The sequence below is a fragment of the Bos mutus genome, chromosome 18 (genome assembly GCF_027580195.1).
Source record: "Bos mutus isolate GX-2022 chromosome 18, NWIPB_WYAK_1.1, whole genome shotgun sequence".
NCBI classification, from domain to species: Eukaryota; Metazoa; Chordata; class Mammalia; order Artiodactyla; family Bovidae; genus Bos; species Bos mutus.
Window position 1 is genome coordinate 5140883 of NC_091634.1, and position 53902 is coordinate 5194784.

At 44.0% G+C, this 53902-nt stretch overlaps 3 protein-coding genes and 1 non-coding gene across 9 annotated transcripts; 1 reads left to right on the forward strand and 3 right to left on the reverse strand.

The window, feature by feature from the left end:
* The first annotated feature begins 4564 nt into the window (after window positions 1-4564).
* LOC102280613 (NACHT, LRR and PYD domains-containing protein 2) lies at window positions 4565-18655 on the forward strand. The gene is made up of 7 exons (XM_005906253.2): window positions 4565-6162; window positions 6614-6784; window positions 10294-10464; window positions 12106-12276; window positions 12943-13113; window positions 16195-16362; window positions 18144-18655. The coding sequence occupies exons 1-7, from the start codon at window positions 4589-4591 to the stop codon at window positions 18445-18447; spliced, it is 2730 nt and encodes a 909-aa protein (XP_005906315.2). The 5' UTR covers window positions 4565-4588; the 3' UTR covers window positions 18448-18655.
* Window positions 12240-30808, reverse strand: LOC102279773 (natural cytotoxicity triggering receptor 1). Of its 5 annotated transcripts, XR_011467597.1 has the most exons (11): window positions 30667-30808; window positions 30549-30584; window positions 30088-30372; window positions 27729-28007; window positions 27407-27460; window positions 26839-26886; window positions 24380-26355; window positions 22889-22945; window positions 22533-22628; window positions 13175-13239; window positions 12240-12316 (listed from the first exon to the last, which is right to left on the reverse strand). XR_011467597.1 is itself a non-coding variant. In XM_070387199.1 (7 exons), exons 1-7 carry the CDS (start codon window positions 30698-30700, stop codon window positions 26219-26221), a joined length of 873 nt encoding a protein of 290 aa, XP_070243300.1. In that variant the 5' UTR covers window positions 30701-30808; the 3' UTR covers window positions 23340-26218. The 5 variants fall into 5 exon arrangements, 2 of the variants coding, with proteins under 2 accessions (XP_070243300.1, XP_070243298.1); XR_011467596.1 differs by having other exon boundaries at window positions 22533-22945; XR_011467595.1 differs by lacking the exons at window positions 12240-12316; window positions 13175-13239 and having other exon boundaries at window positions 19016-22945.
* Window positions 12723-12795, reverse strand: TRNAG-CCC (transfer RNA glycine (anticodon CCC)). Its single transcript has one exon. It is a non-coding gene; the product is annotated as a tRNA-Gly (tRNA).
* Window positions 30809-41570: 10762 nt separating the features above from the next.
* FCAR (Fc alpha receptor) lies at window positions 41571-52315 on the reverse strand. 2 transcript variants are annotated; one of them, XM_005906251.3, is made up of 5 exons: window positions 52151-52315; window positions 51248-51283; window positions 46907-47191; window positions 44802-45089; window positions 41571-42025 (listed from the first exon to the last, which is right to left on the reverse strand). In XM_005906251.3, exons 1-5 carry the CDS (start codon window positions 52182-52184, stop codon window positions 41796-41798), a joined length of 873 nt encoding a protein of 290 aa, XP_005906313.2. In that variant the 5' UTR covers window positions 52185-52315; the 3' UTR covers window positions 41571-41795. The 2 variants fall into 2 exon arrangements, with proteins under 2 accessions (XP_005906313.2, XP_014337109.2); XM_014481623.2 differs by lacking the exon at window positions 51248-51283 and having other exon boundaries at window positions 52151-52308.
* Between the last annotated feature and the right edge of the window lie 1587 nt (window positions 52316-53902).

The window sequence follows — 53902 nt, forward strand, 5'->3', positions numbered from 1 at the left end:
CAGGGATATATATGGGATTGTATTTTTTCCAGCTGTTTTTCTGAATTCTGAAATATGTGTGTGCATGTGTGAGAAACCGGAAAAGACCCTGATGCAGGGAAAGATTGAAGGCGGGAGGAGAAGGGGATGACAAAGGACCAGATGGTTGGATGGCATCACTGACTCAATGGACATGAGTTTGAGCAAGCTCCAGGAGATGGTGAAGGACAGGGAAGCCTGGCGTGCTGCAGCCCATGGGGTTGCAAAGAGTCGGACATGACTGAGCAACTGAACAAAGACAGCAACAAATGTGTGAGTAAACAACTATATACTTGGTGATTTAGTTGGTTAGTTAGCTATTGGCCTTAGCTAATAGTTCAAGGCACTGACTGACAAGCCTTATTGTCTTGATTTGAACCCTGGATCAGCCAATTATAATCCTATAGCTAATTGAGTGTTACTTAAAAAAATGTTTTTTTTTTGGCTGCAATGGTTGGCATGTGGGATCTTTGTTCCCTGACCAGGGATAAAACCAGTGCCCCCTGCATCATTGGAAGTCCAGAGTTTTAACCACTGAACCACCAGGGAATTCCCCTGAACATTACTGTTTAGCATTCAAAAGACGGAAATAATCATAGTAACTACTTCATAAATTTTATGAGATTTAAAGGGTGTAATATGTGCAATGTTGTTACAATGGTTCTAAGCAATAGTTTGTTCCACAATTTTATTGTTATTAACAAAATAATAGTTTTTATTATTAATAAAAATTAATACTATTATTAATTTTCATTTAAAAACCAATCATTGATACTTCCCTTTAATTATACAGGCTGTTAAACCATCCTTTAAAATGCTGAATGGCACTGCAGGCCATGGCTAACATAACCTGTTTTGGTAGCTATTAGTTTTCTCGGGCATTTGTTTAATTTGCACAGCTGTCATCTCTCCTAGGAGTACATGAACATGTCCCCATTCTTTATGAGATAGGCTTCCAATAAACACCATTTTTGGTTTAATTTGTACCCACTGTTTATTGGTGAAGTTAATCGTCAATACATTGACTGGATTTGTATTTCAACATTTCTGAATCATAAGTGTGAGTGTTGAAAAGAGGATGAGAGATGCAACTTTTTACAGAGTGAAAGAGAAATACATTCTCAGCGTTTGTATTGTATGTGTGTGCATAGAAACATCGAATTGCCAGATACTGCTTATAAATAGTAGGTTGATACATGGCAAGATGGGATTTCAATTCCCATTTGCTTAGGCTTATTGATTGATAAGACTAAACAAAATACTATGTAGTTTATTTTGTGGGGAAACAGAAAGAAACGTTGACAACAGTAATCAAGGCTTTTCTCCTATGTTTTGAGTGAAAATATCCAGAAAGTCTTTGGCCAAAGATCTTCCAATTTCAGCAAATCAGGGCAAAATAGAAAATACTTCTTATACACACACACAGTGTGTGTGAAGTGATGGATGTGCTAGCTTGATGGTGGTGATTATTTCACAGTGTAAACATATATCACATAGTACACCTTAAATATATAAAATGTCTATTTGTTAATTATGTTTTCAAAAGCTGGTAAAAAAAACCCAACAAACCTGACTCATGAAAAAAAATCATCAACAACAACAAAAAGACCAGAAAGAAACTTGTGTGCGTGCTCAGTTGCTAAGTCAAGTCTGACTCTCTGCAGGCCCACAGACTGCATCAGGCTCCTCTGTCCATGGGATTTCCCACAAGAATACTGGAGTGGGTTGCCATTTCCTTCTCCAGGGGATCTTTCCGGCCCAGGGATTGAACCTGGGTCTCCTGTGGCTCCTCCTTTGGCAGGGGGATTATTTACCACTGAGCCACCTGTGGAAGCCACAAAGAAACTATATGGGACTAAAAATAACCGTGTACATGTGCAGTTGGGGCAAATTCTGGACAAAAGAAACAAAGAGACCCAAAAGCCCAACTGCCAATTTTGAAGAGCCTGGAGCAAAAGCAGAGTCCTGTGTCATGCCCCCTACACTCAACACTCCTTAGAAGGGGCCAAACCATGCAAGCTGCCCCTCCAGCCCGACCCCTGGACACCCCTACCCTCTCCCCATAAAAGGAACCAGCTCACCCTCCCCTCCTCAGGAATAAGCAAGCTGTCCAGGGAAACTGTTTCTTGTTCTCACTTCCCCCTGCTGCAGCAGGGACCCTGGTTAAGCCATGCCTGAATTACCTGTCTGGCTTCTGATCAGTTTCTGTTAACTGCGGAAGGTCAAGGACTCTGGTGGATGTAAGAATCACCTGAGGAAGCCTCCTGGCTTCCTAAAGCCCCAACCCAGACCAATTCAATTAGGATCACCAAGGGTAGGACCTGGGTGATTGCAATGTGAGTCGCATTTTCAAGATTGAGAACCAGCCACTGTTGGTAGGAGGGCCATTTCACCCTGGGCAGGAAGTCCAGCCCTCACCCTGGGGCCTGTGGGCCAATCCCAGAGCATGGGCTGGCGGGGGGCTTTTCTTATTGGAGATTTCATTTGTGTGAAATACCCACAGGCTGCAACTGAGTCCTAGCTGGAGGGAGGTGAGTACCGACTCTCCAGTCTGTTTCTCTGTCTTGTCTTTTAAGTCAGTGGTGATTATTGGTGGAGTCTGTAGCACTAAACATTGCAAGCTTTAATGGCTGGCATGAGGCTTTTATTATTTTTTGGCCAAGCAGCAGCCTGTGGGATCTTGGAACCCATGACCCCTGTAGTGGAAGCACTGAGTCCTAACCACTGCAGTGCCAGGGAAGTCCCTTAGAAGGATTTTTTGAAGTCCTCAGGCTGAACTCTCTCTTTATTAGGTGGAGAAAAGACTTGGATGACTTAGCTGCCAATGACTTCCTATGGAATTTTCCCCCTTCTGATTGTCTTGCTTTAATTGGCACATTTCAGGTGTAGTGATGTTTTTCGATTATTGTGCTCCTCTGATTTAGCATTTTAGCATGAACATTTTAATTTTTTTTAAGTTTTTTTTTTTGATGTGGGCTATTTTTAAGTCTTTATTGAGTTTGTTACAATATTGCTTCTGCTTCTTTTTTATGTTTTGGTTTTTTTGGCCATGAGGCGTGTGGGATTTTAGCTCTCTGACCAGGGATTGAACCTGCAACCCCTGCATCAGAAGGCAAGGTCCCAGTCACTGGACCACCGGGGAAGTCCCTGCATAAGTGTTTTTATGTTAAATATCTTTTATGCTAAATAATGATCATGAGCCCTTATCATACATTGTGTTTTGAAATATTTTGCATAATAAATCTTCTGATTGGGTGTACCTCCACCCCACCCCACCCCACCAAGTACTTACTAAACTGTGTTTTTCATCTTGTGAATCATCCCTGAGTGTTGCCCATTTAATGCAGGAGGATGTAAGGATTTTTGTTTATTTCCTTCTTGTTTCACTGAGGCTTCCCTGATAGCTCAGTTGGTAAAGAATTCACCTGCAATGCAGGAGACCCTGGTTTGATTCCCGAGTTGGAAAGTTCTGCTGGAGAAGGGAAAGGCTATCCACTCCAGTATCCTTGGGCTTCCCTGGTGGCTCAGCTGGTACAGAATCCTGCAATGTGGGAGACCTGGATTCGATCCTTGAGTTGGGATGATCCCCTGGAGAAGGGAAAGGCTACCCACTCCAGTATTGCGGCCTGGAGAATTCCATGGACTATATAGTGCATGGGGTCGCAAAGAGTCGGACATGACTGAGCGACGTTCACTTCAATGAGGAAATGTCAGTGATTGAGAGCACAGATTTTTGAGTTAAACTCCTGGATATAATCTTGGCTTCAACTCAAGCAACTGGGAGAACCTGGGTCTTTGTTTCCCTATGCCCATGATCCTGTAACTAATATTTATCATAATCACCTGGAAGGTTTGTTAAAAACAGTTTCCTGAGCCCATCTCCAGGGTTACTGATTTTATAGGCCTGGGATAGGGCCTAAGAGGAGAAGGGCATGGCAACCCACTCCAGTGTTCTTGCCTGGAGAATTACATGGACACAGCAGCCTGGTAGGCTATAGTCCATGGGGTCGCAAAGAGTTAGACACGACTGAGCGACTAAAACAACAACCATCATTCTGGGAACAGGGTCTCTATCATCAGAGATGTCTGCAAAGAACATGGGTGGAGGACAGTGGGAGAAACCAGCAGGACTTGGTGCTCAGAGTCTGCCCTGAGTCCCATCGTCTCTGCTGGCCCCCCAAACGATGCTTTACCAAACATTTGCTTTTCCATCTTCACCTGTATTTCCCTCCTCCCCTTTGAGTTCAAAGCTATTACCTTCAGCAGCCTCTTTTTGTTTAAGCTGAAGATAATTTTTAAGTGGAGGGTTTCAGCCATTTTGTTGAGTTAATTCAGTTTTCCTGGGTTCTCGTTCTTGTTATTAAAATGCTTTTTTTATTCTCTTGTTAATTCATCTGACGTCAATTTAATTCTTAGACCAGTCAGAAGAACCCAGGAGAGGGGAAGCCCATTTCTTCCTCCCTAATGCTGGTCCTTTACAGTATGAATGTTCCAGTTGAGTATAATCACTTTCACCTCAATGCTCTCCCCTTGCACACCAGTACAGGCGAAGAGGAGATACACAAACACGATGGAGAAATTCTCCGTCTGGAAGGATATACTGTGGTCAGGAGATGACGGTGGTTTCCACTACAACATTACCCAGAGAAGCCCCAAGCTGATAACATACCTGAACCCGCAGGCACCCACACAGTCCACCCCACTCACGATGGTGCTCTATGGTCCTGCTGGCGTCGGGAAAACCACACGGGCCAAGGAGCTGATGCTGGACTGGATGCAGGATGACCTGGCAGAGACCTCCAACTCTGCCTTCTACCTCAGCTGCAAGGGGCTCAACCACAGGCGGACGTGCACCTTTGCAGAGCTGATATCTGCCAACTGGCCACATGTGCAGGAGGACATACCAGCAATCCTGGCCCAGGCACAGAAAGTCCTGCTCATCCTCGATGGTTTTGATGAGCTGAAGGTCCCCTCGGGGGCGCTCATCCACGACATATGTGGCGACTGGAAGAAGCAGAAGCCGGTGCCCGTCCTCCTGGGGAGTTTACTGAAGAGAAAGATGCTACCCAAGGCCACCTTACTCATCACCACCCGACCGGGAGCCCTGAGGGAGCTGCGGCTCTTAACAGAACAGCCGCTCTTCATAGAGATGGAGGGCTTCTTGGAGGAGGACCGGAAGGCGTATTTCCTGAAACACTTTGAAGAGGAGAGTCAGGCCCTGCGAGCCTTCGACTTGATGAAGAACAACGCGGCTCTGTTCCAGCTGGGCTCGGCGCCCTCCGTGTGCTGGATGGTCTGCACCTGCCTGAGACAGCAGATGGAGAGGGGGGAGGACCCCGCCGCCACCTGCAGGACCACCACGGCCCTGTTCCTGCGCTTCCTCTGCAGCCGCTTCACCCCGCCGCATGGCGGCGGCCCCAGGCGGGGCCTCCAGGCTCCGCTCAAGCCCCTGTGCCTCTTGGCTGCTGAGGGCGTGTGGACGCAGAGCTCTGTGTTCGATGGGGAAGACCTCAGGCGACTTGGCGTGGACCCGTCTGCCCTCTGTCCTTTCCTGGACGGGAATATTCTCCAGAAGAGCGAAGACGGTGAGGCCTGCTACTCTTTCATCCATCTCAGCGTCCAGCAGTTTCTGGCCGCCATGTTCTATGTGTTGGAGCCAGAAGAGCAAGAGGAGGAAGGGCTGGGCGGCCGCCGGTGGCACACTGGGGATGTGGGCAAACTGCTGTCCAAGGAGGAAAGGCTGAAGAACCCCAGCCTGACTCACGTCGGGTACTTCCTGTTTGGCCTCTGCAACGAAAGAAGGGCCATGGAGCTGGAGACGACTTTCGGCTGTCTGGTATCAACGGAGATCAAGCGGGAGCTACTGAAATACACACTGATGCCCCATGGGAAGAAATCCTTCTCGGTGACGGACACGAAGGAGGTTCTGAGCTGTCTGTACGAGTCTCAGGAGGAGCAGCTCGTGAAAGATGCCATGGCCCATGTCAAGGAGATGTCCATTCACTTGATGAATACATCCGAAATGATGCAGTCTTCCTTCTGCCTTAAACATTGTGCCAACTTACAGAAGATCTCACTCCAGGTAGGAAAGAAGATATTCCTGGAGAATGATCCCGCATTGAAATCAGACCCTCAGAATGAAACGTAAGAACTCAGTTGTTGTTGTTGTTTTACTTTCCTAGTTCTCCCATCTTCAGCTTCACACTGTTTTAGGAAGAGGACAGAGTCTCCTATGACTCCTTCTGGGTTAGGGTCTGAGTTCTCACTGAAATTTCTTCCTGCCGTGTCACCATTAAAGCTGAGAAACACGATATTCAGATGAGGAATGGGGGCTTTGGAACCTTACTTTTAGTGTCATTGTTGACATGTGGGCTCGCATGTTCTAGACATCTCATATAATTTCCTCCCCTGCCAGTTCTTTTCAAAAATTTTGTTTTCATATATAGTCACCATGCCATCCATTACATCCCAGGGCTTTGTTATCTTACAACCAGATGTTTGTACCTTTTGAAGAGCTCACCAGTTTTTCCACCACCCCTGCCCTTTTGTTGATGGTTCTCTTTCATAGACTTTCCTGTCTGTGCTTTTCTCCTAGGTCACAGCATGACCATCATTCTCTCCAACTCTGGGCAGATCTCTGCTCTGTGTTCAGTTCAAATGAGAACCTGAACTTTCTGGATGTGAAGGAAAGCTTCCTGAGTCACTCCTCGGTGAGGATTCTTTGCGAGCAGATAACCCATGTCACCTGTCATCTCCAGAAAGTTGTGTAAGTGGCAGCTGATCCTGCAGTTCAGTTCAGTTCAGTCACGTCTGACTCTTTGCAACCCCATGGACTGCAGCACGCCAGGCCTCCCTGTCCATCACCAACTCCCAGAGTTTACTCAAACTCATGTCCATTGAGTCAGTGATGCCATCCAACCATCTCAGCCTCTGTTGTCCCCTTCTCCTGCCTTCAATCTTTCCCAGCACCAGGATCTCTTCCAATGAGTCAGGTCTTTGCATCAGGTGGCCTAAGTATGGGAGTTTCAGCTTCATCATCAGTCCTTCCAATGAATATTCAGGACTGATTTCCTTTAGGATGGATTGCAATGGGCATTTAAAATGTGAAAGCAGTATTGGAATGTCAAATCAGGCTCCATCCAGTCAGGTGGTCAGAATACAAAGAATTGGAATAGTTGCCTTAAAAAAAAAAAGATTTACTTATTTATGGCTATCATGGGTCTTTGTTGCTTCACAGGCTTTCTCTAGTTGTGCAGATCTGGGGCTTCTCATTGCAGTAGCTTCTCTTGTTGCAGAGCATGGGCTCTAGAGTGCAGGCTCAGGAGTTGTGGTGCGTGGGCTTAGTTGTCCCATGGCATGTGGAGTGTTCCTGGACCAGGGACCAAACCTGCGTCCCCTGCACTGGCAGGTGGATTCTTGACCACTGGACCACTGGAGAAGTCCTCCATGCAGCCTTTAATGGTCCATATGTTCAAGGAGTCTGTAACTTATTTGCTGACTTATAGTCCATAACTTACTGTAGCTTGAATGAAAACTGTGTATGGAAATGCAAATGACTACATGGGGATATGGTAGGAAGTGATTTATTTTTTTTCCAGAAAAAGTCAGGCATTGAGGAGGAGGAAAAGCTGTGTGTGGACTTAATGCTGAAAGAAATAAAGGACATAATACTGTCTGAGAGGAAGAAAATTCTCTCTATACTTCTGGCTGGTTGGAAAATGAAATTGATATGAGACAGATTAGGAAAAGAAAATCAAACATTTAATAGCATCTATACATGGGAGAGACCCAGAAAAACTGAGCAACTACCCCAGTGACTGAAATCTTCATGTTAACTACAACCTTCTGTTAAAGAGAATAAAGGATAATAAGGGTTGTGGTTTGGGACTTCAAAGGGGAGGAAGGCAAATCACTTGGAGATGGAAATCAAATGTTTGGTAGACGAAGGATCAGATCTGTATCTCCTGCATTGGCAGGTGGATTCTTTACCACTGAGCCACCAAAGGAAGCTTGGTTACAGGAACAGAACTATCTAAATTCTTCAGGAAGTTAGGGGAAAGATCAAAATGTCTTCCCAAGTGTTTTCAGTTCTTGTTTATTCTCAACTTGAAATAATCTTCACATCAAAGAGACATTTTGGGGTGACAAATTTTGTTCCCCTACAATAAAAAAAAAAGGATAGAGAGAGTTTCTCAGAAGATCAGCATAAGCAAAGAGCATCAAACCCTTTACCATCGAATTCCATCTTCCTTCTCATCATCATATACTGCTTCCCCTAGTGGTCTGTCCTTCTCTTCTTTCCACATATCACTCCATTGACTAATTCTACAAGTAAGTTCAGTTCAGTCACTCAGTCGTGTCTGACTCTCTGTGACCCCATGGACTGCAGCACTCCAGGCTTCCCTGTCCATCACCAACTCCTGGAGCTTGCTCAAACTCATGTCCATTGAGTCAGTGATGCCATCCAACCATCTTATCCTCTGCCATCCCCTTCTCTTTCTGCCTTCAATCTTTCCCAGCATCAGGGTCTTTTCCAAGGAGTCAGTGCCTCACATCAGGTGGCCAAAGTACAGGAGTTTCAGCTTTAACATCAGCCCTTCCAATAAATATTCAGGGTTGATTTCCTTTAGGATTGACTGGTTTGATCTCCTTGCAGTCCAAGGGACTCAAGAGTTGTCTCCAGCACCACAGTTCAAAAGTATCAGTTCTTCAACATTCAGCTTTCTTTATAGTCCAACTCTCACATCCATACCTGACTACTGGAAAAAATCATAACTTTGACTAGATGGACCTTTGTTGGCAAAGTAATGTCTCTGCTTTTTAATATGCTGTCTAGGTTGGTCATAGGTTTTCTTCCAAGAAGCAAGCGTCTTTTAACTTCATGGCTGCCATCACCATCTGCAGTGATTTTGGAGCCCAAGAAAATAAAGTCTGTCACTGTTTCCATTGTTTCCCCATCTATTTGCCATGAAGTGATGGGACCAGATGCCATGATTTTCATTTTCTGAATGTTGAGTTTTAAGCCAACTTTTTCACTCTCCTCTTTCACTTTCATCAAGAGGCTCTTTAGTTCTTCTTTGCTTTCTGCCATAAGGGTGGTGTCATCTGCATATCTGAGGTTATTGATATTTCTACCGGCAATCTTGATTGCAGCTTGTTCTTCATCCAGCCTGGCATTTTGTGTGATGTACTCTGCATATAAGTTAAATAAGCAGGGTGACAATATACAGCCTTGATGTACTCCTTTCCCAATTTGGAACCAGTTTGTTGTTTTATGTCCAGTTTTAACTGTTGCTTCTTGACCTGTATACAGATTTCTCAGGAGACAGGTCAGGTGGTCTGGTATTCCCATCTCTTTCAGAATTTTCCACAGTTTGTTGTGATCTACACAGTCAAAGTCTTTGGCTTAATCAGTAAGGCAGAAGTAGATGTTTTTTTCTGGTATTCTCTTTGCTTTTTTGATGATCCAATGGATGTTGGTAATTTGATCTCTGATTCCTCTGCCTTTTCTAAATCCAGCTTGAACATCTGGAAGTTCATGGTTCACGTACTGTTGAAGCCTGGCTTGGAGAATTTTGAGCATTATTTTGCTAGCATGTGAGATGAGTGTAATTGTGCAGTAGTTTGAGCATTCTTTGGCATTGCCTTTCGTTGGGTTTGGAATGAAAACTGACCTTTTCCAGTCCTGTGGCCACTGCTGAGTTTTCCAGATTTGCTGGCATATTGAGTGCAGCACTTTCACAGCATCATCTTTTAGGATTTGAAATAGCTCAACTGGAATTCCATCACCTCCACTAGCTTTGTTCATAGTGATGCTCCCTAAGGCCTACTTGACTTCTCATTCTAGGATGTCTGGCTCTAGGTGAATGATCACATCATCATGGTTATCTGGGTCATAAAGATCTTTTTTTGTATAGTTCTTCTGTGTATTCTTGCCACCTCTTCTTAATATCTTCTGCTTCTGTTAGGTCCATACCATTTCTATCCTTTATTGACCCCATCTTTGCATGAAATGTCTCCCTATCCCAATCTTGACTTGTGACTTATCCTTGTACTTTGTGTTCCCAGCACCATCCATCTACAACACACAAAACAGAACCCCTTCTTTTTATATTCCCTATCCCCAGGTCAGGAAGATTCCCTTAGAGAAGGGAATGGCTACCTACTCCAGTATTCTTGCCTGTAGAACCCCATAGACAAAGGAGTCTGGCAAGGTAGAGTCCATGGGATTGCAGGAGTCGGACACAACTGAGTGACTAACACTTTCACTTTCAGGATTAAAAATGTCTCTCCTGCCAGTGCTTACCGGGACTTCTGTCTGGCTTTCATTGGTAAGAAGACTCTGACACACCTGGTTCTGGAAGGCAGTGTCCGTGGTGATAAGATCCTGCTGCTGCTGTTGTGTGAGATCCTGAAACATCCTAGATGCAATCTTCAGTATCTGAGGTAGATCTCATGTCATTGCTGTCCTCAGCATAAGGATGCTGTGAGTTCTGAACAAAACAGCAGATTGCTATGCTGATCGGGCACCATGCTAAACAGGGGAGCATATTCCCAGATATTAATAGAATATTGATGGTATGTCAGCCAATAATCTTCCCCCAGCCAGCTAGTCTTCTGGACTGACTAGTAAGCCCTGAATGCAAAGAAACACTCAGAATTTCATTAAATTAGAAAAAAAATCTATTACTCTGTTCAGTTCAGTTGCTCAGTTGTGTCCAGCTCTTTGTGACTCCATGGACTGCAGCATGCCAGGCTTCCCTGTCCATCACCAACTCCAGGAGCTTATTCAAACTCATGTCCATTGAGTTGGTGATACCATCCAACCATCTAATCCTCTGTTGTCCCCTTCTCCTCCTGCCCTCAATAAATGATGTTTCTAAGTGGATTACCAAATCTTCAAAATGACAAATGGCTGGTACACAGTCTCCTAGTTTTGCTCATTGACTTGAGACACTTTACATTTTGCCTTGTATTCAAATTATTTAAGTTAACTTACAGTGTCCTTTTTATAGGTTAAACTTTGAGGGAGGAAAGGCACTGGTTTTTAAGAGCTCCAGGTTTACTTATGACATATATTCTAGTAGGCAGAGTATGGATTGATTATATTCTTTATTTGATTGACCTAAAAGGTATCCTCTCTCCCCAAAGTACAGATGAAAGAAAAAAAGAATATTAAAAAGTTCAACTAACTTGTGAACTTGAGCAAACTCTGGGAGATAGTGAAGGACAGGGAAACCTGGTGTGCTGCAGTTCCTGAAGTCTGAAAGAGTCAGGCATGACTTACCGACTGAGCAATAACAACAAAAACTTGTAAATATTGCGAATGTAGTAAGGGGCAGAGCCATGATTCAAACAAGCTTGTCCTAAAGTCCTGTATTCTGATCTGTATCTACAAGAGCAGCTGAGCTTCAGACCCCATGTGATGGATTAATGGATTGCCCCGATGTTCTCTAAAATAGCTGTATCATATTCATTTTGATCCACAGAAGTTTCCAATTATTCTGGCAACACAAACTTCAAACTTTGGACCCAGCTGCCTAAGTATTCAATTGTTCCTCCTTGTTTTAGTTAGCATATTCCCTAATAACTTCTGAAGTTGAAGTTTGAGTATCAGGCATCAACTTTTTTCTATTAGAATCATGTTTAAATTTAAGTGGAAGGTGAGAATATATGGATATGTGTCATTGATTCATTTTGTCATACAATAGACTAATATAACATCATAGAGGCCACTATATTCTAATAAAGATTGATTAAAAAATATTAAGTGGAATTAGGACAGACTTAGTTCAAGAAAAATGATGATGTAAAAGGTGGGGTTTGAGAAAATAGCAGACCACGTTGGCAAAACTTCACACAGAATTGTATCATGGAGTTTCTCTCTTCTTAGCGATGAGGCTGTGTGCTGACCCAATGGGCATGGAGATACTTGAGGAAATAAAGGAGCTCTGTTTCAGGCCAGGGTTTGACACGTGTTGGAGTAGAATGAGATGAGAGTCAGAGGTAGAGTCTTCAGGGAAGGATAATAAGCTGACAGGGTCTCTGCCCTCCCAGAAGAATGACTTGCCCCCATTTATCCCACAGGTTGGGGTCTTGTTCTGACACCACTCAGCAGTGGGCTGACTTCTCCTCGGCGCTCAAAGTCAACCAGTCCCTGAAATGCCTGGATCTCACGGCCAGTGAGTTCCTGGATGAGGGTGTCAAATTGCTGTGTTTGACTCTGAGACACCCGAAGTGCGTCCTGCAGAAATTGTCGTAAGTCCCTCTTTTCCCAGGGAGCATCTTCATCTTAGGTCTGGAGTCACATAGAGAAGAGCAGTGGTAAGACCAGACTTACAGGGCAAATCTTATGGGACTTCTTACTGGGGGAGAGCCCTGATTCCCTTTTTTGGTCCCAGGTGGGTGATGCATGCTTAAAAAAAGTGTGTGTGTGTGTGTGCACACAGTTATGTCTGATTCTTTGCAACCAATGGACTATAGCCGACCAGACTCCTCTGTCCATGGGTGTTTCCTGGCAAAAATACTGGGGTGGGTTGCCATGCCCTCCTCCAGGGCATCTTCCAAGGGATAAAATCCACATCTCCTGCATTGGCAAGTGGATTCTTTACCACTGAGCCACCAGGGAAGCCCACATTTAAAAAATATTATTAATTAACTAGGCTGTGCTAGGTCTTAGTTGCTTACAGCGTGTGGAATCTTAGTTTCCTGACCAGGGATCGAACCCGGGCCCCTAGCATTGGGAGTGCAGAGTCTTAACCACTGGACCACCAGGGAAGTTTGCCTGCCTTTCTCTCATTCCTGGTCCTTCGGGCTTTGATCACTAGCATAGGATAGAGCAGGTGGGGACTCTCAAGAAGGGCTGTCAGCTGAGAAGTTTGAACTTTGGAAATGTCTTACCACGTATGTGGTGCTTTTTCACAGGTTGGAGAACTGTCAGCTTACACAAGCCTGTTGTAAGGAGCTGTCTTCTGCTTTGATTGTCAACCAGAGGTTGACCCACCTGTGCTTGGCCAAGAATGACCTTGGGGATGGCGGGGTGAAGATTCTGTGCGAGGGCTTGCGTTACCCTGAATGTCAGCTGCAGACTTTGGTGTAAGTCCCTGCTGGCTTCTGTGTGTGTGTGTGTCTGTGTGTTGTATGTATACATACACACCTGGATTCACGTAGGACAGACCCTGGAGCACTTGATAATTCCTCTTGAATGAAAGCAGCAAGATCCTGGTGGAAATTAGGAAAAGAACAGGTAGAAACAGATGCTAATGCCTGCATGTTTTTAAAGAGTAAGGTTGACCTGCCAGCCTCTTTCTCCTGAGAATTCAACATAAGCAGTTAATTCTCAGGCCTGATGTTCTGTGTATATTCTGAAAATTCGCATGAAATCTGCCAGTAATTAGGAGTGGATTGAGTTACACAGTAGGGTTTAAGACTGGAAAGCAGAATCAGAAATTCAGTTTATAGTGACAGAGAGAGAAAAGGAAAATGTCATTTCTCCCTCAATAGTGTTCATTAGAAGAATATAAAACTTCCTGTATGATGTCACACAGATTGCTGTTTTTTTTTAATTTTTAAGACTTCATCATTTTCATTTTTAAAAATGTATTATCATTTTCATTGTGATTACTAATTTTATTGTAAGACTGCTTAACATGACATCTAGCCTCCTAGATTTTTACTTTTAAACTTTATTCTATATTGGAATATAGCCAACTAACAATGTTGTGATAGTTTTTTTCAAAACTTTTTATTTCATATTGGGGGTTATAGCCAATTAACAATGCTGTGATAGTTTCAGGTGAACAGTGAAGGGACTCAGCCATACATACACATGTATCCATTCTCCCAAACTGCTCTCCCATCTAGGCTGCTGCACGACACTGAGCAGAGTTCCCTGTGCTGTACAGTAGGTCCTTGCTGGTTGTCTGTCTTAAATATTGCAGCACTTACATTAGACTTTCCTGTTCTAAAGGCAGAGTTGATTTAGGTGTCTAATCAACAAAAAATGTCTGATACTTAGTACTTACTGTGCATCAGGTATTCTACTAAATTTTACAAGAATTAAAAAAAATCCTTACAAGCACATGCCATCAGTTCAGTTCAGTTCAGTCGCTCAGTCGTGTCCGACTCTTTGCGACCCCATGAATCGCAGCACGCCAGGCCTCCCTGTCCATCACCAACTCCCGGAGTTCACCCAGACTCACATCCATCGAGTCAGTGATGCCATCCAGCCATCTCATCCTCTGTCGTCCCCTTCTCCTCCTGCCCCCAATCCGTCCCAGCATCAGAGTCTTTTCCAATGAGTCAACTCTTCGCATGAGGTTGCCAAAGTACTGGAGTTTCAGCTTTAGCATCATTCCTTCCAAAGAAATCCCAGGGCTGATCTCCTTCAGAATTGACTGGTTGGATCTCCTTGTAGTCCAGGGGACTCTCAAGAGTCTTTTCCAACACCACAGTTCAAAAGCATCAGTTCTTCGGCGCTCAGCCTTCTTCACAGTCCAACTTTCACATCCATACGTGACCACAGGAAAAACCATAGCCTTGACTAGATGAACCTTTGTTGGCAAACTAATGTCTCTGCTTTTGAATATGCTATCTAGGTTGGTTATAACTTTGCTTCCAAGGAGTAAGCGTCTTTTAATTTCATGGCTGCAGTCACCATCTGCAGTGATTTTGGAGCCCCCCAAAATTAAGTCTGACACTGTTTCCACTGTTTCCCCATCTATTTCCCATGAAGTGATGGGACCGGATGCCATGATCTTCGTTTTCTGAATGTTCAGCTTTAAGCCAACTTTTTCACTCTCCACTTTCACTTTGCTCAAGAGGCTTTTTAGTTCCTCTTCACTTTCTGCCATAAGGGTGGTGTCATCTGCGTATCTGAGGTTATTGATATTTCTCCCGGCAATCTTGATTCCAGCTTGTGTTTCTTCCAGTCCAGCGTTTCTCATGATGTACTCTGCATATAAGTTAAATAAGCAGGGTGACAATATACAGCCTTGATGTACTCCTTTTCCTATTTGGAACCATTCTGTTGTTCCATGTCCAGTTCTAACTGTTGCTTCCTGACCTGCATATAGATATAGTTACCTTTATTTCAGTTGTGCTAATATTAGCTAATTAGAAAACCAAAGTTTAGTCACTGAGTTTGCCCATGGTCACATCTTTGTACATCGAGTTGTCAACGATCATTATCTTAAAAACATAAAGGCATTGTTTGACCAAACCTTCATTTTGTAGGCTGTCAAAACTTGGAATTTTAGATTTTGCTTTGGCTCCTCTCCCCAAGCTCCCCAGGTTCAAGTATGAGTTTTTTAGGGTCTCACACAGTACAGAGCATGGCATCTTTTGGTCCAGTTACCATCCACCTGCTCATTGTCTTGTCACTTCAGACTCTGTTGCTATTATGCCATGCTTGGGGCACAAGGTATTCAGGGGAGATCTGTCTAGTTGTATCATGGGAACACCTTTCTCTGTGGTCAGGAGGATTTGTAGGCATCTAAGCTTCTTGGTGAGTCTACAATGTTTTAATGAGAAACACAGCCTCTCAAAGTCAGGAATGTGAAGATTTTGGTGTACCGAGTTATGCTGGGACAAATACAGGGCTTGAAATAAAACACGAGACAAGGAGCATGGAATCCCAAAGACCTGATTGTGCAGGAAAGAAAGGAGGCTTCACATTCTGTCTCAGATCTTCTGAACCCAGATCCCTTCACCTGCATGACATGCTGTCATGGAAGGAAAACCTGTATCTCGGGTGTGTGTCTTTTTCTCCAAAATGAAAGGGGGCAGATGAAGGCCAGCTGAACGCTCTACCACCTAGGCAGGGTGGAAACACTCATCATTCCATGCGTGTTTTTTTTTTTAATGCATTAATTTGGCTGCATCATGGAGCGCAGGCTCCGTAGTTGCAGTGTGGGGTGGGAGGGCTAGTTGCTCCACAGCATGTGGAATCTTAGTTCCCCCGACCAGGGATCGAGCCTGTGTCCCCTGCATTGCAAGACAGATTCTTCTTGGGCCATCAGGGAAGTCCTTCCATTTGCATGTCTTTACGTACAAGCTTACCCGAGAGCATGTGACTAGACATAGAAAATAAGTATTAATAGCTGGACGTAACTGCCACATCACAGGGTGTATGTCACAGAGGGATAATCGAATTTCTTCATACAACTGTCTTGGCAGACTGCGTCATTGCAACATAAACAGACATGGCTGCAAGTACATCTCAAAGCTTCTCCAGGGAGACTCCAGCCTCACCAGCCTGGACCTGGGTTTCAACCCCATAGCCACCGGACTGTGTTTTCTCTATGAAGCTTTGAAGAAACCAAATTGTAACCTGAAATGTCTAGGGTAAGTTGTTTTCTTCATTTTAAAGATGTTTGAAAATATTTTTGGTTTTTCTTTTTTGCCAGCAGTGAACAACTGAAATTTTGTCTTTTCATGGCATTATGGCTCGTTTTCTTTCTTTTTTTAAATTATTGGAGTATAGTTGATTTACAATGTTGTGCTAATGTCTACTCTACAGCAAAGTGAATCAGTTACACATATATCCCCTCTTTTTTAGTTATCTTTTCCCATATAGGTTATTACAGAGTATTGAGTAGAGTTCCCTGTGCTATATCCAGTAGGCCCTTATTATCTATTTTATATATAGTAGTGTGTCTGTATCAATACCAAGCTCCCAATTTAAACCCCTGCAGCCTTCTTCCCCTCTGGTAACCATAATTTATTTTCAATATCTGTGGCTCAACTTCTGTTTTGCATAGGCCCTTTGGTATTATTTCTTTGGATTCCACATATAAGCATTATCATATGATATGTCTTTCTCTGACTTGCCTCAGTCAGTGTGTCATAGAGATTATGCCATTGTCTCTGAACTAGTCTGCGGGTTTTGATTCTTGATTTCCTGATGTTGGGTCTCAACCCATCACCCTGAGATGTCTTTTAGCTTGTAAGCCAGGCCACAGCACGTGTGTTTCAAGACACAAAATTTCCTTGGGTCACTGTGGATAAAAATCTGAAGGTTTTTTTGTGTTGGCTTTTTTTCACTTGGGTTTTTTCATAATAGCTTTCAGAAAAACCCAAATAAACTCTTTTGGCCTACCCAACATAATAGCCTACAAAAGTCTATGTGCTCAGTTCCTAAGTTGTGTCTGAATCTTAGTGACCCCATGGACTGTAGCCCACCAGGCTCAGACTCTGTCCATGGGACTTCCTAGTCAAGAATGCTGGAGTGGGTTGCCATTGCCTTCTCCAACAAGAGTCTATGGGATCCTATAATTAGTTATGAGCCACTCTTTCTTTTTTTAAATTGTTTATTGAATACTTTAAAACTTTTATTTTTAATTTGAGGATAATTGCTTTACAATATCATGTTTGTTTCTGCTATATATGAACATGAATTGGCCATAGGTATATGTATGTTGCCTCTCTCTTGAACCTCCCTCCCACCTGCTAGCCCATCCCACCCCTCTAGGTTATCACAGGGCACTGGATTTGAGCTCCCTGTGTCATATTGTATATTCTCACCGGCTGTGTAATTTTACATACTGTAATATACGTTTCAATGCTGCTACTCTCCATTCGTCCCATTCTCTCCTTCCTCCACTGTGTCCACAAGTCTGTTCTTTGTCTGCATCTCCATTGCTGCCCTGCAAACAGGTTCATGAGTACCACATTTCCAGATTCCGTATATATCGATGTGTTAATATACGATATTTGTCTTTCTCTTTCTGACTTACTTCACTCTGTGTAATAGTGGGCCATTCTTTCTGCTGCCCTGTGAACTTGGCATCTCAGCTATCCTGACTTCCACCTGCTCAGTTATCATCATGGTTCACTCTGTATTCTACTTCTTTTTTCTCATATCGTCTTTCCAATGTGGAATTCATGGACTACCACCAATCTACCTAACCCTCCTCTGTTTTAATAATCCTATTTATTTTATTCTAATACCGTTATCCCGTCTTCAAGACAACATGACCTGATGTGGCTAAAATAAGCTCCACGAAGAGAATAACGTTCATGTCTTCCCTACTAGGTCCCCAGGGAGTAAGGGTGTGCCTGGCCACCCAGTAGGTTCTCCATTAAGAACACACTTACATGAGTGGCTTTCTCTACTTCCTCTACAGGCTCTGGGGCTGCTCCATCACCCCTTTCAGTTGTCAGCATCTCGCCTCCGCTCTAGTCAGCAGCCAGAGCCTGGAAACACTGGACTTGGGCCAGAACGCCTGGGGACAGAGTGGCATCGTGGTGCTTCTTAAGGCTTTAAAACAGAACCATGGCTCCTTAAAGACGCTTAGGTTGAAGATGGACAAATCTACCGTGGAAATCCAGAGGCTGTTGAAGGATGTGAAGGAGAAAAATCCCAGACTGACCATCGAATGCAATGATGCCAGAACAACCAGATCCTCATGTTGTGACTTCTTTTCCTGAACACGCTGAGATATTTCTCTTACGTGTCCCCAAAGGGGGTGACCCGATATCTCTAAGACATCTTGTTCATGAAGGCCAGAATGCCACATGTCAATCACTGGATCAGAATGTAGAACTAAACACTGGGTTTTCACTCTCTGGTTTCTGGGAATATCCACACAAGTCACATACCCACTTGATGTTAAAATGTTCTCTCTCACAAGGATAATAAAAGGCAAAGCACTTTGTTTGATGCTGTATTTATTCACACACCCAACAGCTTATTTAGAGTAAACTTCATTTCTGGCATACTTAGTCTAGGAAAAAATATTACAAAGTTCAGAGATGATTATGTGCGTTCCTTCTGTTTTTCTTCCCTATGCATGTGTGCTCAGTCGTGTCTGCTCTTTATGACCCCATGGACCTTAGCCCACCAGGCTCCTTTGTCCATGGGATATCCCAGGCAAGAATTCTGGAGTGGGTTGCCATTTCCTCCTCCAGGAAATCTTCCCCACCCAGGGATCAAACCTGCATCTCCTGCATTGGCAGGTGGATTCTTTACCACTGAGCCACCAGGGAAGCCCCCATAGTAACTTTAAGACTTTTGGATACCAGTATTTAGTGGGACATGTCTAGGTAAGGATTTCAAGGGAATAGATGATGGAAGAATTGAGTATGGATAGGAGTGCTCAGGTTATTTGAGGCAAGGCTGATTGAGTCCAAATTCAGCTGCCTTCTTGAGTACAAAGCTCACAGGTAGGATTTACATTTTTATTTTTTAATTATTTTTTATTTATTTTAATTGGAGTAAGCCAGAAAGAAAAACACCAATACAGTATACTAACGCATATATGTGGAATTTAGAAGGATTTACATTAAAAAAAATATATACAAACATAATCAAGGGAAGTTGTGTTGGACACTGTCTGGGTCACACCCTCTGCTGGGTATTTTAAATACATTATGATGGACACTTTGTGGCACTTCATCCCCCTCCCAGCTATCTTGTCATTTTTATCTATTTATAAATAAGGAAACAGTAAGAGGACTCGATGACCCTATATGGCATGGCCTCTGAGAAGCAGGCTGAGTTTTGAAAACAAAGTTCTTACAAATTGGAAAGCCTGTGGCTTGTCTTATAGCTCACTTTGTGCAGAAAATTTTAAAAAGTCTTATGGAGTTTAGGACATTGAAGATTAGTGGTTCTCACTAGGGGACCCAGGGATACTGGGCAATGTTTGTAGGTATTTTTTGTTGTTGTTACAACGAGGGGGCGCTCCTGACATTTAGTGGGTAGATATCTCACCATGCACGGAACAGCCCCACCACAACAAAAAACTACCCTCTCCCCCGAGAATTTCAATAGTGCTGAGGTTGAGAGAGCCTACAGTCTAGCCATTCATTGCTATAGAATAAGACAGTGGTCCTCAACTAAGCCTGATTTTGCCATGCCCCCACCCCAATCCGGCAAGGTCTGGAGACTTAAAACATTGTGGGGCAATGCACATCACATCAACATTACCATTTTCATCATCTTAAAGTACACAGTTGAGTGGCATTCTGCCGGGGTCCAGCCCCGGCTGATCCAGGGTATTCGAAGGAGAGATGGCATAGGCGACCTATATATTTAAATATTTATCAAAGATATAAAGATTAATAGGATGAGGATAGCTCAGTAGGAAAATTCAGTGAAGAAAAGAGGCTGAAATAAGGATAGCTCAGTGAGGAAATTCAGTGGAGAAAAGAGGCTGAATAATTCAGCCAGAAGGTGAGAGAAAGAACGACATGGGGAGACCAAGTTTCAGTGAACAAGGCCCGCACTTTATTTTCCAAAGTAGTTTTTATACCTTAAGTTATGCATAGAGGATAATGGGGGAAGGGGTAGAGTCATGCAGTAAGCCAGGCTTTCTTCCTGCAAACTTATCATATGCAAAAGCTTAGGTGATTTGCATCATCTTCTGGCCTGGAGGCCTGTTAACATTTTAAGACCCTTTCTTCAGAAAACTTATTTTTCTCTAAAGGTGACTGGTCAGGAGCCACCCTCCAAAAGCATTAGATAAAGTTGCATTTCTACAGAGCAAAGGTGTGGTGGGCTATAACAAGAAAAAGAATTAACTCAAGGGTCCCAGGTTACAAACATTAAAGCTACTACTTACACCAATTATATTAATCAATACACTGCCAGGGACACAGCAGGTAAGGGATATGGAAACTTAGCAGCAAACATTGGCCCAACAAGTGAAAATCCCTTCACCAATACAATTTCTATTCAATCTTTTAACTGCTCAAAGGAATCTGTATTTAGACAGTTTAGAACATCTCATGCCTCTCACAGTTGGGAGGCTCTGAGCAATCACATGTGGCCGGAAAAACCTATTCAGGCAGGCTAGAGGACTTCCAAAGGAGTTTGTAGGTTGAAACACTGTCACACCCAGGAATTTTTAACTGGAGCTGTAAGCTAACCCTTTTTTCAGAGAGAGGTAGTGGGGGACAGCCCCCCGTTAAGTCAGAGGTGTAGGTGAAAGCACAAAGTAGAAAGTAGGCAGACTCTGGTTTTGGGGGTAGATGCTCGAGAATTTCCAGGGAGACTCCTGAGGCTTGATCCTGCCTTTGCATATGCCAAGCCTCCTTCCTCAAGACCTTTGCCAGGGGCGGAGCTCGCTCCCCGCAGCATTCAGGGTGTTCACACCATTGTGACCATCACCACCATCTAGTTCCAGAATGTCTCAGTTCAGTTCAGTTGCTCAGTTGTGTCTGACTCTTTGCAAACCCATGGACTGCAGCACACCAGGCCTTCCTGTCCATCACCAACTCCCGGAGTTTACTCAAATTCATGTCCGTTGAGTTGGTGATGCCTTCCAACCATCTCATCCTCTGTCATCTCCTTCTCCTTCTGCCTTCAATCTTTCCCAACCTCAGGGTCTTTTCAAATGAGTCAGTTCTTTGCATCAGGTGGCTAAAGGATTGGAGTTTCAGCTTCAGCATCAGTCCTTCCAATGAACACTCAGGAATGATTTCCTTTAGAATGGACTGGTTGGATCTCCTTGCTGTCCAAGGGACTCTCAAGAGACTTCAACACCACAGTTCAAAAGCATCAATTTTTTGGCGCTCAGCTTTCTTTATAGTCCAACTCTCACATCCATACATGACTACTGGAAAAACCATAGCCTTGACGTCTACATCTCCCCAAAAGGAAACCCTATACTGATTCATCTACTTTGTCTCTACGAATTTGACTACTCTGGATTTTGGTGGGAGGTCACAACTGGCTCTGCTTTGAGCTTCTCTTGGGCACAGACCAAGGGTGCTGTGAAACCTTCTACAGCACACACCACAGCCCCACAGCAGTCATCACCCAGAGGTTGAAAACCCCACAGCAGATGGAGAGCGAGCGTTGTCTTCAGGATGTCGCACCTCCCACGGGTCCCCGGTTGGGTAGAGATCTAGGTGGGGGCGTGACTCTTCCTTTCACAGGCGTTAAAAACCTCAGCCTCATGGTATTACATGGGCTTCCCCCTCTCCATCTGGTTCCTCTCCTGGACCCCTCCCCCTCAGCCTCAGTCCCATTGTAGCTCAGCTCTGCTGGGGCCAGAGGACCGGGATGGTTCCAGAATCATGTCTCCTCCTCTCACCCTCCTGCTGAGCCTTAGTGAGTCCCAGAGAGAAGGTGGGGGCCCCTTGATGCCTCGAAGTGGAGGCAAATTCTTGACTTTGGGGTTCACCTCACCAGGGCTCTCTTCCAGGGCTCTGTGTATGAGCCAGGAGATCCAGGTTTGGGAAGGCGAGTCCCTCCTCTGAAGTTATAATTATTTAACTCTCGTTTTGCACAAGGTGATGACAAACGGCAAATCTGGGGTTCAAAAGTCGCTTCTGGGTCCTTCTCTGGTGGTGTTAAGCATGTTAAGAAACTGCCCTCCAATGCAGGGGATGTGGGTTTGACCCTTGGTTGGGGGACTGAGATCCCCATGCCACAGGGCAACTAAGCCTGCACACCCTAGAGCCCGTGCTCCACACCTGGAGATGCCTGCGAGCCATAACAAAGAGCCCCTGTGCCACAGTGAAGACCCAGTGCAACCAGAATGAAAAATAAAGACCCCTGGGCTCACCTTTCAGTCGGGTTTCCCCTGGCTCGCTCTGTCCCAGTCATGCAGGGTGTCCTGTCACTCCTCTGCCTTGAGCCCTGCACCTCTGGTGGTTTCTGCCTGGGGGGTGAGGGTCCGGGAGGCGCTTCAGTATTTCACGTGGCCATCCTTCTCAGCACAGTCAACACATTCTCACCTAGCTGACCACCGGATCTCATGGAGGTCCCTCCCCCATCACAGCCACGTTCTTCCATCACCCCTATTTATATCCTTCCAAGCCAGGGGTTCTTAACCGGGTAGTTCCTCAGTTTGTCCTCAGGGGGACATTTGGCAATGTTCATGGAGACTTCTCCCATGTGGCATGGTGATAAAGAACCTACCTGCCAATGCAGGAGATGCAGGAGATACAGGTTCGATCCCTGGGTTAAGAAGATCCCCTGGGGAGAAGGAAATGGCAACTAACTCCAGTATTTTTGCCAGAAAATCCCATGGAAGGAGGAGCCTGGTGTGCTCCAGTCGATGGGGTCACAAAGAGTTGGCCACGACTGAGCACACATGCACACTCGACTCAGCTCATGGAGGTTTTCTGGTTGTAATAGGTTAGGTGGGTGGTGGTCTGGGTAGATAGTGGATAGAGGCCAGGGGTGCTGCTCAACACCAAGCTCAGGACAGTCCCTGCTATGGGCTAAATTATGTCCCCCTCGAATATACATATTGAGGCCCTAACTCCCCCCCCCACTTCCCCATCCCCACCCCTACCCACACCAATGTGACTGTAATCAGAAGAGAAACAGATTTTGGCATCTGATTGTAGAGAAATCAAAACCGTGGTGTTAAATGAAGTCAACCCAGACTTGTGTCCAGAGAAACACTAAGTCCGCCATAGAACCTCAAAACTCTGGCCATGGAGAGCCCCCCAAACCCAGTGGTGTAGGGAGAGTCCGAGTGAGTAGGAGGAGGGGTCAGAGAAAGCCAGTGAGGTGATTTTTTCAAGGAGGAAGTGGTCATATATAATTAACAGAAGAGCAAAGATAAGGGCTGAGAGGTGTCCACTGAGAGTTCCAGGAAATTTATTAGGTTACAAAAACAGCTTCAGAGGAAGTGAGGGGTGAGAACCAGTTTCTAGTGGTTGAGGACTGAGCCTGAAGGGGTAGAGTATAGCCTTGCCCAGGTGGGTGATGTGTCAGGGCGATCAGTCACCCCATCTACAGACCAGGAAGAGTGGAAGGGGGTGGACCTTCTCCGAAAGATCATATCCATGCTCTGAAGATTTTGTTCCTGTTCCTGACTCAGGGTGAGAGAACTCTGGTACTGATGGTGATGTAATACTGTGGAGCGCTGATAAATTCCTAGAATGAGGACTTCCCTGGTTAAGGCATCACCTTCTAAAGCTGGGGGTGTAGGTTCGGTCCCGGGTCAGGGAGCTAACATCCCACATGCCTTGAGGCCAAAAAATAAAAAACATAAGACAGAAGCAATATGGTAACAAATTCAATAAAGACTTAAAAGTGGTCCACATTAAAATTAAAAAAAAAAATCTGTAGAATGATATCATGAGCTTATGCATTACTGAGAAGGAGTTATCAACCCCTCCTTTTGGCCAATGGAAGGTGAAAACAGAAAGGACATAGTTTGCCTCAGGAACACAGATGTTCATGGAGCTCAAATTCCGTCCTTTCTCCCTGCTTCCTGATTCTGCAGTGCACCTGTTGTATGAGATGGGATGAAGAAAGTAGACAGGAAAGGCAGACCGGAGATCCTGTCTTATTGTTGTAATTGGGAAAATGGAAGAAACTGGGGGTAAACAAAGAAGGAAGAGAGGCTGAGCTGAGGGAGGAGAATGAGATGCCCTCTCAGTCTTCAAAGCTCACCTTTCCTGATCTCCATGAGACCAGCATCAACCGGCAGAAACGGATCTCCAAGCACATGGGCGCCTTGAGAAGTGAAGATGGGTTACACTGGTCCTGGGCTGGAGTGATGAATGTGCCCCCTTAAAAATATAGATTTTGTTGGGATTGTTCAGTCACTACGTCGTCTGTAAATCTGTGGCCCCATGGACTGTAGCATGCCAGGCTACTCTGTCCTCCACTATCTCCTGGAGTTTGCTCAAATTCATGTCCACTGAGTCAGTGATGCCATCCAACCATCTCATTCTCTGCTTATCCTTTTGCCTTCAATCTTTCCCAGCATCAGGGTCTTTTGCAATGAGTCGGCTTTTGCATCAGGTTGCCAAAGTATTGGAGCTTCAGCTTCAGCCTTAGTCCTTCCAATGAATATTTGGGATTGATTTCCTTTAGGATTGATTGGTTTGATCCTAAAGTCCTTGCTGTCCAAGGGATTCTCAAGCATCTTCTCCAAAACCACAATTAGAAAGCATCAGTTCTTCAGTGCTCAGCCTTCTTTATGGTCCAACATAAAGATATATTTAGTAAAAATGAGAAAGAAAGGAATCTTCCCATTTTTTTTATAATAAGGATGGACCTTGACAGCATTATGCTAAGTGAAATAGATCAGAGAAAGACAAATACTGTGTGATATCACTTAAAGTTGGAATCTAAAAACAAAGCCAAGCTTGTAGAAACAGAGAGCAGAATGGTGGTTACTAAAGACTGGTGGGTGGAGGAAATGGAGAGATGACATTTAAGGGAACAAACTAGTAGACAAGTAAGTTCTGGAGCCCTAATGATCAGTATGGTAATGATACACCACAGTGTCACATGATAATCATAAAACTTGCTAACAGACCAGATCTTAATTATTCCAAGCACAAAAAAGAAATGTTGATAATGTGATGTGAGAGAGGTGTTGGCTAACACTATAATGGCAATTGTTTCACAATAGATTAATGTATCAGATCAACAGATTAAATGCCTTAAACCTACAGAGAGTTCTATGTCAAAAATATTTCAATTAAAAATTTAAAAGCACTTTTAGTTTGGGATGACAAAGGTTCTCTGAAGTCTGTGGATGTTGCCCCAAATGTATCCTTTTCATATCACACCTGTCATGGTTCATCTACAATAGCAATGGGTGGGACTTCGCTACTGGGTTGTTACCTCTTTAGCTCTTAATCCTATTGATAAATATGCATTTTCTGTACTGGTGGTTAAATATTTTGAATGTCTCTCATCTGCAGAGACAGCAAAGAATAAAGAGGGATAAATAGCCAGGATGTGGAAGCAACCTAGATGTCTGTCGACAGATGAATGGATAAAGAAGTTTTGGTACATATATACAAAGGAATACTACTCAGCCATAAAAAGGAATGAATTTGAGTCAGTTCTAATGAGATGGATGAACCTAGAGCCTGTTATACAGAGAAATAAGTCAGAAAAAGACAAATTTCATATAGTAAAGCATATATATGGAATCTAGAAAAAATGGTACTGGTGAGCCTATTTGCAGGGCAGGAATAGAGATGCAGACACAATGGACATGTGAACACAGCAGGGGAAGGAGAGGGTGGGACGAACTGAGAGAGCAGCACCGAAATGTGACTACCATGTGTATAAGAGATCCCCAGTCGTAATTTGCTGTATGATGCAAGGAGCTCAATATGGTGCTCTGTGACTACCTAGAGGAGTGGGAGGTGGGAGGGAGGTTCAAAAAGGAGGGGACTTATGTATACCTATGGCTGATTCATGTTGATGTATGGCAGAAACTATCACAACATTGTAAAGCAATTATCTTTCAGTTAAAATTAGATAAATTTATAAAAAGAAGTAAGGATAAAGACAAAAGGAAGAAGGAAATATTCCCGTGGCCGTGATGTTAAAGCTGTTTTCAGGAAAGATGGGGGTGGTTGAAAATTTGGCTTGCAGGAAGGAAGCACAAGAGTCCTTTGAACCTGGAAGAGACAACAGGCTTGGTCTGCAGGAGAAATGTGCCGTCTTCATCTTCCTCCTGTCCAACTGCACGCAGTCCTCCCTTAGTTCTCTGCAGCAACTCCCTTCCTCCATGGGTTCCACACGGAGCTCCCACAGCCCAAGATTGGGGCCACTTTCAGCTCCACCTGCAGCTGCTGGGTCTCTTGATCATGTTTCCAGGGCTCTCTGTGCTCGGAGCCTTCTCCTGCACCCCCGATGTGAAGCCCTATGGGCTCTCTCTTGAGACTTTCTCCTGTGAAGCCAGTCTTCAAGCAGGAACCCCATGAGGGCCACTAGGACCAGGACAGCCAGGCCAAGCCGGATGAGATTCTGGATCATGTGATTCCAGAGGAGATGGTCTGGGTCAGAAGAACAGAGCGATTGCTCATGGGGAGCTACCAAGACCACCTCACCCCATCTCTCTCCCCTTTACTAAGGGCCCACAGCCCCTGCTGCCAGCTTACCTTTCTGCGATTGGGTCCCTGTGGTTAACTCGTAGGAGTCCCAGTAGTCTGCAGAGAGTAAAGAAAGTGAGGAAAAGAGATGGTGTGAGGGACTTCCCTGGTGGTCCAGTGACTAAGATTCCATGCTCCCAGTGCAGGGGGCCTGACTTTGATCCCTGGTAGGGGAACCAGATCCTGTTTGTCCCAACTAAGAGTTCCCTGATGCTTGGAAAGGTTGAGGGCAGAAAGAGAAGGGGACGCCAGAGGATGAGATGGCTGGATGGCTTCACCGACTCCATGGACACAAATCTGAGCAAATCTGGGAGATGGTGAAGGACAGGGAAGCCTGGCGCACTGCAGTCCATGGGGTTGCAGTCAGGTTGGACCTGACTAAGTGACTGAACAGCAACGACTTTGACTATAGGTTACGAGTGCCATCCAAGCAAGGTCTTCGTCTGGTTGGCTGACAGAAATGCAGTTCATGGCTTGCTCTGTGCACTCAAGGGATATTGTGAACGAATGCCAGCTTTTTAGTGTGGTTGGGAGGCTTTGAGTCCTTCCCCTGAGTTTAGAAGTATCTGTTACTCACCAGAAGAGGTGTGCTCAGTGGGTGCGAAGGTGGTGTCCCCGGCATCTCCTGGCACTGGAGACAAGGAGAAGATCAAGGGGTCTGGTCTTCCCACCTATTCCCTCCCCCATCCCCAATCCTCCATCCTCCATCTCTGTGGCAATGGTCCTCATGCTCTCGCTAGCTCCTGGACCTCTGGGAATCGATGTGGATGAGAGCATTGGTGCAAAGCACCTTCTCTGCATCGCCCCACCTGCCTCTCTGCTGCCATCCTCATCGCTGTTTGGTGGTCACTTAGAGATCCAGAAAGGACATGGGGCAAAATTGAGGGGGAGGTCCTCACCTTTGACCAGGAGCTTCACAGGCTTGCTGGGGAAAGACCATGCATGGTTGTTGTAGGAGCCAAAGCATCTGTATGTCCCTCCATGTGCTGGGGTCACAGGGCCCAGGTGGAACTCTGCCCGCAGGTTCCCGTATCTGAGCTGGGGGCGGCTGGATCGTCCCTTCTTGAGCAGGAAGAACGTGCTTGTAGCTGTTGCCAGCTGGCAATGGAAGGTCACATTCTCTCCTGAGGTCACCTCAGACCTGGGTTCGACTGAGAGCGTGGGTGTATCATACAGTCCTGTGAGAGAAGGTGGCAAGTAGGTTAAGAGTATCTTTTTCATTTTTTTTTTGGCCACGTGCCACATGGGATCAGAGTTCTCCCACCAGGGATCGAACCCAAAACCTTTCCACTTGAAGGGTGGAGTCTTCACCAATGGATCACCAGGGAAATCCCAGTACAGAGCATTTGTATCCTGCTTGCTGCATCTCCTAGCGTCCCTCTAGTCCTTAGGGCCAGGATATCACTGCTTGGAATCTTGGTCTCTTCTTCTATTTCCTAGATTTGTCTTGGTCATGGACACACCCTCCCTGAATTCTCCCTTCAAGACTGAGACAGTCCCTCCACCAGCTGCCAAGAGAGTTAAGAGGAATCTCTTTCTGGGAATTTTCCTACATCAATGGTCCTCAGCATTTGGTCCTTGGGACCAGCAATGTCAGCATCTTGGGGAAGCTTGTTAGAAATGCAAATTTCCAGGCTCTATCCCCGAACTATTGCATCAGAAACTTGGGGGAGGGGCAGCCACCTGTGTTTTAAAATCTTTTTGGCGGGACTTCCCTGGTGGTCCAGTGGTTGAGACTCTGCCTTCCAGTGCAGGAGGGTGCAGGTTCTATTCCTGGCGGGGGAGCTAAATCCCACATGCCTCGTGGTGGCCAAAAATCCAAAACATAAATCCCAAAGCAGTATTTTAACACATTCAGAGAAGACTTTAAAAATGGTCCACATTAAAAAAAAATCTTTAAAACCTCATTGCTACTTTTAGTTGTAGTAAAATATACATAAATTTACCACCTTAACTATTTTTAATTGTATAATCCCATGATATTAAGTACATCCACATTGTTGTACAATTGTCATCCCTGTTAATCCCCAGAATGCTTTTCATCTTGCAAAACTGAAACTCTATATGTTAAACATTAACTTTTCATTTCCCCTTTCCCCAGACCCTGGCAACCACCATTCTACTTTATGCCTTTGAATTTGACTATTTTAAGTACCCCATTTAAGTGGAATGTACACTTATTGATCCTTTGATGGTGGGCTTATTTCACTCAATATAACATCCTCAAGTTACCAAGTGTCAGGATTTCCTTCCTTTTTAAGGCTGAATAATGTTCAGTTGTATGAATAGACCACATTTTCTTCATCCATTCATTCACTGGCAGGCAAACTTGTTTCTACCTTTGTCTGTTGTGAATATTGCTTACATGAATGTGGGTTTACTAAAGTCATCTGCGCTTCTGCAAGTCCAGAGGTGACTCTGATATTGACTTAAACTTGAGACCCACATCCCTCAATGGAAGGGAACCACCTGACCCAAGATTACCTGGCCACCTCAATCCTAATTACCTTGCTTTTTCCATACTGCCATTTCACCCTCACATGCTGTGTAGCTGATTTGAATTTCCTGACTTTGACTCATAGTCTGTCTTCTGCTAGAACCCAAGAACCACAAAAGCAAGACTATTTGTCTGGAATCTCCCTAGGAGTGGTTCTCATCCAATCCCTGCCTGATAGGAACACAGAGCTTCTAGCCTCAAGACTACGCTGAAAGGCCAGCCAGGTCCAGAGTTCCACATTTGTTCAGTTGAAGTCTCTGTACTTAAATTTTTTATTTTTTAAAAAATTTTGGCCATACCACATGGCATGCAGGATCTTGGTCCCCTGTCCAGGGATTGAACTCTCATCGCATGCATTGGAAACATGGAATCTTAACCACTGGACTGACCACCAGGGAAGTCCCTGAGGTCTCCCTTGGAGTTGCACTGCTGTTCAACTGCCCTTTCTGTGAGCAGTGAGGGCCTGTGCCCCTCACTTATCACAGGTGCTGTTTTTAAGGACACTCCATGGTGATTCCCTCTGGGCACAAACATCCATCTTAGAGTCTCTTTTCTGAAGAACTAAAGACCAATCTGCTTCTAGGACATAGAGACAATTCTCTAAAGAATCCCATAGGCATTAACCAACCCCCTGCATTGCCCCCGAGACAAACTAATATCTGAGCAAGGCTTGGGAGAGATGGAGGGAGACGAGCAAGTGAGGACTTTCTGGAGGACTCAGGTTGATGAGATGACCTATAGCTGCACCACGGGACAGTTACCTGTTACCACCAGCTCCAGAGGGTCGCTGAGCTCTGACCAGAGCTCCCCACTTCGGTAGGAGCACCTGTATTGCCCTGCGGTGTGAGAGGTCATGGCTGGGATGGGGAACTTCACCCAGTTCATCACTGGGGATGACTTCGGTCTCTTCAAGGCAGAAAGGCCCCCCTCAAAATGCAGTTGGTATTCCATGGCCTCGCCAGCTCCCCGACACCCGATGGTAGCCGATCTTCCCTTTGGGATCATGAAACTCGGTCTGACCCAGATGGCAGGTTTCGAGAGCATCTCTGGAAGGGAATCAGAGGCGGGAGTTCCCAAGAAAGCCCCCTTTCCAGCCTACCATCCACCCAACTGCTGGCCGTGAGCCTTCCTAGCCAGTCAGAGTCCCTGGCCTTTCCTCTAGCTGTTCTCAAGCAGATACAGTGGCTGAACCTAACTTGGGGGCTTTGAAGGAAGGACTTACGCTTCTGGGTGCTGCTCCTCTGGCTCAGACCCAGCCCTGGAAGACAGGAATGATGAGATATTTTGCCCTATCCATGCTAGACCCCTCAATTCCAGCTTTCTTCCACGCGAGAACTCACCAAGGACAAGAAAGACAGCAAGTGTGGAAGGCATCGCTCAGATTCTCCCTGGTAAATGTGGACAGCTGGGTGGAGATGGAGCCCCGAGGGCCAGGGGGATGCTCAGGATGTGGTGAGTGAAGCTCGGGAGCAGTCGCCCAGAGGCTTTCACACCGACTTGTTTACTGATGATTCAAAGGTCTTCCTCTACCTCTGGCCATTGGCAGTAAGGAAAAGACGTAGTTCCCATGATGCATCTGAGTGTATCTGTGGTTTCTAACTAGAGCCTCTGACCATGGTCTGGTTCCTGGCAGAAACTCATTTCTAGGTCAACTGGTAAATTTTGAAATGGGGACTTTATGCCCAGGGAAGGCATAGGGCAGTGTACAGAGCAAAACCCTTAAAGTCATTTAAAAAATATGTGTTTGACTTTGGCTCCTCTGTGTCCAGCATTCATGTGCTGGGATGTTAATTGGTTTCATCAGAGTGATAGAGGGACTTCTCTGGTGGCTCAGTGGTTGGGACATCACATTCTGACGTGCAGGATGTGGATTCCATCCCTGGTCAGGGAGCTATGATTCATGCCACATGCCACATGGTCAAAAAACCAAAATATGGAACAGAAGCAATATTGTAACAAATTAAAAAAAAACTAAAAAAAAAAAAAAGAATAAAATGATAAAACTGTCTTCTTCAGGTTTATTACAATGTTTTAATAAAATACTATTTTTAAGCAAAAAAATATTTTTCACATATTGACATTCCTTTAGCCTTCTATAAAGCAGAATATTAAAATATTAAGTACATTAATATATTTTAAATGCAAAATGTGTCCGTTGTTCTTTTTTTAAGGGTCTAAATAATTTTTAAATAAATAAGTTATTTAATTGAAGTATAGTGAAGGAAATGGCAACCCACTCCAGTATTCTTGCCTGGAGAATCCCAGGGACAGAGGAGTCTAGTGGGCTGCTGTCTATGGGGTCACAGAGTCAGACACGACTGAAGCGACTTAGCAGCAGCAGCATAGTGGATTTGCAATATTCTATTAGTTTCAGGCATATAGCAGTGATTATAGTCCATAATAATTTATTACAAGATAATGACCATAATTCCCTGTGCTATATAGTCTATTCTTTTTTTTTAATATTATTTTCCATTATGGTTTATTACAGGATATTGAATATATTTTCCCTGTACTATACAATAGGACCTTGTTGTTTATCCACCCTATATACAATAGTTTCTAATTTGTATTTGTTTTATTTATTTATTTTTTAAATTTTATTTTATTTTTAAACTTAACAATATTGTATTAGTTTTGTTAAATAAGAAAGATAAACACTGTATGACATCACTTATATGTAGACTAAAAAATAATATAAATGAATGTATAAGCAAAACAGAAGCAGACTCACAGATAATAGAAAATAAACTTGTGGTTTCCAAATGGGAGAGGAAAAGGGGTAGTCACAAATTAGGGATATGGGAGTAAGGGATACAAACTAATTCCTAATTTGTGACTACCCACTTTCCTCTCCCATTTGGAAACCACAAGTTTATTTTCTATTATCTGTGAGTCTGCTTCTGTTTTGCTTATACATTCATTTATATTATTTTTTTAGTCTACATATAAGTGATGTCATACAGTGTTTATCTTTCTCTGTCTGACTGATCTTACAAAGCATAATGCCCTTGAGGTCCATCTATACCGCTGCACAAGGCAGAATTTCATTCCTTTTTATGGCTGAGTAGAGATGTTCAAGCTGGTTTTAGAAAAGGCAGAGGAACCAGAGATCAAATTGCCAACATCCGCTGGATCATCAAAAAAGCAAGAGAGTTCCAGAAAAACATCTATTTCTGCTTTATTGACTATGCCAAAGCCTTTGACTGTGTGGATCACAATAAACTGGGGAAATTCTAAAAGAGATGGAAATACCAGACTACCTGACCTACCTCTTGAGAAACCTATATGCAGGTCAGGAAGCAACAGTTAGAACTGGACATGGAACAACAGACTGGTTCCAAATAGGAAAAGGAGTGCGTCAAGGCTGTATATTGTCACCCTGCTTATTTAACTTATATGCAGAGTACATCATGAGAAATGCTGGGCTGGAAGAAGCACAAGCTGGAATCAAGATTGCTGGGAGAAATATCAATAACCTCAGATATGCAGATGACATTACCCTTATGGCAGAAACTGAAAAGGAACTCAAAAGCCTCTTGATGAAAGAGAAAGAGGAGAGTGAAAAAGTTGTGTTAAAGCTCAACATTCAGAAAACTAAGATCATGGCATCTGGTCCCATCACTTCATGGGAAATAGATGGGGAAACAGTGGAAACAGTGTCAGACTTTATTTTTTTGGGCTCCAAAATCACTGCAGATGGTGACTGCAGCCATGAAATTAAAAGACGCTTACTCCTTGGATGGAAAGTTATGACCAAGCTAGATAGCATATTGAAAAGCAGAGACATTACTATGCCAACAAAGGTCCATCTAGTCAAGGCTATGGTTTTTCCAGTAGTCATGTATGGATGTGAGAGTTGGACTGTGAAGAAAGCTGAGCACTGAAGAATTGATGCTTTTGAACTATGGTGTTGGAGAAGACTCTTGAGAGTCCCTTGTACTGCAAGGAGATCCAACCAGTCCATTCTAAAGGAGATCAGTCCTGGGTGTTCTTTGGAAGGAATGATTGTATAGCTGAAACTCCAGTACTTTGGCCACCTCATGCGAAGAGTTGACTCATTGGAAAAGACTCTGATGCTGGGAGGGATTGGAGGAAGGAAGAGAAAGGGATGACAGAGGATGAGATGGCTGGATGGCATCACTGACTCGATGGACATGAGTTTGAGTGAACTCCGGTAGTTGGTGATGGACAGGGAGGCCTGGCGTGCTGCAATTCATGGGGTTGCAAAGAGTCGGACATGACTGAGCGACTGAACTGAACTGAAGTATTCCATTGTACGTGTATACACCCCATCTTCTTAATCCAATCATCTTTTGATGGGCACTTGGGTTGCTTCTATGTCCTGGTTGTTGTAAGTAGTGTGGCTATGAACATTGGGATGCATGTATCATTTTGTTTCTTTTGCATTTATTTCTGCCCTAATTATTAAGATTTCTTTGCTTCTACTAACCCTGGGGTTCGTTATTTCTTCCTTTTCTAGTTGCTTTAGGTGTAGAGTTTGGTTATTTATATGACTTTTTTCTTGTTTCTTGAGGTAAGCCTGTATTGCTATGAACCTTCCCCTTAGCACTGCTTTTCCAGTGTCCCATAGGTTTTGGGTTGTTGTGTTTTCATTCATTTCTATACATATTTTGATTTCTTCTGTGATTTTTTGGTTACTCAGAAGCGTGTTATATAGCCTCCATATGTTGGAATTTTTAATAGTTTTTTTCCCCTGTAATTGACATCTAATCTTACTGCATTGTGGTCAGAAAAGATGTTTGGAATGATTTCAATTTTTTGAATTTACCAAGATTAGACTTATGGCCCAGGATGTGATCTATCCTGGAGAAGGTTCCATGTGCACTTGAGAAAAAGGTGAAATTCATTGTTTTGGGGTGAAATGCCCTATAGGTATCAGTTAGGTCTAACTGGTCCATTGTATCATTTAAAGTTTGTGTTTCCTTGTTAATTTTCCGTTTAGTTGCTCTATCCATAGGTGTGAGTGAGGTATTAAAGTCTCTCACTGTTATTGTGTTATTGTGAATTTCCCCTTGTGTACTTGTTAGCATTTGCCTTACATATTGTGGTGCTCTTATGTTGGGTGCATATATATTTATAATTGTTATATCTTCTTCTTGGATTGATCCTTGGATCATTATGTAGTGTCCTTCTTTGTCTCTTTTCATGGCCTTTACTTTAAAGTCTATTTTATCTGATATGAGTATTGCTACTCTTGCTTTATTTTGGTCTCCATTTGTGTGAAATATCTTTCTCCAGCCCTTCACATTCAGTCTGTATGTGTCCCTTGGTTTGAGGTTGGTCTCTGTAGACAGCATATATAAGGGTCTTATTTTTGTATCCATTCAGCCAGTCTTTTGTCTTTTGGTTGGGGCATACAACCCATTACATTTAAGGTAATTACTGATAAGTATGATCCCGTTGCCATTTACTTTGTTGTTTTGGGTTCGAATTTATACACCCTTTCTGTGTTTTCTGTCTAGAGAACATCTTTTAGCATTTGTTGACAAGCTGGTTTGGTAGTGCTGAATTCTCTCAGCGTTTGCTTGTCTGTAAAGCTTTTGATTTCTCCATCATATTTTTTTAACCATTTATCATTTATTTATTAGTATTATTATTTTTTACTTCATAATATTGTATTGGTTTTGCCATACATCAACATGAATCCACCATGGGTGTACACGTGTTCCCCATCCTGAACCCCCCTCCCACATCCCTCCCTGTACCATTCCTCTGGGTCATCCCAGTGCACCAGTCCCAAGCATCCTGTATCCTGCATCGAACCTCATATTTGAAAGAGATTCTTGCTGGGTACAGTCGTCTGGGTTGTAGGTTTTTCTCTTTCATCACTTTAAATATGTCCTGCCATTCCCTCTGGCCTGAAGAGTTTCTATTGAAAGATGAGCTGTTATCCTTATGGGAATCCCCTTGTATGTTATTTGTTGTTTTTCCCTTGATGCTTTTAATATTTGTTCTTTGTGTTTGATCTTTGTTAATTTGATTAATATGTGTCTTGAGGTGTTTTGCCTTGGGTTTATCCTGTTTGGGGCTCTCTGGGTTTCTTGGACTTGGGTGACTATTTCCTTCCCCATTTTAAGGAAGTTTTCAACTATTATCTCCTCAAGTATTTTCTCATGGCCTTTCTTTTTGTCTTCTTCTTCTGGGACTCCTATGATTCAAATGTTGTCCCAGAGGTCTCTGAGGTTGTCCTCATTTCTTTTAATTCTTTTTGTTTTTTCCTGTCTGCTTCATTTATTTCTTTTTTAATTTTTTAAAAATTTTATTTTATTTTTAAACTTTACAATATTGTATTAGTTTTGCAAATATTGAAATGAATCCATACAGGTATACCTGTGTTCCCCATCCTGAACCCTCCTCCCTCCTCCCTCCCCATACCCTCCCTCTGGGTCATCCCAGTGCACCAGCCCCAAGCATCCAGTATCGTGTATTGAACCTGGACTGGCGACTCATTTCATACATGATATTATACATGTTTCAATGCCATTCTCCCAAATCTTCCCACCCTCTCCCTCTCCCACAGAGTCCATAAGACTGATTTATACATCAGTGTCTCTTTTGCTGTCTTGTACACAGGGTTATTGTTACCATCTTTCTAAATTCCATATATATGCGTTAGTATACTGTATTGGTGTTTTTCTTTCTGGCTTACTTCACTCTGTATAATAGGCTCCAGTTTCATCCACCTCATTAGAACTGCTTCAAATGTATTCTTTTTAATGGCTGAGTAATACTCCATTGTGTATATGTACCACAGCTTTCTTACCTATTCATCTGCTGATGGACATGTAGGTTGCTTCCATGTCCTGGCTATTATAAACAGTGCTGCGATGAACATTGGGGTACACGTGTCTCTTTCCCTTCTGGTTTCCTCGGTGTGTATGCCCAGCAGTGGGGGAAACAATTCCATTCACGATTGCAATGGAAAGAATAAAATACTTAGGAATATATCTACCTAAAGAAACTAAAGACCTATATATAGAAAACTATAAAACACTGGTGAAAGAAATCAAAGAGGACACTAATAGATGGAGAACTATACCATGTTCATGGATTGGAAGAATCAATATAGTGAAAATGAGTATACTACCCGAAGCAATTTATAGATTCAATGCAATCCCTATCAAGCTACCAACGGTATTCTTCACAGAGCTAGAACAAATAATTTCACAATTTGTATGGAAATACAAAAAACTTCGAATAGCCAAAGCTATCTTAAGAAAGAAGAATGGAACTGGAGGAATCAACCTACCTGACTTCAGGCTCTACTACAAAGCCACAGTCATCAAGACAGTATGGTACTGGCAGAAAGACAGAAATATAGATCAATGGAACAAAATAGAAAGCCCAGAGATAAATCCACACACATATGGACACCTTATCTTTGATAAAGGAGGCAAGAATATACAATGGATTAAAGACAATCTCTTTAACAAGTGGTGTTGGGAAAACTGGTCAACCACTTGTGAAAGAATGAAACTAGAACACTTTTTAACACCATACACAAAAATAAACTCAAAATGGATTAAAGATCTAAACATAAGACCAGAAACTATAAAACTCCTAGAGGAGAACATAGGCAAAACAATCTCCGACATACATCACAGCAGGATCCTCTATGACCCACCTCCTAGAGTATGGGAAATAAAAGCAAAAATAAACAAATGGGACCTAATTAAACTTGAAAGCTTCTGCACAACAAAGGAAACTATTAGCAAGGTGAAAAGGCAGCCTTCAGAATGGGAGAAAATAATATCAAATGAAGCAACTGACAAACAACTAATCTAAAAAATATACAAGCAACTCCTACAGCTCAACTCCAGAAAAATAAATGACCCAATCAAAAAATGGGCCAAAGAACTAAATAGACATTTCTCCAAAGAAGACATACAGATGGCTAACAAACACATGAAAAGATGCTCAACATCACTCATTATCAGAGAAATGCAAATCAAAACCTCTATGAGGTACCATTTCATGCCAGTCAGAATGGCTGCGATCCAAAAGTCTACAAGCAATAAATGCTGGAGAGGGAGCATTGCCCCAGGGAGAAAAGGGAACCCTCTTACACTGTTGGTGGGAATGCAAACTAGTACAGCCACTATGAGATGTCTATGGGTTTGGTGTGACTTTGGGCAGCCTGTATATTGAAGCTCAGGGCTATGTTTCTGCATTAGTGGAGAATTTGCATGATATGTCTTGCTCTGGAACTTGTTGGCTCTTGTTGGTGCTTGGTTTCAGTAGGTATGGAGGCTTTTGGATGAGTTCTTATCAATTAATGTTCCATGGAGTCAGGAGTTCTCTGGTGTTCTCAGGCTTTGGACTTAAGCCTCCTGCTTCTGGTTTTCAGTCTTATTCTTACAGTAGCCTCAAGACTTCTTCATCCATACAGCACTGATGATAAAACATCTAGGTTAATGGTGAAAAGATTCTCCACAGTTAGGGACACCCAGAGAGGCTCATAGAGTTACATGGAGAAGAGAAGAGGGAGTAGGGAGATAGAGGTGACCAGGAGGAGAAGAGGGGGAATCAAAAACGTGGGAGAACAATCTAGCCAGTAATCAATTCCCTATGTGCTCTCCACAGTCTGGAACCCTCAGAGAGGTTCATGGAGTTACATAGAGAGGAAAAGACGGAGGAAGGAGATAGAGGTGACCAGGAGGAGAAAAGGGGGAATCAAAAGGAGAGAGAGAGAGATCTAGCCAGTAATCAGTTCCCTAAGTGTTCTCCACAGCCTGGAACACACAAAGAGATTCACAGAGTTGGGTAGAGAAGAGAAGGGGGAGGGAGGAGATAGAGGTGACCTGGGGGAGAAAAAGGAAAATCAGAAGGGGGAGAGAGTAATCAAGCCAGTAATCACACTCCTAAGTAAAAATGGGTACTGAAGATTGGATTCTTAAAGGTACAAAATTGATAACAAATACCAAAAAGCAAAGGTTAAAAATCTAGAATAGAGGTTAGACTCTCAAAAATACACTATTAAAAAAACAAAATAAAATCACAAAATTATAAAAAATATATATGAAGTTTGCTTTAAAAATAGGTTTTTTTTTTTTTTTTGCAAGGTAGTAGTTCAGTTCAGTTCAGTTCAGTCACTCAGTTGTGTCCGACTCTTTGAGACCCCGTGAATCGCAGCATGCCAGGCCTCCCTGTCCATCACCAACTCCTGGAGTTCACCCAGACTCACGTCCATCGAGTCAGTGATGCCATCCAGCCATCTCATCCTCTGTCGTCCCCTTCTCCTCCTGCCCCAATCCCTCCCAGCATCAGAGTCTTTTCCAATGAGTTAACTCTTCACATGAGGTGGCCAAAGTACTGGAGTTTGTAGGTTGTAAAAATGAAAATTAAAGGATTAATTGAGGACTTAAAAATAAGAAAAAAATTTAAATTAAAAAAATGTTAATAGTAAAAGTATATCTAAGAATTTCTCTGGAGCTGTTGTGGGCAGTATGGGGTCAGTTCAGTTTCAGATAGTTCATTGTTCCATCTTAAACTTCTCAAGATTTATAGGCCCCTTCCAATGTATTTGGTTGTAACTACAGGGTTTTAATCTGTTGCACCTGTCACTTCCAAAGCGGTTCCCTCTGTTTATTTTGGCTTATTCTGTTTTCAGGTCTCTTCAATGTCTAATTTCTGCCCTGACACAAAGGGGCAAAGGTGGTCACTTATTTAGGCTCATTTGTTCAGGTGTGCTGTGGGGAGGGAGGAACACTGCAAACAAATATCACTGGCGTGTATGGGGAGTGCTCGCAGTGTCTGGGCCACACTGGGTTTGCCCCGCTCATGGCGTGTATGCTTTCCCAGTCTACACTGCTCAGTTTCCAGGTTGCTCTGCAGGGGAACTTTCTGAGGTGGACCTTGGGTTCAGTGCACTTCCCAGGTCTAAGCCGCTCAGGTTCAGGTTCTTGGGTACTTCACAAAGGCGCAGACTCTGCTGGGCCTGTGTTTTGTGCCCTTCCCAGGTCCGAGCAGCTCAGGCAACCAGGTGCTTGGCAAGCGCAGTCTCTTCAGGTAGGGGATGCATTTTATCGCCTACCCCATCCCAGCTGCTTGGTTTTCTGGGTGCGCAGTGGGCGCGCCTTCTCAGGTGTGCTGTGTGTCTCTTCTGGGGAGCTGATCTCTGGCTGCGACCCTGCCGACACATGACAACCGTCCAGAATCCCAGGTTTTGGTTAGCAACTGGGAGCTTTCTCACAGTTTGGTAGAGGATGCCATCTCTGGGGCCGAGATTGCCCCTTTCCGGCTCTGGGTGCCCCCCGCCTGCCTCCCTGCCTCTGGCGGGGGATGGGCCGGTCCGCAGCAGGCTAGCTCTCCTCTGGTATTCACTCAGTCCTTTGTTCTGAGAGCAGGCCAGCAGTGCCCTGCTGCTGCTAAGTCGCTTCAGTCGTGTCTGGCTCTGTGCGACCCCCCATAGACGGCAGCCCACCAGGCTCCTCCGTCTCTGGGATTCTCCAGGCAAGAACGCTGGAGTGGGTTGCCATTTCCTTCTCCAATGCATGAAAGTGAAAAGTGAAAGTGAAGTTGCTCAGTCGTGTCCGACTCTTAATGACCCCATGGACTGCAGCCTACCAGGCTCCTCTGTCCATGGGATTTTCCAGGCAAGAGTACTGGAGTGGGTTGCCATTGCCTTCTCCTAGGTTAGGGCTTTTCACAGGATAGTTCTCTCTCTCTCTGGCTATCACACAGTTTGTGTTGCTATCTCACATTAGCTCCCTCAGATTTCCCTCTGGGTATTCAGGCCCAGTCCTTACCCTAAGAAATGCAGCCCACGCCTCCCTGTCCAGCCCCTGCTTGCTGGTGGCAGACGAGAGTGTCTGGGCTACTTTTCTGCTGGGAGTTGCCATTAGGCACATCATCTGTGGGTTTTATTTATTTTTTTTTTCCTGCTGGTTATGTTGCCCTCTGAGATTCCAAAACTCCCCACAGACCTGGCAGTGAGAGGGTTTCCTGGTGTTTGGAAACTTCTCCTAAGACTCCCTTCCCGGGATGGGTCTCTGTCCCTAACTGTTTTGTCTCTCTGTCTTTTTTTTTTTTTTTTTGGCCTATCTCCTTTCAAAGACAATGGGCTGCCTTTCTGGGTGGCTGATGTCCTCTGCCAGTGTTCAGAAGTTGTTTTGTAGAATTTCTTTCCATGAATTTGTGGGGGAGAAAGTGGTCTCCCCATCTTATTCCTCCACGAACTTAGGACCCCTCTAATCCTTCTCAATGCTTGAAAAATCCCAACTGTATTGAGATATAATTGACATACTCATACATTTACCATCTAAAGTGTATAATTCTATGTTTTTAATTATATCTCCACAGTCACTCAACCATCACCACAATCTAATTTCAGAACTTAAAAAACCCCCAACCCCCCAAAAAACCCTATTACCCACTATCACTCACTGTACAATACCCCGTCTCTCTCCCAGTATTGGGAAACCACTAACCTACTTTCAGTTTCTATAGACCACAAAGAACTTTTAAAAAATTGTGGTAAGATGTACATGACCCAAAATGTACCATTTTAACCATTTTTTAAAAGTTTTTTCATTATTATGATAACCCCCCCCCACATACATGAAATATAATGTCTTAACCATTTTTAAGTATACAGTTCAGTTGTGTGAAGTACATTTCCATTGTTGTGAAGCAAATTTATAGAACTTTCTCATCTTGTAAAACTGAAACTCTATACCTCCAAAGGAGAGTTGCTATTTAATGAGCATAGAGTTTCATTTTAGCCATTTTAAAGTGTACATTTCAGTGGCATTCTGGACATTCATATCATCATGCAACCAACATGACCATCTATCTCCAGGACTTTTTCATCTTCCCAAACAGAAACTCTGTATCCACACATTTTATCATTATTCAAATTATATGATTTCTGAACCTCTGCTTGCTCATGTGATATAATTGGTTATCACAGGATTGACTGAATTAGAATTGATTAAATTCAAATTCACAGGGTTACAGTGTGTGTGTGTGTGTGTGTGCCAAGTCGTGTCTGAGTTTTTGCGACCCCACAGACTGCAGCCCTCCAGGCTCCTCTGTCCTTGGGATTTCCTGGGCAAGAATCCTGGGATGGGTTTCCATGCCTTCCTCCAGGAGATCTTCCTGACCCAGGGGTGGAACCTGGGTCTCCTGCATTGGCAGGTGGATTGCTTACCCACCGAGCCACGTGGGAAGCCCAAAAGTCTATAGAGGGAGGATGAAAAACAGCAAGGAGAACTGAGAATACTTTTCATTATTTTTTATCACAGGAAATGAGTTCAGCCAAGATGATACTGAGAATGTTCTCAACTATGTCTAGAAAGGTGGAATACAAATATATCAGATGCATATAAGAAAATACCATTTGATTGGTTTGAAAGGGGATCCAAGCTTCTTCATACCTCCGTCTCCCTTGTGCTCTCCAAGCAGCTGCATAGGACTCCGCAGATGCTGGCTCTTTTAAGAAGCATCAGCTCCAGGAGTCTCCCTGGTGGTCCTTAGGAGTTAGTCCAAAGGTCCATTCTGTCTGACTTTTCTGCCAACTCCAGCTCAGGTCAGGCAGATCTTGCTGGTCTTCCTGGTGTGGAAGCTGAGGGCCCAGTCGATTTTCAGCCAGGATGGCCAAGAGGGCTAGGAGGACCAGCCCCGCCACGCCCATCCGAACCCAGTTCTCTGTCGTGTGATCTTGGCTAGTGGTATCTAGAGATGTCATTAGAAGGAAATGAATGATCGCTGGTCATATTTCATTCCCTCCCGACCAAGAGCCCCAGGAAGGGAGCTCATTTCCCTAGTTTGTGGGTTCGCTGGGACCCCCTCCTCAGGCAATGCATGCATTCGTGAGCGCCATACTTCATCTCAGGCTCCCCTGATGGCTCAGTGGGTAAAGAATCCACCTGCAATGCAGGAGACACAGGAGATGCGGGGTTGATCCCTGGGTCAGGAAGATCTCTGGAGAAGGAAATGGCAACCCACTCTAGTATTCTTGCCTGGAAAACCCCATGAACAGAGGAGCCTGGTGGGCTATAGTTCATGGGTTGCAAAGAGTTGGACACGACTAAGCACGCAGGCACCACATGGCACTGCTAAGCTGGTTACCACTGTTTGTAAGTCTCTATACATCACTTTAAACCTGAGTCCAAAGCTGGTATCTTGTACCAGCTGAGTCCCCAGAGGTATCTTGTAAATGGGGGAGGAGGTGGTTATGAGGATGTTCTGTTTGCTCGTCATCCCCTCCCCACGTGGCAGTTTCACTGAATATTTAATCATATCCTTGAAACATCTTCATAGATCCAGAGCCCCAAACTCTCTCCTCTACATAGTCTCACCCCACGGAACCATATGTGTTCCTTTCTCATACAATGATTGGTATCTGGGAAGCAAGTAGGAAAAAAAAGTTTAGACAAACCTAGGGAAAATTTGGGACTTTCCTGGCAGTCCAGAGATTATGACTGAGCACTTCCACTGCAGCAGACATGGGTTCAATCCTGGTCAGGGAACTAGGATCTCTGAATGCCATGTGGTGTGATAAAAACACAAAAACCTTAGGGAAGCTAACTGTGACCTTGGTTCACTGGTGTGTGGCCTTTCACTAGTTATTTCTATTCATTGTACCCTTAAAAAATTTATCCACTTGTTTTATGGACCTCATGGGCTCAAGGATATAATAAAATATTGTGAAATTACAATGCTCAGAAATCCTAGTAACTCTCTTCTGTTAAAACATAGAAATCAGTTCCAAGTGGATTTGGGCAAATGGATTCTTTACCATCTGAGCCACCAGGGAAGCCCAAGAATACTGGAGTGGGTAGCCTACCACTTCTCCAGGGGATCTTCCTGACCCAGGAATCAAACTGGGGTCTCCTGCATTGCAGGTGGATTATTTTTTTTTTAATATAAATTTATTTATTTTAATTGGAGGCTAATTACTTTACAATATTGTACTGGTTTTGCCATACATCAACATGTGCAGGTAGATTCTTTATCAACTGAGCTACCAGGGAATCCCTGGAATTCACAGTGAATTCCTAATTGCAAAGTGCAAAATATTTCAAGTCTGGAAACATAATATAAGAAAGGATCATCCTGACATTGGGATAGGAGGTGATTTCTAAAACAAGATACAGTGACTGTCTACATTAAAGGAAAACGCTAATAAATTCAGCCCTCCTCCACAGGTGCCCAGTTGACCCTGTATCATTAGTTGAAAAGACCGTTTGGCCACAGGAGCTTATAAGGCTATGACTTCTACATTCACTTAGCTTGTAGAATGACTGGACAAGACAAATGTGAGAGACAAATGTGGTCATCCCACTCAGTCACTAGCAGTTGATTTCCTCTGCTATAACTCATGTTTGCTCCCTCTGGGCAGAGTGATGCATGCAAACAATATAAAAATGAAGCTGTTTTTGAATTTTTTTGTTACACCTCAATGTGGCTTATGGGATCTTAGTTCCCCAACCTGGGATGAAACCCAGGTCCACAGTAATGAAAGCCTTGAGTCTTTATATATATATACACACAAATTTATTTATTTATTTATTTATTTTTGGCTATGTTGGGTCTTCCTTGCTGCTTGGGCTTTTTCTTGTTGGGGTGAGTGGGGGCTACTCTCTAGCTATGGTTCTCGGGCTTCTCATTATGGTGGCTTCTCTCATTGTGGAGCACAGGCTCAGTAATTCTGGCACAGGCTCTTTGTTGCTTCGAGGCATGTGGGATCTTCCCAGATCAGGGATGAAACCCATATCTCCTGTATTGCTAGGCAGATATTTTACCACTGAGCCAGCAGGGAAGAGTCCCTCCCCTTTTTTTCTTAAATATTTGCTTATTTATTTGGCTGTACTGGGTCTATAGTTGTAGCATGTGAGATCTTCAGTTGCAGCACATGGAATCTAGTTCCCTGATCAGGAATTGAACCCAGGGCCCCTGCATTGGGAGCTCGGAGTCTTAGCCACCAGACTACCAGGGAGGTCCCAAAGCCCCGAGTCTTAATCCCTGGAGCGCCAGTGAGTTTCCCTAAATGAAGCTCTTGATAGAGTTTTTTAGAGTCTTCCTGATGAGTGATTAAGTTACCAGTCATCCTCTCTGAGTGGCTTCTATATTAGAGGTTAATGTCAGGATTCCCCATTACGACTAAGCATGTGATGAAAGAAAGTGAGTTCATCATAGGTTGTGTCTGGTATCTGCTGACTCAACGACACCCCTAAAGATGATTCTGAATGCGGGCCTCTCCTTTCTTAACAGGCCATGTATCTTTAAGGACACTGGAGAGCTCGGGGACACGCTGTGAAAGTCACATGTCACATAGGTGAGAAGGTCTTCTCTGTTGTCCTCTGAGCCACGAGTCTCTCCTGCCCCGTTCTTCTTTCTCAGTGCCTCTGTTCTCCTACCTGATGCCAAGGCCCTGGACAGCTAGCTAGAGCCTCGAGGAGGAGGACAGAAGTCTCTGGCAGTGGGGGGTGGGGTGGGTTGCCCTTACCTGTGACCACCAGCTCCAGGGCATTGCTGGGGGCTGACCATACATAGGGGTGGCCACTGTGCCAGCCATAGCACCTGTAGACTCCTGAGAAGCTGAGGTTCACAGGACCCAGAGTGAAGTCCCCCTGGAGTCTCGCATCTCGGTGCCGTGACAGGGTGGCCCCTCCCGGCCTGCTCAGTGAAAATCTGTCAAACGATATGTATGCTGAACTGCACTGGAAGGAAATATTCTCCCCTGGCGTCGCCACGTGGCCCCCATCGGTGGAGAGAAAGGGTTTGTCATACAAGCCTGGAAGAGAAGAGAGTGAATTGTTGGCAAGATTTCTGTCTTTCCCTGTTTCCCCGCCACTCATTTTGGGTCCATGGTAAGAGAAGAGCAGAAGCTCATGTTTTCCTGATGCAAAGGAACGGGAGGTGGTAACATTCCATTTCACCACTACATGTGCATGTGCTCAGTCGTGTCCAACTCTTTGTGACCCTAAGGACTGTAGCCCCCCAGGCTCCTTTGTCCATGGGACTATCCAGGCAACAACACCAGAGTGGATTGCCATGCCTTCCTCCAGGGGTTTTCCCCGACCCAGGGATCAAACCCTCATCTCCTGGGTCTCCTGCATTGCAGGCAGATTCTTTACCACTGAGCCATCTGGGGAGCCCCCTGCAGGACCTGTCCTCTGTCCCAAATTCTTGTAGATGGAGCTGAGTGAACAAGCAGATGAGCAGCTATCTTCCAGGGACAGTGATATAGTCTCTAAAGCCAGACGGGCCACATGGTTCTGTTCCCAGTTCCAACCTGTGGGTTTCCTCCCTAGACCGCTGAGCAATTCTGAGACACCAGCTGGGTGTCCCACACGTCACCTCAATTCTGACACTTTCTACCTGGCAGTAACGTCAGATCCTGCGGTTTGGGGCTCTGGGTTAACAGCTCAGTCCTAGAAGTCCCTCCCACTTCAGAGCCCATCAGGAGTCCAGGCTGTCACCTGTGCTTCTGACTGGCAATAAGTCGGAAGTTGTTGGGTCGCAGTTCCTGTGTTCAATTCATTTGTTAGACTGGCAGACAGAACTCAGGGAGCCAGCTTGCTTACTAGATTACTGGCTTATGAAAGCATGTGTCAGGAACAGCCAGAGGGGAGAACTGGAAGAGTACAGGACTTTATTTCCTAGGTAAGACTGATTGATTATTTCATCATTGGCCATTGGTGATGGATTCAACCTCCTGCCTCTCTGCCTACCCCGGAGGTCAGGTAGGGGTAGGGCAGGGCTGAGTATTCTAACCCACCTATTACTTGGTTGGTTCTCCTGAAAACCAGCTCATATCCTTAGGTGCTTTCCGAAAGTCACCTTATTTACATAAAATCAGGTGTGGTTGAAAGGGATTTCTTATGAAAATGAAGATATTTTAATTGTTCACTGCTTAGGGAATCCCAGGAGCTTTCTCTGGTGGCTCTGATAGTAAGAAATCCATCTGCCAATGAAGGAGACCAGGGTTCGATCCCTGGGTTGGGAAGATCCCCTGGAGGAGGAAATGGCAACCCACTCCAGTACTCTTGGTTGGGAAAACCCATGGACAAAGGAACCCAGCGATTATGCTGAAGATCTATCATCTTCTGAGATGCTAGTATATGTGTTGCTCAGACAAACAGAGAAAGTAACTGCAAAAAATACACTGAAAAATTCTTCACTCAAAATTTCTCGATGCATCATTTTTGAAAATTCTACAGTAATAAACTTGCATTTATAATATGCACAAGGTTAGAACAAAAACCTAGTGGAGCAAAATGTAAATGATAATGTCAATCATAAGTTGTGGAGTGAATTCTTGATAAATTCTAACCTCTAACAACTTTGCACCAGTGATGTTAATTGTATCATTCTCTAAAAATGTGTTGACACATCTGCAGTCAATAACGTTTGGGTAACAAAAGACCTATTAATAAGCCTTTGATCAACAATGTTAAGAATAGGGGAAACTGGGTGCAAGGTATATGGGCACTGTCTGTTGCATCACCTTAATTTCCCTGGAAATTTGAGACTGTTCTAAAAATAACATTTCTGAAAAACTAAGAAAGGAAAAAGACTGGAGGGTCGGAGACCTGCACACAGCCTCACCTGTCACCACAAGCTCCAGGGCTTCACTAGGTGCTGACCAGCGATGTTCTCTCCCGTATCGGCACTGATAGCGCCCTGCGGTGTTTGTATCCATGTGGTTAATGATGAACTCCGCCACCTCCTGAAATCCCAACTTCTTCTCCACCTGTTTGTAGGTGAGGTTTTCCAGGATCTCCAGTTGGTACAGGTAAGACTCAAGGGTTCCCTGGCACAAGATCTTCACTGACCCATTCCAGGGAATCACAGAACTGGGCGTAGCAGATATGATAGGAATGGGAAAGTTCTCTAAAAGGAAACAGGGCCCATACTCAGTTGGCCTGCCATGCAGAAACCATACTTTTTTCTTTTTCTGTGGGGGGAAGAACTAAATGAAGGGTGTGACAGACTTATAGCTCCTTCCTTAAAATTTTTTGGGGGTAATTTCTAATTGTGGCAAAAATGAAATGTGTTATATAAAGATTAAATTTATCATTTAAACCATTTCTAAGTACACAGCTAAGTGGCCTTAATTACACTCACTATATGTGTGTGTATATCTATGTATCTATCTAGATAGACAGATACAGGTATAGGTATGCTGCTGCTGCTGCTAAGTCGCTTCAGTCGTGTCCGACTCTGTGCGACCCCATAGACGGCAGCCCACCAGGCTCCCCTGTCCCTGGGATTCTCAAGGCAAGAACACTGGAGTGGGTTGCCATTTCCTTCTCCAATGCATAAGAGTGAAAAGTGAAAGTGAAGTCGCTCAGTTGTGTCCAACTCTCAGCGACCCCATGGACTATAGCCCACCAGGCTCCTCCATCCATGGGATTTTCCAGGCAAGAGTACTGGAGTGGGGTGCCATTGCCTTCTCCAGTATAGGTATAGATATGGATAGGTAGATGTGGAGTATTTTTTTTTAAGTCTTTATTGAATTTTTTACAATATGGCTTCTGTTTTATGTTTTGGTTTTTTGGTCACAAGGCATGTGGGATCTTAACTCCCAGACCAGGGATCCAACTTGTATCCCTTGCATTGGAAAGTGAAGTCTTAACCACCGGGCCATGGGGGAAGGCCCTATACTCACCATATTGTGCATCTATTTCCAAGACTTTCTCGGGATTCCAAACAAAACCCCTATAACCACTAAGCAATAACTCTTCACTCTCTCTTTTCTTAGGCCCTTGTCATTTCTAATTGACTTTCTGTCTCTATGAATTTTCCTATTCTAGGTACCTTGTATCAGTGGAATAACACAGTATTTGCTTTTCTGTGTCTGGAAATTTTTTTAAATTAGTGCAATGTCATCAAGATTCATCCATGTTGTAGCATGTATCAGAATACGTTTCCTTTTTATGGCTGAATAATATTCCGCTGTACATATAGACTACATTTTGCTTATACATTCATGTCAATGGACATTTGAGTTTTTTTCCACCTTCTGGCTATTGTGAATAAAGTTGCTATGAACATGGAGGTACAAATATCTTGTTAGAATCTCTTGTTTCGGTTTCTCTTGTTACATGTATAGGAGTGGAATTGCTGGATTGGGCATTTAGGTTATTGAGGAACTGAAAGATTTTTTGATGAATAAAATTCCTTCCTTTATATATATATGCATATATATATTTATTTATCAAGGTTAGATTTATATAACATAAACTTAACCATGTTGAAAGTATACAATTCAGTGGAATTTAGTACATTCACAATCTTGTGCAATCATCATCTCTGTCTATTCCATTTTCATTGCCCTCAAAGCAGACCCCATACACATTAATTCTACCCTCTTCCCTGATGGCTCAGACAGTAAAGAATCTGCCTGTAGTATGGGAGACCTGGGTTCAGTCCCTGGGTCAGGAAGATCCCCTGGAGAAGGAAATGGCAACCCACTCCAGTATTCTTGCCTGAGAAATCCCACGGGCAGAGGAGCCTGGTGGGCTACAGTCCATGGGGTCACAAATAGTCAGACACGACTGAGCAACTAAGAGTGCTGGAGAGTGCCCGCTAGTCTGCCAGGCGGTTTGCTTGGTGTTTTGTTGCCATGGTAACCCTTATCCACATGCAATTCTGCTTTTCACCCTAATGTGAGGGTGCTGAAGCTTGGAGTAACCATGCCAGTTGCTCAAGACCACAAACTGAAGAGTGCTCCAACCTGGTTTGGAAACTAAGACTATCTTACCCCAGATTCTCTGCTCTTTCCTCACCATATAGGGAAAGCTGTCTTCTAAAGCAGTTAGAGAAGCCAAACAAGTAAATAACTTTTTAAAAGAAGGTAATAAATCAAGGGATCAAATTGCCAACATACGCTGGATCATCGAAAAAGCAAGAGAGTTCCAGAAAAACATCTATTTCTGCTTTATTGACTATGCCAAAGCCTTTAACTGTGTGGATCACAATAAACTGTGGAAAATTCTGAAAGAGATGGGCATACCAGACCACCTGACCTGCCTCTTGAGAAACCTGTATGCAGGTCAGGAAGCAATAGTTAGAACTGGACATGGAACAACAGACTGGTTCCAAATAGGAAAAGGAGTTCGTCAAGGCTGTATATTGTCACCCTGCTTATTTAACTTATATACAGAGTACATCATGAGAAATGCTGGGCTGGAAGAAGCACAAGCTGGAATCAAGATTGCTGGGAGAAATATCAATAACCTCAGTTATGCAGATGACACCATCCTTATGGCAGAAAGTGAAGAAGAACTAAAGAGCCTCTTGATGAAAGTGAAAGTGGAGAGTGAAAAAGTTGGCTTAAAGCTCAACATTCAGAAAACGAAGATCATGGCATCTGGTCCCATCACTTCATGGCAAATAGAGGGTGAAACAGTGGAAACAGTGGCTGACTATATATTTTTGAGAGCCAAAATCACTTCTGATGGTGACTGAAACCTGAAATTAAAAGACGCTTCCTCCTTGGAAGGAAAGTTATGACCAACCTAGACAGCATATTAAAAAGCAGAGATATTACTTTGCCAACCAACGTCCATCTAGTCAAGGTTATGGTTTTTCCAGTGGTCATGAATGGATGTGAGAGTTGGACTGTGAAGAAAGCTGAGCACTGAAGAATTGATGCTTTTGAACTGTGGTGCTGGAGAAGACTCTTGAGAGTCCCTTGGACTGCAAGGAGATCCAACCAGTCCATTCTAAAGGAGATTAGTCCTGGGTGTTCATTAGGGGGACTGATGTTGAAGCTGAAACTCTAATACTTTGGCCACCTGATGCGAAGAGCTGACTCATTTGCAAAGACCCTGATGCTGGGAAAGATTGAGGGCAGGAGGAGAAGGGGACGACAGAGGATGAGATGGCTGGATGGCATCACTGACTCAGTGGATGTGGGTTTGGGTGGACTCCGGTAGTTGGTGATGGACAGGGAGGCCTGGCATGCTGCCATTCATGGGGTCGAAAAGAGTCAGACACGACTGAGCGACTGAATTGAACTGAACTGAACTGAACTGAATGAATCAAGGAAAGTGGAGACTGGGTCCTACACAGACTTCAGAGACTTTTTTTCCTCGTGTTCACCACCATCATCATCAGAGGTATCTCTAGTGCTGAACCACCTGAGAAGCCCATCACAGGTAAAACACTTACCATGTACATAATTCACATGCCTTATCTCCATTAATCCCCCAAATTGTATCACATGATCCCATCCTCCCATGATCCAATCTGCTTTCATTGTTATTTTTATTTCTCTTTTGAAAGTGAAAGTATTAGCCTCTCAGTCACATTGGACTCTTTGCAACCCCATGGACTGTAGCCCACCAGTCTCCTCTATCCATGGGATTTTCCAGTCAAGAATACTGGAGTGGAAAGCCAGTATTCTGGAAGGATAGCCATTTCCTTCTCCAGGGGATCTTCCCGACCCAAGGGTCCAACCCAAGTCTCCTGTATTGCGGGCAGATTCTTTACCATCTAAGTCACCTTTATAGACAAAGAAATTGGTTCTGAGAATTGAAGCCACTTACATAAAGTTCTCTAAGGCAGTGTCCCTTTAAGTGAAGAAATGTGGATGGACTGCGGAGAATTAAGATTGTGAGAACATTTTTGATGTAGGAAGAATGTTGGGCAATGGAAGGTGGTTCCTGACTTCCTCATCCCTGCCATTGTGAACATTCAGTAAAACACGCATCTTGGATGGACAGTCAGCCTACCGGAGGCAAAGGCTAAATCCTGGTCTGAGCATGAATTTGCGGGATCCAAAGATTCCAAAGTGAGGTAGAAGTTGTGCAAAAGGAACGCAGCAGAGACAGTGATCAACAGAACAGGAAATACATTGGAATCCCTTTGAGCTTCAGACTTTTCTATCCCAGAGTTGCCGTGAGGATGCAAGGGGATTGGAGGAGACTTAGAAACACTTACCATCCTGTGCCTGAATCTTCTGGCCAAGACAGAGCACTGGAAGAAAGACATTCATGAAAACTCCACCCATTAATTTCCAACCTTTATTATAAATTACTCAACAGAAATACTCTCACTGGAAAACACCCTGATGTTGGGAAAGATTGAGGGCAAGAGGAGAAGGGGGAAACAGAGTATGAGATGGTTGGATGACATCACTGACTCAATGGACATGAGTTTGAGCAAGCTCTGGGAGATAACGAAGGACAGGGAAGCCTGGCATGCTGCAGTCCATGGGTTCAAAGAGTCAGACACGACTGAGCGACTGAACAACAACAACAACATAAAGACATACAGGTACCATTTGTTCTCTTCAACAGCAAAAAAGGCTCATCTCTTAGTTTTATCTTCCAGATTCCAGCCCCTAAGGCTCTCATCTGCAGGAACTCTGGAACCATTGTGGACTGCCAGACAGCATGGCATGGGCTGAACAAACCCGGCAAGGCCAACTTGACAACTGAGCCAGCATGGGCTTACAAGCCAGCATGGGCTTGGGCAGACACATATCTGGGCAAAGACCATCTCTCCACTCAGGAGAGCAGAGTCTTCTTGGCAGTCACTGAAATCACTAAGTTCTTATGTTAAGAGAAAGTGAAAATGTTAGTCGCTCAGTAATATCCGACTCTTTGCCACCCTATGGACTGTAGCCCACCAGGCTCCTGTGTCTATGCAATTCTCCAGGAAAGAATACTGGAGTGGGTTGCCATTCCCTTCTCCAGGGGAACTCCCCAACCCAAGGATTGAACCCAGGTCTCCTGCACTGCAGGCAGATTGTTTACTGTCTGAGTCACCAGTTAAGAGAGACCTTGACTATTTTGGATTCCCCCATCTTCCCCTCTAACCCACCTGCATTTGGGGACTCACCGAGACAGAAGAGGGTGATGTCTCTGGGGGCCATGGTTCTGCACGGCCAGCCTCAGCCCACGTAGCCTCTTGACAGTGAACATCAACAGATGACAGAGTCTCATGAGACGGTGAGACCCACAGGAAGTATGAACTCAGAGGTCCTCGTCAGAGAATTTCTACATTTATTGCCCCAGAGGAATGGTTCCTTCCCGAAGAACTTCATTCTGGGGGGGCCCTGAGATAGAGTCTAAGAGGAGATCAACCTTCCTGTTTATGTTTCAGATGAGAAGTGAGCATTTTCTTCCACCAGTGTTGAATGGGGCTCAAATCCTCCTTCAGACAAGATCCCACATCCCAGGGGAAGGGCTGGGGACAGAAAATTATTAGATGTGTGCCATACAGACAGAGCTTTTCCTTCATTGATCCATCAGTCCAAAGCCATGTGGCTTTGATGGCTATGGATCCACATAACCTCCATGGAATTCATGGACCAAATATATCCATTTGGTCTTGATCAGGCAGGCAGTGTACTCTTATGTTGGGAATTATCTCAATGGTGGCATGTAGAGGAATGTTTTTTTCATTCATGTCTAAAGAATAATCTTCCTATAATTATATCTAAACCTGTAATCTATGAATAGATGATGGATTGATAGAGAGTATAGATTAGATAGATAGATAGTCAGGTAGGTGGTAGACAGACAGATAAACAGATGGATGGATAGATAAATTTGGCTATAGACACCTACCTGGCTATCACTAGTTCTTCAAGTATAAGAAGTCAAATATTTCACATCAAACTTTCTACTGGCTATCTCATTTTCATTGCAAGACATCACCCTTTGTTTTCAACTTTATTGAGGTGTCATTGACATAACATCATGTGAGTTTAAGGTGCACAACAGGTTGACTTGATACACTTCCTTGCTGCACAGTGATGTTCATTGTGGCATTAGCTAATAGATACGCCAGCTTGCATAATTACCATTTCCTTTTTTCTGTTTTTTAAAATATTAGTTTTTGTGTGTGTGGTGAGAACATTAAGATTTACTCTCTCAGCAACTTTAAAAAGATTTATCTATTTGTTGGACCATCAGGGAAGTTCCTCTCAGCAACTTTTAAGTATAGAACACAATACCGTTAATTATTCTCACCTTGCTATACATTGCTGTTGTTTAGTTGCTCAGTCGTGTCTGACTCTTTTGCAACCCCATGGACTGTAGCTGGCCAGGCTCCTCTGTCCACGGGGATTCTCCAGGCAAGAATGCTGGAGTGGGTTGCCATTTCCTTCTCCAGGGGATCTTCCCAACTCGGAGACTGAATATGCATCTCCTGCTTGGCGGGTGGATTCTTTATCACTGAGCCATGCACTGACGTCAGAGATACAGACAGAGACTGACCAGTTAGGGTCTTTCCTCTCTTGCATTTAAAGAAAAATTATTTTTATTTTTTGGCTGCGTCACTTCTTAGTTGCTGCACATGGAATCTTTTCTTGCGGCTCACAGGCTCTAAAGCTCCAGCTCAGTAGTTGTGGTGTGCGGGGCCCAGTGGCATTGGAAGGCACTCTTCACCACTGGACCACCAGGGAAGTCCCCTCTGTTGCATTTTTTAAAGGTAATTTATCCCCGATTAGAGTATGTGTCTGAAGCTGGTTGTGTGCTAGAGAGTACTCTTCACCTGGGAGTGAGCCCGGCATAGATGCCTGAAAATCAAGTTGAAACTTAGAGTTTTGAGAAGTGTTTAAAGATGCTTTTCTTGGTATATTTTGAT

Bases quoted from the DNA above. Each gene is read 5' to 3' on its own strand.
- LOC102279773 (XM_070387197.1), bottom strand. From the start codon at position 30,700: ATGCCTTCCACACTTGCTGTCTTTCTTGTCCTTG. The intron at 27,461-27,728 runs GTGAGGACCTCC...CCTTGTCTCCAG, and splicing joins TGTGAAGCTCCTGGTCAAAG to TGCCAGGAGATGCCGGGGAC. The intron at 26,887-27,406 runs GTGAGTAACAGA...TACTCTCTGCAG, and splicing joins CACTGAGCACACCTCTTCTG to ACTACTGGGACTCCTACGAG.
- LOC102280613 (XM_005906253.2), top strand. From the start codon at position 4,589: ATGGAGAAATTCTCCGTCTGGAAGGATATACTGTGGTCAGGAGATGAC. The intron at 10,465-12,105 runs GTAGATCTCATG...TTTATCCCACAG, and splicing joins TGCAATCTTCAGTATCTGAG to GTTGGGGTCTTGTTCTGACA. The intron at 13,114-16,194 runs GTAAGTCCCTGC...CTGTCTTGGCAG, and splicing joins TGTCAGCTGCAGACTTTGGT to ACTGCGTCATTGCAACATAA.
- FCAR (XM_005906251.3), bottom strand. From the start codon at position 52,184: ATGGCCCCCAGAGACATCACCCTCTTCTGTCTCG. The intron at 51,284-52,150 runs GTGAGTCCCCAA...TCTTTCTTCCAG, and splicing joins CATCACCCTCTTCTGTCTCG to TGCTCTGTCTTGGCCAGAAG. The intron at 47,192-51,247 runs GTAAGTGTTTCT...GTTTCCTTTTAG, and splicing joins GAAGATTCAGGCACAGGATG to AGAACTTTCCCATTCCTATC.